The sequence below is a fragment of the Aegilops tauschii genome, chromosome 1 (assembly GCF_002575655.3).
Source record: "Aegilops tauschii subsp. strangulata cultivar AL8/78 chromosome 1, Aet v6.0, whole genome shotgun sequence".
Lineage (NCBI taxonomy): Eukaryota > Viridiplantae > Streptophyta > Magnoliopsida > Poales > Poaceae > Aegilops > Aegilops tauschii.
The window spans coordinates 435,469,075-435,520,780 of NC_053035.3; the positions used below are offsets into that span (position 1 = coordinate 435,469,075).

The 51,706-nt window shown below is 44.4% G+C and overlaps 3 protein-coding genes and 1 non-coding gene across 4 annotated transcripts; all 4 read right to left on the bottom strand.

The window, feature by feature from the left end:
* Nucleotides 1-3,091: 3,091 nt before the first annotated feature.
* LOC109779558 (cortical cell-delineating protein) lies at nucleotides 3,092-3,686 on the bottom strand. Its single transcript, XM_020338180.4, has one exon. The coding sequence runs from the start codon at nucleotides 3,606-3,608 to the stop codon at nucleotides 3,258-3,260; it is 351 nt and encodes a 116-aa protein (XP_020193769.3). The 5' UTR covers nucleotides 3,609-3,686; the 3' UTR covers nucleotides 3,092-3,257.
* A 16,833-nt stretch (nucleotides 3,687-20,519) lies between these two features.
* On the bottom strand, nucleotides 20,520-20,608 carry TRNAM-CAU (transfer RNA methionine (anticodon CAU)). The gene is given in 2 exon segments: nucleotides 20,520-20,555; nucleotides 20,571-20,608. It is a non-coding gene; the product is annotated as a tRNA-Met (tRNA).
* Nucleotides 20,609-24,320: 3,712 nt separating this feature from the next.
* On the bottom strand, nucleotides 24,321-25,067 carry LOC109779559 (photosystem II reaction center W protein, chloroplastic). Its single transcript, XM_020338181.2, has 2 exons — nucleotides 24,960-25,067; nucleotides 24,321-24,879 (listed from the first exon to the last, which is right to left on the bottom strand). The coding sequence occupies exons 1-2, from the start codon at nucleotides 25,009-25,011 to the stop codon at nucleotides 24,485-24,487; spliced, it is 447 nt and encodes a 148-aa protein (XP_020193770.1). The 5' UTR covers nucleotides 25,012-25,067; the 3' UTR covers nucleotides 24,321-24,484.
* Nucleotides 25,068-32,327: 7,260 nt separating this feature from the next.
* On the bottom strand, nucleotides 32,328-33,589 carry LOC109773447 (uncharacterized). Its single transcript, XM_073506382.1, has 4 exons — nucleotides 33,512-33,589; nucleotides 33,279-33,422; nucleotides 32,841-32,981; nucleotides 32,328-32,753 (listed from the first exon to the last, which is right to left on the bottom strand). The coding sequence occupies exons 1-4, from the start codon at nucleotides 33,587-33,589 to the stop codon at nucleotides 32,328-32,330; spliced, it is 789 nt and encodes a 262-aa protein (XP_073362483.1).
* Nucleotides 33,590-51,706: the final 18,117 nt, after the last annotated feature.

Below are 51,706 nucleotides of genomic sequence, written 5' to 3' on the forward strand. Positions count from 1 at the left end.
TTCACTTATATCTTTTTAGAGCACGGCAGTGGTTTTATTTTATAGAAATTGATGAACTCTCATGCTTCACTTATATTATTTTGAGAGTCTTTAAACAGCATGGTAATTTGCTTTGGTTATAAATTTAGTCCTAATATGATAGGCATCCAAGAGGGATATAATATGAACTTAATACTCTAGATTCATGCTGGATAGAAGTCGATGTGTGGAGTAATAGTAGTAGATGCAGAATCGTTTCGGTCTACTTGACACGGACATGATGCCTATATTTCATAATTATTGCCTTAGATATCGTCATAACTTTGTGCTTTTCTATCAATTGCTCGGCAGTAATTTGTTCACCCACCGTATTATTTGCTATCATGAGAGAAGCCTCTAGTGAAACCTATGGCCCCCGGGTCTATTTTCCATCATATAAGTTTCTGATCTACTATTTTTCAATCTTTTACTTTCCGATCTATGAACCAAAAATACCAAAATATTTACTTTATCGTTTGTTACTTTCATCTATCTCTATTAGATCTCACTTTTGCAAGTAACCGTGAAGGGATTGACATCGCGTTGGGTGCAATTTTTTCGATTGTTTGTGCAGGTATTCGGTGATTTGTGCGTTGTCTCCTACTAGATTGATACATTGGTTCTCAAACTGAGGGAAATACTTATCTCTACTTTGTTGTATCACCCTTTCCTCTTCAAGGGAAAAACCAACGCAATCTCAAGAAGTAGCAGTCGTCTGCCTGCTGCTGATCAGATTAAGAAACGCCATGGCCCGGGTACGAAGTTTTGCTCTCTTTGTGGGAGCTTGGAGGACACCGACCACATCCTGTTTTGTTGCCCCCTGGCGTCCTTGCCATGGAGTTGCCTAAGGGAGTGGTTGGGTGTCCCTTGGGCTCCCTCTAATTTCTCTTCTCTCCTTTTACTTGCGGCCTCCCTTTCTGGCCAGCTAAAGAGGTTGTTTTGGTTTGGCCTCTCGAGCATGTGTTGGACCCTATGGATGACTAGAAACAAGTTTACTATTGAGCAGGTGTTCCCTAACTCTGCAGTTAATATCATCTTCAAACTGTCCATATTTTTGCAGCAGCGGGAATCTCTGATTAGGGAGGCTGGCAAGGCGGCTGTGGAGGTCCTCATCGCTCGGGTGCGTGTGTCCACTACTTCTATCTCCGGGAGGGATCGGGCCAGGCCGTCTTAGTGGGCGCTACTTCTTCTGCTTTCCCGTAGCCCTAGTCTGTTTCTTTTGTTGGGTTCCCCCTGGACTGCGTGCCTTATTGCCGGTTTGTGGCCATTTTATTTACTAACTTTGGTGCTGATACTTGGTGTGTACTGGTTGGTTGATTGGTTGCTACTCTCGTTGCTTGGTGGCTTTATTAATTTAAAGTTGGGCCTCGGCTTTACTCTAAATAGCATGATAGCTGAGTTGAGATGTGTGCATGTCAAGATAAATAGAGTAGTGAGGACGACTCTCTCCCCGAGCGTTGTTGTGGTAACTTTGTTAAACAATGCGTAAGTAGTTGACCATAATATCTAAATCTGATGAATAGGAAGTATAACCTTGAAAATCAATAAAAAACATGTCTAAAAATAGAATAAAAACTTCTGAATAACAGTTAAAAATGTCATTTCAAAAAAAAGTGAAGGATGACTAACATGAGTATATGATGTGGCAGCGTTACATGCATGAACTAATGCAAACATAATTGTAATTTATAAGTTAAATGCATGACTCGCTTATGTGGCAGATTTTGCATGGTTGGAGAGAAGACTTAAATGCATTGCTTAGTGAAATATTGAGGTGGACACTTCGCATGTTGAAAGAATTGTGACCAACTTCTTAAGAATATAAAATACTTTGTAAATCGGCATATTGTTTGCGTTCAGTAGAAAATCTGAATGCAAGGTTGGGAACCTCTCGTCCTGGTGACCATTAAAAAAAATCTTCTCTTACTTGCCACACTAACAAAATGGATACTCTCACAGTTATTAGAAAACACTAACTATATCATTGGATTCTAGAAGAGTGCCGAGATTATTCAACACTACTATACAACCACCAAACCCAAGTCATCTTGTGTTGTCGCCTCGAATTTCTAAGCCGGCTCGTCCATAGTTCATTGCCTTCAAAATGACGATCACAAGCCATATGCCTAATAGGTTTCCAGGCCTTACCCGGATCACTCAGCAAGGATAAAGCATAATCGTCACACGCGAGGTTCGTGAGACACGTCCGAGCGTCTCGTGGGGTCACCAAACTCTAAATGATAACATTGATGCCTCCCACATTGAAACAAACAAGATGAACAATTGTTCTTTCCATAAGTTGTTTGCAGACATGACCATGCTATGCTTTATCTTGTAATAACCATGTTGCCATGATTATTTATGGCAATGCTCTTTGTGTTAAGAGATTCACGAGGAAAACTTGTTCTTCCCATAGAATTTCTCATCAACTTCATACTGCTTTGGACATGCCATGTCACGGATGTTTCATTTTTTTCTTAGAAAAACACCTCATATATTAATTACTAAAAATATTCTTACAATCGTTTGTAACATAAGTCACCACGTATGATGGAATGCTACTCAAAATTATACCATCAGAATGAATATCAAAAGTAAATTTAGCAATCTCTTGAGCCCCCGTGGTTGCCCGTCGTTTAATTTTAATAAGATTAAAAGTGTGTAAGAGCTTAGTGATGCCAAGCGCTTCTTTCTTCAAATCAAGTTTCACCTAAGTATCTCCACTTCCAGGTCCAAGTCCTGCGATCGGATCTAGCAATCTGCCACACGATGTTCCTCTCCATAAGTATGGATATTGCGGGTGAATAAGTATGGATACCTTAATGGCATTACACATGCGACACTTGGACGGTTAGGATCCGTTAGGAACTGTTCATGGGAATCAAACCTACTTGCGCTGTGGGACTGTACATTTAGTGATAAACCGGTGATCTATATCGAGGGTTTTTAGGTCGATTCTTTGGGCAGGACATGTTCCTTGTCATGTTGCTCACTTTTCTCACGCGCGCACGAGTGTTGGTACGGTACGGTAAATTAACAATGGTCACGTCCAAGTGCCAAAAACTCAACCTCATGATACAAAATACAACTTCATTTTATTTGATTAATCATAGGGAAGGGAAACAAAAAAAAGTGGAAACAAAAGATTGGGACATCAATTGTACCAAGAAATATACAAACGGCGTTTAAAAATGCAGACAAGACAACATCACGATACTCAGTCGAGACGACTTTTAGTTTTAGTGGCGTGGTGGGCACCGGAAATCGGTGGGGCAGACCTTGCCGCAGTTGTTGAGGATGAGGCGGAGGTCGACGGGGAGGTGGAGGTTGAGGCCGAGCACATTGGCGTCGATGTTTGCGCAGAGGCAGAGCGCCGCGTCCAAGCCGACGAGCCCGTCCAGGAGCGAGCAGCAAGGCTCATGGCGCGGCACGTTCACCTTGAGCTTGAGCAGGCCCAGCACGTCCACGCACGCCTTCAGCTTCAGCCCGTCCTTGGGGCACGACCCCTCGTAGCCGCCGTGGGCGCTCGCCGAGGCTGCGATCACGAGCCCGACGGCCAGGAGGAGCAGCGCTCTGGGTGCCATGGCCATTTGCGACGGAGCGTGCAAGCTAGTGCGTGCGATCGAGCTGCGATTGTGCTTTGCAATGTGCGCTTGCTGTGTGTGAGTGAGTGTGTGCATGGCGAGTGGTATTTATGCATGACATGAGGCTGCTCACCTCCGATGGGAAAGCGGTGTGAGATGAGATGGTGCCGCGCATCGCATGTGGTTCCGAGCTGGCCCGTCAGGGATCATTGCCTCCCTCGATTTGGACTCGTATGCACATATGCATCCGTGACTCCTTCGAATGTGTTTATATTCCGACTGCATGTTACGTCCAGTTCATATATTTGTTTGCTTACTGGGTTAAGCATGTGGCATCGGTCGGCATGCAGTTAGTGGTGACTACGTAAATTTGGTGATCCAGGCAGACAGTTGGTTCAGAGGTCAGATCATGGTGACCAGGGGATCAATCTGACCAGGGCTTCAACCTAGCTACAAAGACAGAAATCAAATCACGGCCTGGTACCATATGTTAGCTGGTACCGAACTTCCATCTGTTGCTGTAGTTCTAGCTGTCGAAACACTCCAATGAGTCTCTCACAACGTTTAGTGCAGTAACTCCTTGCAGTTTCCATAAAAATATTTAGAAGGTGCATCCTCGACAATGTCAAAGAGAGGAGAAATGTGACCATCTTGCAAAAGACCCCTTTTATTATTCCTAACGCTTTGTTCGGTTTCATCGGATTTTAAGAGGATTGGAAGGGATTAAATCCCCAGCAAGTCAAAATCCACCTCAAACCCCTCCAATCCTCTCCAATCCCCTTGTGGTGGGGATTAACAGAACAAGCCCTAAAGAAGGGGCATATCATCTCATTCATATAGATAGCAGTCTGGCCGCCCAAGATTAGTTGCATCATGTGAGGCACGAATCAACATGAAAGCACTTGCACATGAGCACCCCACGCAGCAGGACCGACTAACCCGGTCATACGCTGCTTTGAAGTCAAGTTTTAGGAACACCGCTTTCTATTTCTGTATCTGACTTCATGAAGCCATAGGATCCCCTCATGATGTGACACCCTTCGATGAAAGCGGATTGACACATGCCAACTATGTGACTGCCCACATGATCTAACCTAAGGGCGGAGAGTTTTATGATGAGTTTGAAGATAACGTTGATGAGCGTAGTCGACCGGAAACTAGTGATGTAGTCGGCACCTTGAACTTTTGGGATCAAGGCCAAAACCGCAAAATTAAGACGTGGAATATCCACCTCCTTAAGGCAAAACCATTCGTCATTCAGAAAAGTAGGGATTTAATAAACCCCCGAATTCTTGAAGAAACACATTGCAGGCTTTGGTCCCATTTCTCATTTCATTGAGCTAAGAGCCGCATCAATTTCTTCGTCTGAGAAGGTGACAAAACAAGTCTCATGCTCATCACACTACTAGAAATCGTTTTAATACCTGCCCCTCATTAGTGACGTGCCCGGGACCGGGCATCAGTGATGAGCGTTAGCACTGACCAGCCACTTTCGAGGCGTCAAGGTCCTAAGGGCTTGTCTGAAGGGTTATCGCCGGCAAGCCTTAAATGGACCGGTTAGTGATGATGTGTTCAAGCCACCTTATGGTGCCCAAAGTGGATCGGTCGCCATCACCGATCGGCTACTAAAACTGCCTGCCAGTGTTGTTCATTCAAAAGGACTCTTCGGGTTTTTCGGCAGTCAATGTTATTGTGTACGCCGCCCGTTATAATCCGTGTCTACTGTCCTTCCCCATTCCAAACCCTCACATTGCACTACCAAGCCCCTCTTCATTTAGTTTTTATTGTCTTCAGTCGCGCTTTGATGATGCTCTCCCTTCTAGCGGCCCCCTCTCTTCACTCTCCCCTCCCTCCTGCCATTGATCCATGGCGACGGTGCTCTCTCCGACGCCCCCACGGCCACCCGGTGTGGCCACACTTGTTGGGAATCGTAGCAGAATTTTAAAATTTTCCTACGCTCACCAAGATCCATCTATGGATTATACTAGCAACGAGGGGAAAGGAGTGCATCTACATACCCTTGTAGATCGCGAGCGGAAGCGTTCCAATGAACGTGGATGACGGAGTCGTACTCGCCGTGATCCAAATCACCGATGACCGAGTGCCGAACGGATGGCACATCCGCGTTCAACACACGTACGGTGCAGCGACGTCTCCTCCTTCTTGATCCAGCAAGGGGAAGGAGAGGTTGATGGAGATTCAGCAGCACGACGGCGTGGTGGTGGATGTAGCGGGTCTCGGCAGGGCTTCGCCGAGCTTCTGTGAGAGGGAGAGGTGTAGCAGGGGAGGAGGGAGGCGCCCAAGGCTGTAATAATACTGCCCTCCCTCCCCCCCCCTTTATATAGGCCCCCTGGGAGGGGGGCGCCGGCCAGAACCCATCTGGATGGGGGGGCGGCGGCCAGGGGGGATACTTGCCCCCCAAGGCAAGTGGGGCGCCCCCCCCCCCCACCCTAGGGTTTCTAACCCTAGGCGCAGGGGGAAGGCCCATGGGGGGCGCCCCAGCCCACTAAGGGCTGGTTGCCCTCCCACTTCAGCTCATGGGGCCCTCCGGGATAGGTGGCCCCACCCGGTGAACCCCCGGGACCCTTTCGGTGGTCCCGGTACAATACCGATAACCCCCGAAACTTTCCCGGTGGCCGAAACTTGACTTCCTATATATAATTCTTCACCTCCGGACCATTCCGGAACTCCTCGCGACGTCCGGGATCTCATCCGGGACTCCGAACAACTTTCGGGTTTCCGCATACTCATATCTCTACAACCCTAGCGTCACCGAACCTTAAGTGTGTAGACCCTACGGGTTCGGGAGACATGCAGACATGACCGAGACGCCTCTCCGGTCAATAACCAACAGAGCGATCTGGATACCCATGTTGGCTCCCACATGTTCCACGATGATCTCATCGGATGAACCACGATGTCGAGGATTCAATCAATCCCGTATACAATTCCCTTTGTCAATCGGTATGTTACTTGCCCGAGATTCGATCGTCGGTATCCCAATACCTTGTTCAATCTTGTTACCGGCAAGTCTCTTTACTCGTACCGCAATGCATGATCCCGTGACTAACGCCTTAGTCACATTGAGCTCATTATGATGATGCATTACCGAGTGGGCCCAGAGATACCTCTCCGTCACACGGAGTGACAAATCCCAGTCTCGATCCGTGCCAACCCAACAGACACTTTCGGAGATACCCGTAGTGCACCTTTATAGTTACCCAGTTACGTTGTGACGTTTGGCACACCCAAAGCACTCCTACGGTATCCGGGAGTTGCACGATCTCATGGTCTAAGGAAAAGATACTTGACATTGGAAAAGCTCTAGCAAACGAAACTACACGATCTTTTATGCTATGCTTAGGATTGGGTCTTGTCCATCACATCATTCTCCTAATGATGTGATCCCGTTATCAATGACATCCAATCTCCATAGTCAGGAAACCGTGACTATCTGTTGATCAACGAGCTAGTTAACTAGAGGCTTACTAGGGACACGTTGCGGTCTATGTATTCACACATGTATTACGATTTCCGGATAATACAATTATAGCATGAACAATAGACAATTACCATGAAGAAAGAAATATAATAATAACCATTTATTATTGCCTCTAGGGCATATTTCCAACAGTCTCCCACTTGCACTAGAGTCAATAATCTAGTTACATTGTGATGAATCGAACACCCATTGCGTCCTGGTGTTGATCATGTTTTGCCCTAGGGAGAGGTTTAGTCAACGGATCTGCTACATTCAAGTCCGTATGTACTTTACAAATATCTATGTCTCCATTTTGAACACTTTCACGAATGGAGTTGAAGCGACGCTTGATATGCCTGGTCTTCCTGTGAAACCTGGGCTCCTTCGCAAGGGCAATAGCTCCAGTGTTGTCACAAAAGAGAGTCATCGGGCCCGACGCATTGGGAATCACCCCTAGGTCGGTAATGAACTCCTTCATCCAGACTGCTTCCTGTGCTGCCTCCGAGGCTGCCATGTACTCCGCTCCATTCAAAATATACACGTATCCGGTTTGCGACTTCGAGTCATCCAGATCTGTGTCGAAGCTAGCGTCGACGTAACCCTTTACGACGAGCTCTTCGTCACCTCCATAAACGAGAAACATATCCTTAGTCCTCTTCAGATACTTCAGGATATTCTTGACCGTTGTCCAGTGTTCCATGCCGGGATTACTTTGGTACCTTCCTACCAAACTTACGGCAAGGTTTACATCAGGTCTGGTACAGAGCATGGCATACATAATAGACCCTATGGCCGAGGCATAGGGGATGACACTCATCTTTTCTCTATCTTCTGCCGTGGTCGGGCATTGAGCAGTGCTCAATTGCACACCTTGCAATACAGGCAAGAATCCCTTCTTGGACTGATCCATATTGAACTTCTTCAATATCTTGTCAAGGTATGTACTCTGTGAAAGACCAATGAGGCGTCTTGATCTATCTCTATAGATCTTGATGCCTAATATATAAGCAGCTTCTCCAAGGTCCTTCATTGAAAAACACTTATTCAAATAGGCCTTTATACTTTCCAAGAATTCTATATCATTTCCCATCAATAGTATGTCATCCACATATAATATGAGAAATGCTACAGAGCTCCCACTCACTTTCTTGTAAACACAGGCTTCTCCATAAGTCTGTGTAAACCCAAACACTTTGATCATCTCATCAAAGCGAATGTTCCAACTCCGAGATGCTTGCACCAGCCCATAGATTGAGCGCTGGAGCTTGCATACTTTGTTAGTATTCTTAGGATCGACAAAACCTTCCGGCTGCATCATATACAACTCTTCCTTAAGGAAGCCGTTAAGGAATGCCGTTTTGACGTCCATCTGCCATATCTCATAATCATAGTATGCGGCACTTGCTAACATGATTCGGACGGACTTCAGCTTCGCTACGGGTGAGAAAGTCTCATCGTAGTCAACCCCTTGAACTTGTCGATAACCCTTAGCGACAAGTCGAGCTTTGTAGATGGTCACATTACCATTCGCGTCCGTCTTCTTCTTAAAGATCCATTTGTTTTCTATGGCTCGCCGATCATCGGGCAAGTCAGTCAAAGTCCATACTTCGTTTTCATACATGGATCCTATCTCGGATTTCATGGCTTCTAGCCATTTGTCGGAATCCGGGCCCGCCATCGCTTCTTCATAGTTCGAAGGTTCACCGTTGTCTAACAACATGATTTCCAGGACAGGGTTGTCGTACCACTCTGGTGCGGAACGTGTCCTTGTGGACCTACGAAGTTCAGTAGTAACTTGATCCGAAGCTTCATGATCATCATCATTAACTTCCTTCCCAGTCGGTGTAGGCACCACAGGAACATCTTCCCGCGCTGCGATACTTTCCGGTTCGGAAGGGGTGACTATCACCTCATCAAGTTCCACTTTCCTCCCACTCAATTCTTTCGAGAGAAACTCCTTCTCCAGAAAGGACCCGTTCTTGGCAACGAAGATCTTGCCTTCGGATCTGAGGTAGAAGGTATACCCAATAGTTTCCTTGGGGTATCCTATGAAGACACATTTCTCCGACTTGGGTTCGAGCTTTTCAGGTTGAAGTTTCTTGACATAAGCATCGCATCCCCAAACTTTTAGAAACGACAGCTTAGGTTTCTTCCCAAACCATAATTCATACGGTGTCGTCTCAACGGATTTCGACGGAGCCCTATTTAAAGTGAATGCGGCAGTCTCTAAAGCATAGCCCCAAAATGAGAGCGGTAAATCGGTAAGAGACATCATAGATCGCACCATATCCAATAGAGTGCGATTACGACGTTCGGACACACCGTTTCTCTGAGGTGTTCCAGGCGGCGTGAGCTGTGAAACTATTCCACATTTCCTTAAGTGCGAACCAAATTCGTGACTTAAATATTCTCCACCACGATCTGATCGTAAGAATTTTATTCTCTTGTCATGTTGATTCTCAACCTCACTCTGAAATTCCTTGAACTTTTCAAAGGTTTCAGACTTGTGTTTCATGAGGTAGACATACCCATATCTACTTAAGTCATCAGTGAGAGTGAGAACATAACGATATCCTCCGCGAGCCTCAACACTCATTGGACCGCACACATCGGTATGTATGATTTCCAATAAGTTGGTTGCTCGCTCCATTGTTCCGGAGAACGGAGTCTTGGTCATCTTACCCATAAGGCATGGTTCGCACGTGTCAAATGATTCATAATCAAGAGACTCCAAAAGTCCATCTGCATGGAGCTTCTTCATGCGCTTGACACCAATGTGACCAAGGCGGCAGTGCCACAAGTATGTGGGACTATCGTTATCAACTTTACATCTTTTGGTATTCACATTATGAATATGTGTAACATCACGTTCGAGATTCATCAAGAATAAACCATTAACCAGCGGGGCATGACCATAAAACATATCTCTCATATAAATAGAACAACCATTATTCTCGGATTTAAATGGGTAGCCATCTCGAATTAAACGAGATCCAGATATAATGTTCATGCTCAAAGCTGGCACTAAATAACAATTATTGAGGTTTAAAACTAATCCCGTAGGTAGATGCAGAGGTAGCGTGCCGACGGCGATCACATCGACCTTGGAACCATTCCCGACGCGCATCGTCACCTCGTCCTTCGCCAGTCTCCGTTTATTCCGTAGTTCCTGTTTTGAGTTACAAATATGAGCAACCGCACCGGTATCAAATACCCAGGAGCTACTACGAGTACTGGTAAGGTACACATCAATTACATGTATATCACATATACCTTTGGTGTTGCCGGCCTTCTTGTCCGCTAAGTATTTGGGGCAGTTCCGCTTCCAGTGACCACTTCCCTTGCAATAAAAGCACTCAGTCTCAGGCTTGGGTCCATTCTTCGACTTCTTCCCAGTAACTGGCTTACCGGGCGCGACAACTCCCTTGCTGTCCTTCTTGAAGTTCTTCTTACCCTTGCCCTTCTTGAACTTAGTGGTTTTATTCACCATCAACACTTGATGTTCCTTTCTGATCTCCACCTCCGCTGATTTCAGCATTGAATATACCTCGGGAATGGTCTTTTCCATCCCCTGCATATTGAAGTTCATCACAAAGCTCTTGTAGCTTGGTGGAAGCGACTGAAGGATTCTGTCAATGACCGCGTCATCCGGGAGATTGACTCCCAGCTGAGACAAGCGGTTATGCAACCCAGACATTCTGAGTATGTGCTCACTAACAGAACTATTTTCCTCCATTTTACAGCTGAAGAACTTGTCGGAGACTTCATATCTCTCGACCCGGGCATGAGCTTGGAAAACCATTTCAGCTCCTCGAACATCTCATATGCTCCATGTTTCTCAAAACGCTTTTGGAGACCCGGTTCTAAGCTGTAAAGCATGCCGCACTGAACGAGGGAGTAATCATCAGCACGCTGATGCCAAGCGTTCATAACGTCTTGGTTCTCTGGGATTGGTGCTTCACCTAGCGGTGCTTCTAAGACATAATCTTTCTTGGCTGCTATGAGGATGATCCTCAGGTTCCGGACCCAGTCTGTATAGTTGCTGCCATCATCTTTCAGCTTGATTTTCTCTAGGAACGCGTTGAAATTGAGGACAACGTGGGCCATTTGATCTACAAGACATAGTGTAAAGATTTTAGACTAAGTTCATGATAATTAAGTTCATCTAATCAAATTACTCAATGAACTCCCACTCAGATAGACATCCCTCTAGTCATCTAAGTGAAACATGATCCGAGTTAACTAGGCCGTGTCCGATCATCACGTGAGACGGACTAGTCAAGATCGGTGAACATCTCCATGTTGATCGTATCTTCTATACGACTCATGCTCGACCTTTCGGTCCTCCGTGTTCCGAGGCCATGTCTGTACATGCTAGGCTCGTCAAGTCAACCTAAGTGTATTGCGTGTGTTCCGAGGCCATGTCTATACATGCTAGGCTCGTCAACACCCGTTGTATTCGAACGTTAGAATCTATCACACCCGATCATCACGTGGTGCTTCGAAACAACGAACCTTCGCAACGGTGCACAGTTAGGGGGAACACTTTTCTTGAAATTATCATAAGGGATCATCTTACTTACTACCATCGTTCTAAGAAAATAAGATGCAAAACATGATAAACATCACATGCAATCAAATAGTGACATGATATGGCCAATATCATTATGCTCCTTTGATCTCCATCTTCGGGGCACCATGATCATCTTCGTCACCGGCATGACACCATGATCTCCATCATCATGATCTCCATCATTGTGTCTTCATGAAGTCGTCACGCCAACGATTACTTCTACTTCTAAGGCTAACGCGTTTAGCAACAAAGTAAAGTAATTTACATGGCGTTATTCAATGACACGCAGGTCATACAAAATAATAAAGACAACTCCTATGGCTCCTGCCGGTTGTCATACTCATCGACATGCAAGTCGTGATTCCTATTACAAGAATATGATCAATCTCATACATCACATATATCATTCATCACATCTTCTGGCCATATCACATCACATAGCACTTGCTGCAAAAACAAGTTAGACGTCCTCTAATTGTTGTTGCAAGTTTTTTACGTGGCTTGTATAGGTTTCTAGCAAGAACGTTTCTTACCTACGTAAAACCACAACGTGATTTGCCAATTTCTATTTACCCTTCATAAGGACCCTTTTCATCGAATCCGTTCCGACTAAAGTAGGAGAGACAGACACCCGCTAGCCACCTTATGCAACTAGTGCATGTCAGTCGGTGGAACCTGTCTCACGTAAGCGTACGTGTAAGGTCGGTCCGGGCCGCTTCATCCCACAATACCGCCGAAACAAGATAAGACTAGTAGCGGCAAGAAGAATTGGCAACATCAACGCCCACAACTGCTTTGTGTTCTGCTCGTGCATAGTAACTACGCATAGGCCTGGCTCATGATGCCACTGTTGGGAATCGTAGCAGAATTTTAAAATTTTCCTACGCTCACCAAGATCCATCTATGGAGTATACTAGCAACGAGGGGAAAGGAGTGCATCTACATACCCTTGTAGATCGCGAGCGGAAGCGTTCCAATGAACGTGGATGACGGAGTCGTACTCGCCGTGATCCAAATCACCGATGACCGAGTGCCGAACGGACGGCACCTCCGCGTTCAACACACGTACGGTGCAGCAACGTCTCCTCCTTCTTGATCCAGCAAGGGGAAGGAGAGGTTGATGGAGATCCAGCAGCACGACGGCGTGGTGGTGGATGTAGCGGGTCTCGGCAGGGCTTCGCCGAGCTTCTGCGAGAGGGAGAGGTGTAGCAGGGGAGGAGGGAGGCGCCCAAGGCTGTAATAATACTGCCCTCCCTCCCCCCCTTTATATAGGCCCCCTAGGAGGGGGGGCGCCGGCCAGAACCCATCTGGATGGGGGGGCGGCGGCCAGGGGGATACTTGCCCCCCAAGGCAAGTGGGGCGCCCCCCCCCACCCTAGGGTTTCTAACCCTAGGCGCAGGGGGAAGGCCCATGGGGGGCGCCCCAGCCCACTAAGGGCTGGTTGCCCTCCCACATCAGCCCATGGGGCCCTCCGGGATAGGTGGCCCCACCCGGTGGACCCCCGGGACCCTTCCGGTGGTCCCGGTACAATACCGATAACCCCCGAAACTTTCCCGGTGGCCGAAACTTGACTTCCTATATATAATTCTTCACCTCCGGACCATTCCGGAACTCCTCGCGACGTCCGGGATCTCATCCGGGACTCCGAACAACTTTCGGGTTTCCGCATACTCATATCTCTACAACCCTAGCGTCACCGAACCTTAAGTGTGTAGACCCTACGGGTTCGGGAGACATGTAGACATGACCGAGACGCCTCTCCGGTCAATAACCAACAGCGGGATCTGGATACCCATGTTGGCTCCCACATGTTCCACGATGATCTCATCGGATGAACCACGATGTCGAGGATTCAATCAATCCCGTATACAATTCCCTTTGTCAATCGGTATGTTACTTGCCCGAGATTCGATCGTCGGTATCCCAATACCTTGTTCAATCTTGTTACCGGCAAGTCTCTTTACTCGTACCGCAATGCATGATCCCGTGACTAACGCCTTAGTCACATTGAGCTCATTATGATGATGCATTACCGAGTGGGCCCAGAGATACCTCTCCGTCACACGGAGTGACAAATCCCAGTCTCGATCCGTGCCAACCCAACAGACACTTTCGGAGATACCCGTAGTGCACCTTTATAGTCACCCAGTTACGTTGTGACGTTTGGCACACCCAAAGCACTCCTACGGTATCCGGGAGTTGCACGATCTCATGGTCTAAGGAAAAGATACTTGACATTGGAAAAGCTCTAGCAAACGAAACTACACGATCTTTTATGCTATGCTTAGGATTGGGTCTTGTCCATCACATCATTCTCCTAATGATGTGATCCCGTTATCAATGACATCCAATGTCCATAGTCAGGAAACTGTGACTATCTGTTGATCAACGAGCTAGTCAACTAGAGGCTTACTAGGGACACGTTGCGGTCTATGTATTCACACATGTATTACGATTTCCGGATAATACAATTATAGCATGAACAATAGAAAATTACCATGAACAAAGAAATATAATAATAACCATTTATTATTGCCTCTAGGGCATATTTCCAACAACACTGTCCCAACATGGCCGCTCCCACGCCATCCCGTGCGGCGCTCTCTCGCGTCGTGCGTCGTCTGGACAGTTGCGTGATACCGCTCCCGTACGACCGTCTCTATTGCCGTGCAGGATGACCTGCCGTGTGACACCGGGTCTCACGAGTTGTCGTGCGCGATCGTAGACTCGTCCTCATGTAGTGGTGTTGTTGGTGTTGCTCTGCCCTGCAGTCGGGTCTCCTGCGTCATCGTATGGTCATAGACCCAACATGTATTGCCTTGTTTTTCGGTGGTGAGCTCCATTCCTTGTAATAATGTTGCAATTTGAGTTAAGCTATGCATGTTATGGATCATTGATAATCCCCGAGTGCAGGGAGTATTGTAGCACCTTCCAAAGTGAAGGTGCTAAGCATGGAGTGTCGAACTCAAAAAGTGCTAAAGGTAGGATACGTATTCTCTCAGGTCCTACCCGCCACTGACAAAACTCTACATGCACCAAATGTTGTTTTGTCTAAACCTTCTAGTAAAAATTATTTTGCAAGCTTTTAGAGAAAGCGAGTATGGAGCAGCAGTGGTAGGAATTGCGGAATTGTCTCTATGCATGTACGATACTAGATTTATAATTAAGCATTGTAGTTCTATATGTGAGAGAGGCCTATGCTAACATGCAACAAAATCCATTGATACCATTTAGTTATGATTGGAACTCTAGCTAGTAAGCATCCACAAATGCTAAAGATTCATTAAAGTAAAACCCAACCATAGTGTTAAGATCTATGGTCCTCTTTATTCCATATGCAACAATTCACAAACTCGGGATATGGTAATATCTGCCACTCCGACCATCCATCCTAAGGAAATCATCACATATTGCAAACCCTAAAGTGTGATCCGACATACTCATGCACTTATACATCGGGCACCAAAGGACAACAACAATATATAACATACAACTCAAATCAATCATCATAGATCACCAAATCACCATAGGACATGAAAAGGTGCTAGATAGATATGATATGAAGGATTTGGCACTAAGATATACTCTAAAAAGTGCGCATAAAAATCCACTCATCACTACTGCACATCCAAGTACAAAAGTTCTCGAGCAAGGATTCGATCCTTGGGTCGATTGCTTCCAAATCAATCTCAATCTTGGGGGGCTACTAGATGGACGTTTTCCTTTTTACTATTATCTGCATGATTTTGTAGTATTCATCTATGCAAAATCTCTATGTGACTGTTTTCATTTTTATATGATCGATGCATTTTGAATTTCAAATCTGTTGAAACCAAATTACAAAGAGAGAAAGTTTGATTAGAATACTAGTTTTTTTATCATGATGAGTAAACTCATGTGTTCTTCTTGTTGCTTCTTTATCTTCTTTCCTTGTAATTTCTCCCTCCTCTCTGTCCATTTACATCTGAGGTCTAGTGGCAATCCATGGTGGCGCCATCGTTGCATGGGGATCTGTGCGGCAGCTGGAAGGAAAGGCATGATAGGAAAGGAATGGAAGGGAAGAAAGTGAGCATAGGGATCTGTGCGTCGGCTGAAGACCATGTGTGTTTTGGTACGATCAGGTAACCTAGTTAACAGGTTCATCCAGTTTGTTGGGCTTCTTATCTTTTTGCACATAATCGATCGAACCCACAAACTGTTTGGTTGGGCTGTCAGAATTCGAGCCAATTGATTCAGTTTGTAGAGAATTTACAGTGGGCCTTCTAATCCGAAATCAACGGTAGATGACAAAGCTACTGACCGAAAACTCATTTTTAGTCAACTCGCCTGTAGTCAATCACTATTTATACCAAACAATTTTACTTGTTTATAGTTTATTCTACAAGTAAATCTTAACTAGTACATTATTGATCATTTATCAACATACAATTTTAGTTAGTATTTTCTCTTATCTAACAACTCTTACCATATATATAATTGTGTTTATGAATATAAAAATGCATTGTTTATCGTTATACAATTACAATATGTAACATTGTAAATATAGTGGTGTTTTAGTACAAGGAAATTGCTTTATTTTTAAAAATTTGGTATGGGGAACATCTAAAAGAATCTTTTGGGAGTATATGGTTCTAGTCTAAATGTAAGGGGGGCAGAAACATACACGTTTGTTTCTAGAAAACACAATACAACCGCAGACATTCACATACAAATACTAATTAGTACCACTTTCATGTATAATGTGTTTATGTGTGTCGAGTATTTATAGAAGTTTTGTTACGGGGTTCTACAATGCTTGAGGCTGGCGGATATACTCATTGTGGTTTGTCGAATATTAGTACCCAAGTTAGTTGTACCTAAAAGGATTGATATCTTCTCTTCCCCAACCACACTCACTCCTCCTGGTTTTTTAGTTAACATGTTATCTCCTGTTCTTAGGGTCAAGCCGAGAGTGTTTTTCTACTCCCAGGGACATTGAACCCATGATCGAAAACATAGAAAATAAAATAAAATAAAAGTCTGGAACTTTGTGGCTTTGATTATGAGCGAAATGTTTTAGGTGCTTGCAAAATGTGGTGACCAAATGACATTCGAAGAGCTCTGTGCTTAAACTTGACAAGGAAAATCACTTTAGTACCAAAACTTGCGGCATACATTGAACTGGTGCCACAACTTGGCTGGTCGTGCAAATATGATGCAAAACTCGTTTGTATACGCATGATGAAGCGTGACAATGTGGCGTGGGGGCCCATTGTCATTGACCGGGCAGTGTAGACCAGCCGTGTGGCGTGTTGTTTTTCCAAAAAAAACTCAAATTTATTTTTTTGCATAAAAAACATGATAGGTGCGGGAGCCATTGTCAGCAAAAGAGCACAAATTATGTTAGAATGAAAATATTGCGTGGACAAGGAATCAAATAGCCACCGCCAGCTAACCGAACCGCGTAGCTAACCAATACACAGGAATACACTTCATGTCCTACAAGGATACTCTGTCATTATATTGTTGCTTTTAACAACATAAATTAAGAATTTTAATTCCAACAAAAAGATGTGGACATGAGGGTTAGAACACGGGACCCGCGGGACACAGTCTGACGGGCATGCCACCCCAACAAAGGCAGGCATTTTTCTTTGCATACGGTTGTTACATTGTATTTCTACAACCGACCGTGATCATGGGCGAAAAATGGACTGCAGTTGGTGCGGCCTATTCAACATGTGTTTTGTTTTTCTTTTCATTTTTAAAATTGTAAAAAAAATATGTGAATCCTAGTTATAAATAATATACATATAATTGTACATGCATATTCCTTTGAGGATCTGTAGGTGACACATTTAGCTCATATATTTGTCACATACATATATTTGTATTTATTTAATTTATTTTTTAACACACACAAACTTTATCAAACACAAAAACTTGTAATGCAACATTAAAAAAATTCAAGCATGAAATCTTTTATATACTACTGAATATTTTATTTACAAACTTGTGAATGTTTGAACTTGTAAGTAAATTTATTTACATATATATTATAAAATTAATTTAATATTTCTATTTAATATGCAAACACTTTTCAAAATTATACAAACATTTGTATAATTCGTAATTTAATTTTATGGATTCTTCGAAATTAATAGGCAGGCATTTTTTCGAACTAGATGGGCATCTTTTTGTGTAATTTATTTTATGTATAAGTATATTATTTATAATTAGGATTTACATATTTTTCAAAAATTCTAAAAATGAAAAAAAAACACAGTGTGTTTTAGCTCATGTGACAAAAAGGATAACAATCGCAGTAGAGACCAAATGAATGTCGATGCAGTGACCGGATCGTCTTAAGTTTTGCCCCAAGTCGAAGGAACAAACCGCGCGGCAACATTTTTTCTGAATTAGTAAAATTATTAATTTATGTTGTTTAAGCAAAAGATATAAGATATGTGTATCCACCAAACCGTCAAATGCTGTAGGGATTGGGTGGCTAGCCGAGCGAGTGGATGGTCCAAATGGCCGTGTCTTCGTCTTAATTTATGTTATTTTTTCATCTCAATATAAAATTTGTGCTACAGCTGGGTTTCGCAACCGTCAGGGGCTTTCTTGTGCAAAGAAATAAAATTCCGAGGTTGTTTTTGCAAAAATAACACCCCACACACCTACTCTACACGGGGAGGTCACTAACAATGGGCCCCACGCCACGTTGTCACAGCTCGTTGGCGCCGCATGCGTATGCAAACGAGTTTTGCACCGTATTTGCACGTCCTAATCAAGTTGTGGCACCAGTTCAATGTATGCCGCAAGTTTTGGCACTAAAGTGACTTTTCTTGCCAAGTTTAAGCATCGGTGGTGTAATTGACTCAAAAAATAATCGTGCTCAAACGTATGTTCAATGTTTGAGCGGAATTTGTATTTCGTTTGTATGGAGATCATTTGATGTTATTTGGTCATCAAACTTTGCAAGCACCTACATCATTTGTTCATAATCAATGCCACAAAGTTTCATATTTTTGATTTTATTTTGCTATTTGTTTTGATTTTATTGTTCATCATGGGCTGCAATGAACTCAACTTGATCACCTGACAGGAGAATCTGTTGGAACAGTATCCTCCATTGTACTGTGAGACATCTAAAACAACTTTACTAGCTCCCTCCGCAGCAAAAAATACACGAGACTTCAGACACCACATGACATGGAGTGAGATTTCATGAGAACGTAGCAGTGAGCACTTGCGTTGGACTTGAAAGCACAGGATGCATAGTATTCCAAATATGTTGCTTTTGTGATAGGTAGGTAGTTCACGTTGTTGTTTTTGTAATCATGATGAAACAATACAACATTTATTCCTTAAATGCCCACTTGCCAAGTTGCTTTGGAGAACGATCCATATAGCCTTCAACATTAATCCTTCAGTGAACATTGAGTCGTTGTTTGGAACATGGTTAACTGGGGTTGAACATAGTACTGCGACTCGTATTCGGATTAAAATATGTGCGCTTCTGTGGGCTATATGGAACTGTAGGAATGATTTGATTTTTAACAGACAACACACTTTAACTTTCTTGCAGGTCATCTTCAAAGCTACCGCATGGATCCGTACGTGGTCCTTACTCACCCGGGAGCCTTTGGTTACTGGGTGCAACCAGTGGGAGATGGTAGCACGGGCTATATTCAACCGGTTCGGATGGCGGTCGCATAATAGGATAGGAGTTTAGGAAGTTTATCCTTCTTTCTGTCGTTCCAGTTGTCATTGCCAACATGTACTTTTCTTTTTTTGAGTTTCGCTCCGCTTGTGAGCTGTAATACTTTGATGACTTTGTGCTACTTTGTGGATCGTTTGATAAGATGGTTGCATGCATCGTCATGATGCAGAGGCTGGGGGCACGCCTCCATTTCCAAAAAAAAATGCAAATCTGTTGAGCATGGATGACGAATTCGAGATGCATGGACTTGTCCTTATTGGGGTCACAATTCGATTGGACCATGCTTGCGTATACAACGCACAGCCGTACTGTTAGCACTTCAGAGAACATATACTTCTGCTGATACATAACATCGCATCATTGAGCAGGATCAACATGCATGAAGATCGAGCTAAACTATACCCAATATATTCGACTCTCTTCTCTCTTTTTTCCCGCAAAAATAAAATACACTGGACTTTCTCTGTCCAAGGGGTACTTGATGTCTTGGCAAGTATGGGAGTGATCTTTACAAAGGGAGTAACTCACAGGAGTTCAATTCGACTCCGGGCCTGAATTTTTCGTTCATTGCATATCGAGACCTCTTTTTTTTAGGTTAAATTATAAGAGGACATTGGGTCGCATGCATTACAATTATACTGAACATGTTCAGTGATATGCGCCGGAGTGAAGTTCAGCCAAACTCCAGTCGTACCCTGCACTCGCGCACATGAAGGTTGTAATAGACAGATGAATGCTTCTTTCAATAGGTACGTAATAGATACAAGAAGAACACAAGAGCGGTGACATTCTAGCCATTGGTTGAGCAATTCGCACATGATTGAAACAACAATCTGTTTCGTCAGTTGAACCAATAGGCAGCAGGTCATGTACTTTCTCGATGACTACCGGTTTTTGGCATATCGATATTCAAGAATCAAGATACTGACTGGACCCGGCAAAAGTTGCAGCCTGAACCACCGGTTCCTTGGCAGGAGGAGCAAGAGGGGATGGGCTGAAGCTAGGCTAGAGGAGGAAGAGCTTCTGTAGCGGCAGATCCGACCCAAAAAAAAATAGTAGACCAGGTTCAGACTTGCTCATATCACCTGATGAATCAGGTGCAGATCCGACGACCCAAGTTGTCAGCGAGCGTTTCATCACTACAAGGCCTGTTTTGGGTGGGGTGAGAGAGGCTCGAACTCTCGACCTCAGGATCACTCGCATGTTTGCTATGAGACCTACGCGCTAGCCAACTGCGCCACCACCCCATTTGTTGTGTCGGTAGCGAAACAAACGTCCTAGTTAAAAAGCAGCGGGGCGATGCAAAGCATGGATGGCCGCGGTGGCGCTGCGGCGGCACGCCCTTGGCCACCACCGGAGCCAGAGCAAGACGCCTTCTTGCTGTACCTCACCCTCGGCCTCTCGTCCCTGGCCATTCTCAGCCGAGGCAACCCTGCAGCGTCCGGGTTTTAGTTAGCAACTTAACATGACATGCATCTCTTTCCCATGGATGACGAGCTTGCTTACCTACTAGAGCCGGTGACGGTCCGGCGGCGAAGACGACGGCGGTGGCCCCTGATCATTGCCATTGCTGAATTCTGAAAAACACAGTACATCCTATGGGGAAGAATAAGATGCAGCACAGCAGCGGAGCAGGTGACAGTAGGAGGGCCGATTACTTGTGGGTGTCCATCCAGGCAGAGGCACTCCGTGCTTGATGATGGAGAACGCGGCGAGGTGGTGCCATCAATCGTATCTCTCTGCAGAAGAAGATGGCTTCTTACCAGCTGGTGCCTCTTTCTTTTTTCTGTACACGTCCAGGAAACAAAAGAGTGAGCTTAATTTCGCTTCAGAAGTAGTAGAGCACAACTGATTGTTCAAGCCACAATAGCATCAGAGTTATTCTGTTCAAACCGGATGCCCCAGAAATAACTTAACATGGAAATGATGAAAACACTCAAATCAATACCCAGACGGACCACATCGATTCAGCACTAAAAGAGCGTACGTATACTCAGAAGTTAATATCATACAGTGCATTTACAGTTAATCTTTTTCTTCTCTTTGTTGCCACGCTAGCTAACCAAATAATATTTGAGAATGCTAATTGTATCACTGGATTCTAAAAGAGCGCAGAGACTGTTCAGCAATACTATTCAGCCATCTAGTGCTTTATACTCCCCCTGTCCCTAAATATAAGACGTTTTTGCAGTTCAATTGAACTGCAAAAACGTCGAATTGAACTACAAAAACGTCTTGTATTTAGGGACAGAGGTAGTAGTTGTCTAACAACAAATAAGCTATTCATTCATCTGAAGGTTCATAGCTATGCGTTGATACTCCCATTTTCAATATCAACATTCCCATCCGAAGAACCAGAATAATGATAACCCAAGAATATCTTAGCCCATTTCAAACAGAAAAGTGCCCAGACTGTACCAACTTCCAAGCTGCCATGCATCCAACTATCCAAGTGCTTCATACCAATTCTCAGACCATTAAAAATCAATAACCCGACGCTGTGTTAGCTCAAGAAGAATTCCGTAGCATGATCAAGATATTCTAGGCAACTGAACCAAATATTTCCGCGACAAGTAATTCCGAACGGAGGGAGTATATGGAGAAGGCCAAAAAAATGCAAGAAAAAGAAGACCATGGTTCAGACATGCTCGGTTTCACCTGAGCAATCAGATGTACCATGCGGCGACAGCTCGAACTCTCGACCTCAGGATCACTCGCATGTTTGCTATGAGACCTACGGGCTAGCCAACTGCGCCACCACCCCACTTGTTGTCTTGGAAGCGAAACAAACGCCCTTGTTAAAAAGCAGCAGGACCATTGCAAACCATAAAGAACAGTACAACCAAAGCTCTTTAGTTTTACATGAACAAGATCATTACATCTGTGAGGGAACAGTAGGCAGGAAAACAAGCATTGCAGGAGATTCAGGAGCCTCAAGTGTGGATGTTGGGCTCAGGACCCATCCGGTCACGTCCTGGTCTTCAGTGGAGAGGAATAGCGAAGGCTCAGCTCTCCCCAATCCTGCTTGGTTCCCTCAGCAGCCGCTGGATGTGATTCAGAGAGCATCCATCTTCTCCAGCATGTAACAAGAGGCGCCTGTTCTTGATCGAGTTTAAAAGTAGAGACCAAATCTGTTTCAAAGCCAACCAAGCGGCACCATTAAAAACCAAAGGGCAGCTGCAGCAGCAGTGTTCTGAACATCAAGCTTTTTGCCAGCTATCCAATATGATGAGGTAGAAGCAAACGAAAGGTCAAAATGCATCTCAAAGAGTGATCTAATTTCAGCCCAAATCATTTGAGCCACTATGCAATCAAAAAATAGGCGCTGCACCCTTTATTGTTCAGAACAGAAACATAGTTTAGAGGTGTATTCATATTTCTTTTCTGCAAATTGTCTCTAGTCATAATCTTATTGTAAGAGGCAAGCCACAGTATTGCAATCTGGCTGCCTGCACGATGATCATGTCGCGCAGATGAGTTTATTTTTCACTGTTAAAGCTGGCTTCAGGTCCTTTTTTACTCTGTACATGTCCAGAAAACAAAGCATGAGCTTCAGATGTTAATCCCAACCAAATAGTGCAGCGGAATTAATCCCGAAGCATGTTTTTATTCTCTTCTCTTTCTTGGCAAGTTAGGAAATAGATGCGTCTCCCAGCAATCGAACAATAAATTCATCATAGTGGATTCTTAAAGATGAACTAAAAAAAGTGCCCAGACTGTTCCAACTTCCAAGCTACTGTACCATTCCTCCATCAATCCAAGTGAGAACCCGAAGCTGGTAGTTCAAGAAGACCTCTGTAGCATGGTCAAGATATTTTAGGCAATGTATCATGCGAAATTCCAATCTTTTGTGAGTCTGAACATCGGTGCTTGGGCAGGAGGAGCAGGGGTAGTTCAAGAAGACCTCTGTAGCATGATCAAGATATTTTTGGCAATGTATCATGCGAAATTCCAATCTTTGTGAGCCTGAGCATCGGTGCTTGGGCAGGAGGAACAGGGAGTGAGAGAGAGGAAGGCGCAGCAATGGAGGAGATTACTTATTGTGCAGAACCAAAAATTTAAAAGGCCAAATTATTGTAAGAGGCAAGCAACACTATTGCCTTAGGTCGGGAGTTCGAGCCGCGAAGATGAGTTTATATTTTCACTGTCAAAGCTGGCTTCAGGTGCCTTGAGGTACATGTCCAGAAAACAAAGCATGAGCTTCAGATGTTAATCCCAACCAAATAGTGCAGCGGAATTAATCCCGAAGCATTTTTTTTTTAGTCTCTTCTCTTTCTTGGCAAGTTAGGAAATAGATGCGTCTCCCAGCAATCGAACAATAAACTCATCATAGCGGATTCTTAAATATGAACTCCAAAAGTGACCAGACTGTTCCAATCTTTTGTGAGCCTGAACATCGGTGCTTGGGCAGGAGAAGGGAGTGAGAGAGAGGAAGGCGCAGCAGTGGAGGAGATTACTTATTGTGCAGAACCAAAAATTAAAAAGGATGAGACCAGGTTCAGAGTTGCTCTAGAGTCAATCTGATGATTCTGATGTACATGTGTCGACCCAAGTGGCCACTGAGCGTTTCATCACAACGATGGTCTTTTTGTCTGCGGGGTGAGAGAGGTTCGAACTCTCAACCTCAGGATCACTCGCATTTATTTTAGCTATGAGGCCTACCCGCTAGCCAACTGTGCCACCACCCATTTGTTATGTTATAAGAGCGAAACAGACGTCCTCGTTGAGAAAGAGGACCATTGGGCGTTCCAAATCGTAGACGTAGATGGCACATTACTTACGGTTCCTGTTTCTGATTATCTATACTGGCAATATAGTTTGAAGGCGTGTTCGTTCCTCAACATACTGCCAACTTGTAGTTGTATGCATGTATTCAATGCTACACGGCGAAAATTCAATGATGCTTGTGTATTGCCAATTTCCATTCAGTTAAGCTCCCTTATCAACAGCCGGATGAGATTTAAGACAACTTATATTGATTATTAGAACCCCAGGTTTGTAACAGCTAGACGACATAGATTCATACAGCTCAACTTGCTTTGTACCGACGACGAGATCCGCGGTACAACAACAAACCCATAATGTATGCAGCTGTTTAACACTGCCATAGTATATAGCTAGCTTCAGTTCATCCATGCTTGATAGATGCAGGCAGGCAGGCAGAAGAAGAAGATGGTGGTGGTGTCGAGGCTGCAGAGCATGATGCCGCCGCCACCTGACCGGTCGTCGTCGTCGTCGAAGGTGGTGGAGTAGACGGCGTAGAAGCACAAGACGAGGCCCAAGACAAGCAGCAGGGCCCACCCCAGCAGGTCGTTGCTCTGCCCGGCGCGCTCGCCCGACATCCCCTCGTCTACCAGCGCCAGAGCCGAGGCCAGCATCGGGGCTGCTGACGCCATGCCGCTCGCCTTGGAGAGCAGCGGCGCGCCCTTGGCCACCATCGGAGCCAGAGCCGAAGACGCCTTCTTGCTGACCCTGCACCTCAGCCCCTCGGCCCTGGCAAGTCTCAGCCGAGGCAGCCCTGCATCGTCCGTCCCACTGTTAGCTAGCAACTTGTTAACATGTTGGCTGGCATTTTTTCCGGATGATGCGCTTGCTTACCTAGAGCCGGCGACGGTCTGGCGGCGAAGACGACGATGGAGGTGGCCGCCATTGCCGGTAGATGTGTGCTCCGCGGGAGATGCAGAGGAGAGCCAACTTGTGAGTATGCAGTACGCAGAAGGCAGAGCCACCCCGGCCAGTATATATACCGCATCATCATTCATCATGGGCCGTCCAATGGGGCTACTGATTGGCACCTTTGGCACCACAGATTTCTTGTTGGAAAAGTCGCCGGTGCGAGGTTAGTTAGGCTCGCTCAGACATTCAGAACCAACTTGAGTCGTGGCGGAAGCAAGCAGGCGTCCAACTTGAGTTTCTCCAATGAATGAAAGCGAGCTGCAGGCCTCACAAGCATCAGAAGTTTAGAAGAGGGTAGGGTTGCACTAGGCAACAAGAGGGCCGTGCGGAAAGATGGATGGACTTGTGTGCGTTTTTAGCTGCTCCGGTGGCGCACAGGTAACACATGCTTCGCCTTGGATTTATACCTGATCAGAGAAAACGGACAAGAACGAGTCCAGGAAATGCTTTGGCACATGCCGATCCTTGGCGCCAGGAGCGGTGAGCACCGGTGATGGGGAACGCGACGTGCTGAGGCTGTGCACTGTGCTGCCAATCATCAGCCTCGATCTCAATCTGGTTCAAGTTTTTCACCGGAGTGGTGGGCACCGACGATGGGCTTTCGTAGCTGATGGAGAACGCGGTGACCGGTAGGCAGTGCTGCCAATCACCTCAACCTCAACGGAGCAGCGCCATCTCTGCATAGGCATAGGCTAAGGCAGAGGATCGATAGCGAAGGTAGAGCCTGGACGCAAGCAAGATTACTCAAAGGGGACCTCGATCGACGGGTTATTCATGGGATTAGCAGCGTGGGTAGTGCATGAGTAGAGTGAATTGCAAGAAACCACCACATTTGGGGCTTCTCTTGCAGAAAACTACCTGGTCGCTAATCTTTTGCAAAAGCCACCGCACATTCAGTAATAGTTTTGCAGAGTGCACTGAACCTGTCATTTGGCGCGGTTGAGGGCGTTTCCGATAGGTGGGACCCAATTTGGGTGACGTGGCCTAACGGACGCGCGGACGGCGCCATTTGGTCCAGACCGACGCGGTCTGGTCGCGCCGGACAGACCGACCGCCCGCACCTGACCAGACCAGACCTCTCCCTCCAGCTCCAAATCCATGGCGACGATGAAACCTGGCGGCGTGGACGGCGGCGGCGGAGTTGCTGCCGGTGGGGATGCTCCGGGCGGCGGTGCTGGAGATCCACCGGAGTACTGCGGGAGCTCCCATCCCTCGAGCGCGCTGCCTCTTCCCCAACCGCCCTCGCCGCCGAAGTCGTTGGAATACGCGGCGGCTACTGCATTCGCCCAGGCGGTGAAGGCCAATCCGACGGGCAGCCACCATTTTGCCTCGTCCTTCGGCGGTGTGGAGTAAGTCATCCTCCTCCTTCTTTGTCATTTCCCCGATTGGTATTCTAGGGTTAGGGTTCTATGGTTAGTGTTCTTGGGTACGTGTAGTACGGTTAAGGTTCTAGGGTTAGGGTTCTAGCATTAGGGTTAGTGTTATATGACATCCTCTCTGTCAACTGATTGTTGGTGTCACAGAAATTAATTTTAACATGAGTACTTAGACACAAATCCTCTGTGTCTGTTGTTTGATCAAATACTCTCTTTCACCAACTTTAGTATTGTAAATTGAATCAGAAATTTCTGTTGCCACCAATTTTAACTCTGTTAACTGAATTTTGTGAACACTGTTAACTGTTAACTGAATTTATTGAACACTGTACACTGTTAACTGAAATTTTTTAAACACTGTTAACTGGATTTTAACACTGTTAACTGAATTTCTGTTGCCACCAATGAGACCTCTTAACAATAATTTTAACATTGTTAAATGAATTACTTAACAGCAAAATTAAATGCATTTTATCTGAATTTGTAGCTTGGATGATGAAGAATGGGAAGTGAGGTTCCATTTCCTAGACAGAGATAACTTGGAAAGAACAATCTGTTTATCAGACATAACCTTCTGGAATCTCATTGCCCTAATAGAGGTAGAAGGCTATAGTTTAAGGGATTTTATGTATTATGTTAGAGATCCAGGAGCTGGGGTGTCAGGAATGGAAGAATTAACTGATGATGACAAGGTGGAAGAAATGTTGGATCACATAGCTAGTAAAGGAAAGAATGTTTTAACATTACAGTTATGAGAAGTGATGCACCTAGACCAGTTGATTTGAACATTGGTCATGCTTATGAAGAGCAGGTTCCTTTGTCAGAAATAGGTATACCAGTTGTCTATGAGGTAGACAATTCAGGAGTTCTTTTCCCCAGTCCAGTGAAACCCCAACCACAGCTAGTCCAAGTAATGAACACACAGGAGAGCTCTTGTTTGTTGAAGCAAAAGGGCCCAAGTGAACCTGAGTTTGCTTTGGACAATGGTAATGAGAGGCATGAGTATTTCATGGAGACAGACCAAGAGCAAGAGCACATTGAGCAGATGATGGAGCAGAAAAGAAATGAAGAAATTCAGAGGTACAGGAGTAATAAGATACAAAGAGAGAAGTACAAGGCAGCAAAAAGAAAACTCCCACAGCTGCTTGCTGAGGAGTTCACTGATAGTGAAAGTGAGGATGAAGATCTAGAAGATGAGGACATATTGGCTAGGTTGGAGGCAATGAAGAGGCATAGGGATGATCCACTATATCACTTTGAAGGAGACACTGATGTAGAAGAGCTATATGGACCAGATGAGGAGGAGGAGGAGAATGAAGGAAGAGATGAAGAGGAAGGACAGGAGGAGCCACTAGATGAGGGCTTGAGAGGAGGAAGCAGTGTAGGAGGAAGCAGTGCAGGAGGTAGCAGCAGCACAGGAGGAAGTAAGAGGAGGGGGAAGGGGCCAACAACAAGATCCCATGCAAGTTTGGATCAAATCATAGAGCAAGACTGGGCACCTTCATGTGATGAGGAGAGCAACCCAGGTGACTTAAGTCAGGAAGAGAATGATTGGGCTCAGCTTCCAGCATTTATGCTACCAAATGGTAGGAAGAGCAGGGCCAAAAAGAATAAAGTTAGGGTTTGGTATGATGAGAAGAGGGAAAACCCACAAGAACAATTTGTCAAGAAACTTTGTTTCCTAGATGTGCAGCAGTTCAGAAGGGCACTGCTTACATTTCACATCTCACAAAACAGGAACTACTCATTTCATAGGAACTGCTCAGATAGAGTTATTGTAGTTTGCAGTACAGATGACTGTCTTTTTTTCATTGCTGCTTCCAAAATTGCACATGAGAAGACATTTTGCATAAAGAAAATGAACTTGTACCACAATTATCCTGCTGTTGGAGAGAGCACCAAAGTGACTGCTAGGTGGTTGGCACATGAGTGTGAGCAACAGTTAAGGTCTGACATAAACACACCAGTCCAGGCAATATTGGACAATTTGAAGAAAAAACATGGAATTGAAGTGTCCATTCACATGGCCTACAGGGCAAGGAAAGCAGCTAAGGAAGTTGTCCAAGGAGATCAGAGGGCACAATACACTAGGATAAGGGATTACCTCCAAGCTGTGCTGGATACCAATCCTGAAAGTAGATGCATTGTTACAACAAAGCATTTAAAGACTCATCCTAGCATAAACCCTAGATTTCATGGCTTGTTCATGTGCCTCAATGCTTGCAAAGAGGGCTTCCTAAATGGTTGCAGACCCTTCATAGGTACTTGCATAATTATTTTCCCAACATTTTTCCCATTGCATTTGGTTATGTTTGGTACTAATGTGTTATGTTTGGTTTTAGGTGTTGATGGTTGCTTTGTTAAGTTGACAACAGGGCAACAAATATTGGCTGCAACTGGAAGAGATGGTAATAACAACATCTTTCCCATTGCATTTGCAATTGTTGACAAGGAAGACACTGCCAGCTGGTCCTGGTTTCTAACATAGCTCAAGTATGCTCTTGGTGGTGAGTCAGGGAAGTATGGCAACTACACTATCATATCTGATAGACAAAAGGTACCTCACACATCATCATTCTTATATTTACTGAAGTTTTACCATGCTTAGTACTGTCAAATTGTTTGTTGTTATACTATATTTTGAACACTAGTTATTTAAACAGGGCCTTCTTAAAGCCATAAACAATGTCTTCCCAAATTGCCCTCAAAGATTCTACCTTAGACATATTTATCAGAACTTTCAAACAGCTGGCTTTAGAGGTGAAGAGTTAAAGAAGTATATGGATCAGGCTAGTTATTCATATACTAAGCATGGTTTTGATCAAGCAATGGAAGGCATGAAAAGAGAGTGTGAGGCAGCTTGGAAATGGCTTAGAAAGATACCCAAGCATACATGGGCTAGACATGACATGGACAAAAATTGTAAAACTGATTTGGTTGTTAACAATATTAGTGAAGTTTTCAACAAAATGATACTTGATGTGAGAGGGAAACCAATTAAAACCATGGTTGATGGCATCAGAACTAAATTGCTAGTTAAGTTCAATGCAAACAGGACCAAGACTGAGACAGCCAAGTGGCAGATATGCCCAACATATGCTGAAAAGCTAGAAGAAGCAAAACACCATGCTAGATACTGTCAGTCCATCAAAGCAGGACCTGATCTATACCAGGTTAGCAGTGGAGAAAGCACATATGCAGTAAATCTACAAGTGCACACATGTGGGTGTAGCAAATGGGACATGACTGGTGTTCCTTGCAACCATGGTGTTTCTGCAATTAACAAGGCAAAACTTCATCCAGAAGATTTTGTTAGTGATTTCTTCAAGAAACCAATGTACCAAGCAGCCTACAATCCAATTGTGTATCCTGTGCCTGGGCCTGATCTATGGCCAAATACTGGGACCCCTGACATAGAACCACCAGTTTTCAGAGACAAGCCAGGAAAGAAGCAGACTAAGAGGAGAAGGAATCAGTTTGAGAAGCCAGCTCCAAAGGATACTTCAAGGATGGCAACAATAACCTACAGCAATTGCAACTTGACAGGTCATAGGTACACTAGCTGCCACAAAAATCTGAAGCCAGCCCTAGCAATGAGAAGGAACCAACACCAGGTTAAATCTTGTGTATATATGTTGTCACTGCAGGTTAAATCTTGTGTATATTTAATACTATGTTCTAATCTGTCTATATGTTGTCACCGCAGGAAAACAGGAGAGTTGATGCACCAGCAGCAAGGGCAAGAGCTCCTGCTGCAACCAGTGCAACACCAAGGACAGCTCCATCAGCTCCAGCTGCAACTAGGGCTGCACCTAGAGCAGCTCCTTCTGCTCCTGCTCCAACAAGGCCAACTTCATCTTCTGCTGTTGCTTATAGGCCTAGTTCATCTTCTGCTACTGCTGCTAGGTCAAGGGCAAAGAGAACATTCATACCACCAAGAGTGTCAGGTACTGGAAGAGTGAGAAAGCCATCATACAAGATGTCTGAATGGTTTAATTGTTCTCAAGGCAGCAAGAAGTGATGTCATGTTCAAACATGTTTAATTCAGCCTGTTTTGGCTAGTTTGTGATGAAGAATATTAAGAATTTTATGTTGAAACCAGTTAGTTCAAGTCCAAGTGGTGGACTATGTAATGTACCTAATGGTTGTGATGCACTATGGTACTCTGGTTATGATGATATGATGATGAACTTATTAGTTATGATGTTTTCAAGAAGTTTTCATTCTATTGTTGTGATGATGATCATAGTTTCATAGTTGATATGATGATGATCTTAGTTTTCATGGTGTTGATATGATGATGATCTTAGTTTTCATTTTGGGTGCATCGGCGTCGACAAAACCCAAAATGGGTCCACTTGGGCATTTTGGGTGCCTCGGCGTCGACATATTAATTTTATAAAACCAAAAAAAATTGCACAAAAATTGTTTGGCCTGGGGCTCGAACCCAGGACCAGTGGGTAGTAACCATGCGTTCAATACCAATGGGATAGTGCTAGTGATCTTGTTTGAGTAGCATCCGCTATTTTACTTATATTTAGTTAGGCACGCACTGTGTTGAGAGTGCGTTGCGGCCCGCAGCATGGTGAACGTGCGTTCAGTATAAATAGTCGTTTCGGTTTCTCACCGTTTAATACCTGTCCACCCACCGCTCTCTCCGCCCACTCGCCGCCTGCACCGCCCACTCCTCTTCCCCCTCTCTCCTGTCGAAACCACCGCCGACAGCCACCCCCACCGCCGTCGCCATGGACTGGCAGCTGGCCATTGAAGAGCTCGCCGGCAACAACCAGGAGCTGCGCGCGCAGTACAGGGAGATCGCGCGTTGGTTCCCCAGTCTGGCGATGCCGAGGAACCATGCCTGCGGCCTGGTGAAGGTGATGACACCTGCCGAAAGGCAGCGTGCCTTCCCTGCCGGCCGCACCGTCCCGCCGGCGACCATTCTCCTATGGGCGATGCGCGAGGTGCAGCGCTCCCCCGACCCCAGGCAGCGCGCCCGTTGGTGGATGTACCGCTCATCCACCACGCCGCCGGCCGCCACGGATGACATCACCGACGCCGTCCTCGCTCTCCCAGCCCCCATCAACAACGCCTACTGGGAGAGGCGCAATCCATGGGTCCTCGGGCCAGACGAGGACTCTGACGCCGAGTCCTCTGACGACTACAACTCTGATGAAACCGACGACTACTCCTCTGACGATGAGGTGGACGAGGTCGTCGTACTCTCCTCTGACTCCTCCGATGACGAGCCTGATGTGCAGCTCCTGGCGCCTGTCCTCGACGCCGTGGAGGGGCAGAAGAACAGCCCAATTGATGTGGATAAGCTGCCGGAGGTCGCCGACAACCCAGAGCTCGTTGTCGTGAAGCAAGAAGAGGAGGGCGGCGGTGAACATGTGGTGGAGCCAGCGCCGGCCAAGAAGAAGAGGGCGGCGGTAAAAAAACAATGACGTGCGGCGCTCCCAACGCCTGAAGATGCTGAAGAAGGAGGAGTGACATGCTGTCTTCAGTTTCATCAGTAGAAGAAAAAGTTCAGTTTCGTCAGTATGTTAGTTTGCCAGTTCTATCTATGTCAGTTGTATCTATGTCAGACTATATATGCAGCTACTATCTATGTTAGTATGCCAGTTCTATCTATGTCAGTTCTATCTAGGTCAGTTCTATCTATGCAGTATGAACTTGCTATCTATGTTCACTATCTACTTGCTATAATCCAAGCTGTTAATTCATCACAAACTGAACTTAATACAAGCTGATAATTCATCACAAACAGAGTACTCTCACAAACAACATACAATCCAAGGTTCATTGCTACAGAAATAATAGAGTTCACCACAATAAAGCTTAACACATTACAAGCTTTCCTCCATAGCTACTACAAAAGACATCATTGACACACATGGTCAGACAGCAACACAACTTAGTCCTCATCACAAATAGCCTTAATCTGGTGAAGCTTCCTCTTGTTGCTATCACCTGCTGTCTTGAGCTCAACAATGCAGGAAGCAAGAGTACTCTTCTCCATGGTCAACTTCTCCTTCACTTTCATCAGCTCAGCAATGCAACAATCCAGCTTATCCTTCTCTTTCTTCAGGTCATCCTTCTCTTTCTTCAGGTCAGCATAGCAAATCTTCAAAGTCCTCTTATCAGAGGTCAACTTTTCCTTCTCTTTAAGATGGTTGAACTTCAAATTCCTAATGACAGTGGCTTGAGCTACATGAATTTGCTTTAACTGGTCAACAACAGCCTTTAATTTTTTGATCTCAGCATCCTTTGTCATGCTGCTTTCCACACTAACTGAAATGTTCTCAGCATCATTCTTCTGGTTTACCTCAGGCCGGCTATCCTTATAATCCAAGAGGTTGTTCACATCTTCAACAAGCTTCTCATATGTCTCCTACAACTCTTTTTTCTGCTGTGTGAGATTGTGTACAGTGCTTGAATGCTCCAGGCATGCCATCTTGTTTTCATGCTGGCTATGCTCATACATAAGCCACAGCTTATGAATAGCATTCTGCAGATCCTCTGGCCAATGCTCATCTACCCACTGCACTAATCCACAATTTCCAACACCCTACAAAAGAAAAAATCAGTTCAAAATTACAGACATTACTTACAGATTCAGTTAAAATAGCTGATTCAGTTTACGTACCAGAATCAGATTCATTTAATGATGAATAATTATGAAAACTACAACTAAGAACAGTACCTATGAACCCTAGAACTAAATTCAGTAACTATGAACCCTAGAACATGAGCAGTAACTATGAACCCTAGAACATGAACAGTAACTATGAACTCTAGAACATGAACAGTAACTACAAACCCTAGAACAAGAATTGGAATGCTGTAAACACAACTTAAAACTTACTTCAGTGGCACAGGCAATGAACCTCCTACCAGTGCTTATCCCCTCAAATGCAACATACTTCCTCCCTGGATTCCCATGCTCACAAATCACATTCAAGTCGTCAGCAAGACCCTCGAACGACGGCTCATCAATTATAGCTGGGATCTGAGAAATCCAACAAAAACTTGTTCAAATCAAGCAAATGTTCAACCCTAGAAACCCTAGGACAGAAATGAGCAATAGAAGGTTCTGACCTTGAGAGGGGAGTCGTCGGAGGAGATGTACTGCGCGCCGGAGCCGTCAGTGCTCTCACTGTCGCTCCAGGACACCATGGCGGACGGCGGACGGTGGCGACCAGAGAGGAGAGGAGCAAATGGGAGGGGAGCGAGCGAGCGTGGGAGCAGAGAGAGCGAGCGTGAGAGCAGAAAGAGCGAGCGAGATGTGGTCGGGCGCGGGCGGTCTGTCTCTGGCGACCCGACCGCGTCCGTCTTAAGCAAACGGCGCCGTCCGCGCGTCCGTTAGGCCACGTCAGAGATTTTAGGCCCCACCTGTCGGAAACGCCCTCAACCGCGCCAAATGACAGGTTCAGTGCACTCTGCAAAACTATTACTGAATGCGCGGTGGCTTTTGCAAAAGATTAGCGACCAAGTATTTTTCTGCAAGAGAAGCCTCAAATGTGGTGGTTTCTTGCAATTCACTCTACATGAGTAATTCCGTTAGTTTGTAGTAGTGCGGATGTGGACGGGGTAGTCCGTGTAATTATCTATGTAAACCTGCGGAGTTTCTGGGATGTCGCTCCCCTCCTCTGAGTATTCGAGAAAAAAAAGAGTGCTATGGATCTGGCACGACAAGAACCAGTCGGTGCAGAAAGATTGATGGACGAAATGCGCATTTTTAGCTAGAATCGAAGAGGCACGCAGATAATGCATGCTTCGGCTTTGACTCTTCCATGCACGCACAAAGGCTATCTCCTCCAGTTCCACCTAAACGATACACGCAACCGGCAAGACATCCCATATGCTCTGTCAAGCCAACGGTGATTGAAGAATCAAAATTACGGGAGCACCAAAGTCACACGAACATGTAACGATAGATCAAATCGATGCAATGAATTTGAGTGCTATGTAGAAGGGATTTGTACTGACCATTGCAAACTGCGGGATTTGCAATTTGTTGGGTATGAACACACCGGATCTCCTTCTCCATCAATGACGTCACAGCGCACAAAAATTACAGGCGGCGAGACGAGAGATCGAGAGGAGAAGTCGAGGGAATCAGGGAGGTTACGCGCCAGGGCTATGTCTCGCTTACAGCGATGTATGCCCAGCTCGCTGAATGTTTTTTCCGGCCTGCTACACCACAAGACCGGCCCTTAGTTTGCTCACTCGCTGCGTTCGATCCGTTCTCTTCATTAGTTCGTTTGGTTTTTTTCTTTTCATTTTTTCCTTTTTCTTTCAGTTTTCTCTATTCTTCAATAGCTTTCTTCGGTTTTCTGTCTTTTCTTTGTTTTTTCTTTGGTTTTATTGTTGCCGCCGCTTTTCTTTGTTTATTTATTGGTTTTCACAGTTTTTCTTTTCTTTTCTTTGGTTTTCTTTCCTTTTTTCCTTTTCTTCACTGGTTTTCTTTGGGGTTTTTTCTGTGTTATAAATTCTTTCTTTTTTCATTTCTTTTGTTTCCTTTCCTTTTTCTTCCCTGGGTTTTTATTCCTTTTGTAGTTCTTCTTGCATTTGTTTCTTCGTTTTTTTTATTTTCTTGGTTTATTTGTTTCCTTTTAGGGTTTTTTCCTTGTTTCTTTTGGTTTTCATTCTACATTTTGTGTATATATCAACAACATTTTTCTAACACATGTTAAAAAAAACCTATATGAATTTAATATTTATTAATACATGATCAACATTTTTCCTATACACATTTTTTCACATTTTTAAAGGCTTCATTTACGCTAATTAAGAAAAGATTCATCATTTGAGGAAGTTTGCGAACATGTTATTTTTACAGCATATGCTATTTTGTCATTTTTGTGTATTTAAGTACAAGCATGCTATGTGGTAGTTTTGCACACGAATAGGTTCATTTTCATGTCTACTTGCTGCTAGTATTTCTTTCATGCCATGAAGTGCTTTGTAGTGAGTGCAACAAGTTTGCAAACATGCCTACTTGAATCTGTTTTGCCATGCTAGTATTTTTCTAAGTCTGAAACAGCTTATATCATGTGCCCCTTATGTATTTTTCTAAGCTCTTGTTTGCCTTAATATGTTCATGTAGCATATAGTTTGCTAGCCCTAAACATTGCTATCTCAATATGTTTTGCCATGTACTAGAATGATATATTTTGCAAATGATATATGTCATTGATGCTATATGATTTTGCAATGTTGGTTGAATGTCGAAAAATATCCGAGTGGCCTATGTTTTGCCGGAATGTTGATTCATTTCCGTTACGGAAAATTTCAGGCGCTCCATATGTCCACTTTTTAGCAAAGGTCATGCCAAAAGTTTCCGTGATTTTCGGCATGACTTGTGCTAGAAACTAGGACATATGGAGTGCCCGGGATTTGCCAGAAGGGGAATGAATCAACATTCCGACCTAATATTGGCCCCTTTTTTCTCTTCATTATATCTTTTATTTATAATTGTTGAATAGGAAACATGTCTACCCACGCCGAAGCCGGGGGTTTTGCTCGCCTCGAAGAAGACCCCATCGAGGCAGCAAATCACTATTTCGATTACCTGGACGAACACCAGATGGGGGTGCATGGTGGCGGCAGTGGCACCAACCCCGACACAGATGCCGACACCGGCACCAGCACTGGCACCGGCACCGACACCATCCCCGAGACCGGCAACGATGCTGTCGTAGCCGGTAAAGCACCGAAGTAGAAGAGGTCACGAAGACCAAATGAGCTCGGCATCGATCAAATTGTGGTCACGGAGATGCACTCCAAGAATTTAGAGCCAACGCGCCGGAGGAAGGCGCTCATGCTGGGGCAATCAACTAGGATGCATCCTCAGGGAAACCGCCAACATCAACGACGAGAAGTTGAAGAAGAAACCACATATGAAGAACATGCTCCTAAAGAAGTTGCACAATAGGTTCATGTTCCCCGGCCGGGATGAAAGCAAATTTAAAGAGCCGTGGGACGATGTCGCCATGACAAAGATAAACGATAAGGCGATGGTGACGTTCACCAACGACTTGTCCGCCTGGAAAGTTCGGGTGAAAAAAGCGATTGCGAAAATGAACCGTGGTCCAAGATTCATGCGGATAATCTGTCAATAAAGGAAGAGGACTTTGAAAATTCAAGGAGACTTGCGCTAAAGAAGAAGTCAAGGCAAGGTCGCAGAAAATGAAGGCGCTCCAGGCCAGGAACACGCCTTCCCACCACCTCGAAAGTCGTGGTTACGAGGGGAAGAGGCATGTATGGGCCAAGGAGGACGCCGAACATGAAAGTCACGTAATCCCAGACCCCTTGGCGGAGTTCATCTACCCGCTGGAGCGTGACTGGATCAGGGCCCGGTACAAGTGGGACCGTGTCAAAAAGATCTTTTACACGGCCCCGAACACGAGGGAGGTCATGAGACTTCTGGTAATTGTTATATCACCACATTATCATATTAGCTTCCAATCAATTCGAACACAAGTTTTGTCACATTAGTAACCATCCACGTTCCTTTTGCAGAAAGAGCAGCACCAAAAGGCAGCCGAAAGCGACGAGTCATCACAGTCGTCGGCGAGGCCCAAGTGGGACACCCCATTCAACCGGGCCTTGAACATACTGAAAAAGGTCCCGGATGACAAACCGCCATCCTATGGACGTGTGCACAGCGTCGGAGATGGCGCCTCGTGGAAGACGTGCTACTGCGAGGAGCCAGAGGAAAGAAGGAAGAGACGGTTGGTCGTCACTCAGCAGACCATCGACGAGAAGGTCGCGATTGCAGTCAATAAGACCAAAGCTGAGACCAAAGAAGAATTGCTCGGGGTAGTCAATGCAGCAGTCAGTGACGCGGTGGCCAGCTTGATTCCGGCAATTTTCGATTGGTCGAAGAGCAATCCAAATAAAGGGCCAGAGGACTTTCCCCTTCCCAGCTTTGTCGGGAGCAATTCGGTGAACATCACAGCACTAGCACCTGCTCAAGCAACCGCAAAAGGTCCCGCTCCTGTTCATAGCAGCCCGACCTCCGTTCCTGGCATGCTCGGCGGGCCTTCCTCTATGGCTGAGCTCGACGCCCTCACGGTAATTACACGTCATACCCTTTTCACCAGCATGTTTATAGTCCTCCGTTTCAGTTGCCTTTCGGATGTTTGGCGTCGTAGACATGTCTTCTTCGTAGGCCGACGATACCCCATGCACCCTACTCTACGACATCAAGGGACAGAAGGTGGTCGTGGGAAAGGCAACGATTGTGAAGCCGAAGGACCGCATGTTCCACAGCCGAGAGATGCCCGATAGCGTCTTCAAGGTTAACATGGCCAGTGTCTTAGCGGGCTTCGAGGATTTGCCTCCTCCGGTACTAGTCGATGACGAGGAGACCCCTAAGAGGATTGGCGCATGCAAGAGCTGGTTCTTGCCTTGGCCGAAGACTCTTCTTCGTCTCGAGTCACCCAGTATCACACCAACGACAGCTTCTCAAGAAGGTATGAACACCACCCACCTACCAAATTACATGCACCTGTCGTGGCGGGTGATAGCGGACACGCGAGGGAGAGCCTCCATTAGTGCCAGATGATGTCGCCCCCGTTGTCGAAGAAGCAAATGCTGATGATGACATGGAGGAGGAGGAGGATGACCCAGACAAGTATTTCAATACCGCTTATGATGATGGAGGATTGATGGCTCAGGACGACGAAGACTCAGGCTATGAGCATGGAGATGATGACTTGATGCTGCCTGATTTTCTGGAGCCGGAACGTCCTAAGGCGGAATGCAAAAAGTCTCTCTTCAAGCGATCCTCACAGGAGACGCCTCCAGATGCCGCCTCTACCCAGCAACAACCCGAGGGCCATCCACTGATTAGCCCGACGACACTGGGGGTGGTGGTTAGGGAAGGTATGGTGGGCTCACTACCGCCATCCGCCAAGAAGAAAAGGAGGAGACCGGACAAGAAAGGCCCTAAAGGCGCCAGAGCTGCTTCAAGCAGCCAGACGCCTCTGAAGCCCCGGGTGGTAGACATAATACCTGTCGAAGGTGCAAAGCGTTTCCATGTCGCCGGCGACCTGATCCTACCTGCGAAAGCGCTAGAGCACATACTGAACAATGATCTAAGGAGACTCAATGAAGATGTGCTGGCCAGAGAGAAAAGCCTTCTCATCTCGGAAAAACCAGGATACCCGCTTTACGTGGCTCAGGTGCCGGGTGGGAAGTTGTACGTCGACAGATGGCCCGCACATAAGTTCATCCTGCGATTTGACTACATCTACGACATGTTCCACATGACAAAGCTGGATTTCCAGTTCATCCGCATGTATGCATTGTATCTCAACTTCTTCATCAGGCGCGAGAACATAAAATATATCTGCTCGCGGACCCGTACTATATGCACGAGAGCTTCTTGGCAGTTTGCAAAGAGTACCGTGGCTATGCGAGCAAGTACATCGCCGGCTTCATGTACGCTAATAAGGACAAAGAAGCGATTCTCCTGCCTTATCATCCCACGTAAGTCATCCGTAGATATCCTTTCGTAAGTTTAATTCATTCCTTTGCAAGCATCGAGGCTAATTTGAGGTGTACTTATTTTGCGAGGGGGGGGGCCGTCCTTATTGTTCTGTGTATCCAGAATACTCCCATGCCATGTACTTGGACTCATCTAAGAACCTCAAGAAAAAGAATTACACGCACATCAAGAGTGTTCTCGATAATGCCCTGTTAACCTTCAGGCTGTCTGGTGGATATATCAAGGTGAAAAAGCATAGGAAGAACGGGCTAGGTTTCGGTCATAAGACCGACTTCTGCTGCATCCAGCAACCGTACACCAGTCAGGCTGATGGATTCTACCTCATGCATCACATGATCGAGTACAGAAGGGATAATCAACGCCTTCGCATGTCAGCTACTACCAACGATGCCGAGATTGTCAACTGGGCCACAAGCATAGGAAAGACACCGGATCATCGAATCCGAGCTGAGTTTTATCACGTACAGTGTGAACTTGCCCAAGTGATCATGGAGCGGGTCGTCGAACCAACAGGGATGTTCTACCATGGGCCAATCACGTGGGAAGATGTCCAAGCACTGCTACTCGCTCAGCATATGGACCTGGAGCCTTTCAAGCAGCTCGGTTGCTTCCTCCCTGACTATGAAGATTGGACCGCCGACATGGAGGACTGATTGTCGATGACAATGTGTCACTATTGTCTTTCTATGGCAAAACTTTGAAATCTATTAACGGCGAAACTCTGTGATGTAATTAAACCGTCCTCCTAAACTAGCATAGATCACTCTAGTTAATTAGTTTGGGTATGAGGAACTTCATTATTTATGCTTACTCGTTGCTTGTATTTTGCTAATTATGCCTCTCTGTTTCTTAAGTACATTATGTTGCATATTATTGTTGAATTCATCAACTGACGATGCAGGTACATAGATCAGAGATGGCGAAGGACTGCTACGCCGTGTTCGTTGGGAGGGTTCCAGGAGTCTACGCCCACTAGCCAGACGCTCAGGCCCAGGTGGACAAGTACCTGGGTGATAGCCACAGAGGATTCGACAGCAGAGCCGAAGCGGAAAGTAGTTACTTAAGGTGGACGCTCCGACATGAGCGGGGGCGGGACCGCCGGTGCCTCAAGTACTACATAGTCGCGCTCTTGCTCATGCTGATCGCTCTTCTCTTCTACATCATGCTTTAGATAGAGATGGTGAAACTTGTGTGTGTGCCATGACCATGCAGTTGCACTTATTCGAGACATGACATGACTTGTGTATCGCTACTTTCGAGATGTGATGATATTTGTGTTGAATGATGATGATGATGATGATGGTGATGGTATGACCAGACTACTGTATGTGTACGATATGATTAGAATAGTGTATGTTTTAGTATGATCTGATGAAACTACTGTATAAAGCCTATACAAATACATCACAAATACGTAGAGGGGGGTATAAATATGTGAAAGCAGGAATACTAACAGTAGCGCTAGAAAGCATCTAGCAGCAACGCTTCCTTTGTTCAAGCGCTACAGATAGTTATCAGTAGCGCTGGTCAGAGCAGCGCTACTGCTAACCATACTTACCAGTAGCGCTGGTCGGGGCAGCGCTACTTCTACAACTTAGCTGTAGCACGTTAGCAGTAGCGCTGGACCCAGCACTACTACTATATGTATTTCAAGCGCTACTAGTAGGCTTTCTCCTAGTAGTGTCCGGTTCTCTATCGAAAGGTGCGCCTTAATTACCCTTAGTTTTCATTAGGACACCGCTGCCACGAGAGGGTAGGACAAAAGATGTCATGCAGGTTATTACAGCAAGCACGTATGATTATATACAAAACACATGCCTACATATGATTGATGAATTGTTGCTATTATGTATGCTCTAGGTTTTGACAGTTACATTATGAATGTCATCCAAATATCCATCGCTACTCCATGCCTACGCTTTTCATAATATTGTCTTTGCTCGAATCACTATTACTGCCGCTGTTCTAATTGCTACATAACTGTTGTTACTATTACTGTTAGTATCGCTATTGCTATTATCACTGCTAAAAAATTATTTTTCTACTAATAAATTGTTGCAAGGCAGTGACTTCGCAGATGTGGTTGAATTGACAACTCCACTGCTAAAGCTTATAAATATTCTTTGGCTTCTCTTGTGTCGAATTAATAAATTTGGATGAAATACTACCCATGAAGACTGTTGCGGTCAACTACACTTGTGGGTCATCAATGGTCAACATATTCCCATCCATATTTAACATTTTTCAAATGCTAGATTAACCTTTTTTAAATGCAATATTAACATAGTTTGAACACATGGTGAACATTTTTCTAAATATATTTAACATTTTTCAAATGCTTGATTAAAATTTTTCAAATACTGGTTCAATAATTTTTGAAATGCTTGATTAACATTTTTATATACAAGGTAAAATGTTTTCATCATTTTTAATACATGGTCAAAATTATTTTCTATGCACATTTAATAGTTTTAAAATGTTTGATTAAGAATTTTCAAATACATGGTAAACATTTTTTTAAATGATTGATTAATATTTTTATACACATGATTAAAAAATCATCATTTTTTGAATGCATGGTCAATATTTTTTCTATACACATTTAGCATTCTCAAAATGTTTGATCACATTTTTTAAACACTTGGTGAACATTTTTTCAAATGCTCGATTAACATTTTTCTAAATACATGATCAAATTGTTCCATACACATTTTTTGTTGTATACATTTTTCGTATACATGATAAACATTTTCCATGTACAAATTTAACATTTTTGAATTGCTTGGTCAAGATTTTTCAAATGTTAGACTAACATTTTTCAAATGCTAGATTAACATTTCTTAAATGCAATATTAACATTGTTTAACACATGGTCAACATATTTTCGAAATACATTTAACGTTATTCAAATGCTTGATTAACATTTTTCAAATACTTGTTCAACAATTTTTTTAAATGCTTGACTAACATTTTTATATAAATGATAAAATGTTGTCATCATTTTTTAATACATGATAAACATTATTTTCTATACACATTTAGTAGTTTTAAAATTTTTGATTAACAATTTTGAAATACCTATTAAACATTTTTTAAATGTTTGATTAATAGTTTTATATGCATGATAAAAAATCATCACTTTTTTAGTGCATGGTCAATATTTTATTATACACATATAGCATTTTCCAAATGGTTGATTAACATTTTTGAAACACTTGGTCAAATTTTTCCGAATGATAAACCTTTTCCGAATGCTTGATTAACATTTTTTCCAAATGCTTGATTTACATTTTTCTAAATACATGATCAAATTGTTCCATTCACATTTTTTGTTGTATATATTGTTCGTATACATGATAATCCTTTTCTATGCACAGATTTAACATTTTTTAAATGCTTGGTCACCGTATTTCAAATGTTTTATGTAGAGTAATATATTCATTTAGAATATGTTGAAGTATACACAAAAGTAAGAAAAGAAACAAAAAATAGAAAAACGTGAAAAGAAAACAAAATAAAAATTGAGGATGTTGTTCCCGTGCGCCTGGGCAGGCCAAACTCGCGCCACCTCAGCATGGGTTCCTTCCGTCTCGCTGGCCAAACTGTATCGAACCCACGACCGGCGTCAGCGAGGATCACTGCTATAAAGCTTGGCCTAACCCCTAAAAATACCTATTGGAATATGGTAATGTTTACTTTTTTCATCTTATATTCCTTCCTTTTCCTTTTTTTTCTTCTTCTTCATGGTTCGCCGATTTTTATTTTTTTGCACATACGTGAACTTTTGTTCGAAATTCAATGAACTTTTTTCAAATTCCATGAACTTTTTTTCAACTCGTTGAACGTTTTTCACATTTGTTCATATCATTTAAACTTCATGACTTTTTTCCAATTTCGATGAACTGTCTTCCAAATGTGATGAAATTTTTAGAAATTCAACGATTTTTTTTTCAAAAGCCATGAACTTTTTTCAATTTTTCGATGAACTTTTTTAAAACCGATGAGCTTTTCTTCAAAATCGATGAATATTTTCCAAATTTGATGAACTTTTTCATGTTGGATGTTTTTTTCAAAATCCACGAACGTTTTTTCAATTTTTTTGATGAACTTGTTTTCAATAAAACGATGAACTTTTATTTTCAAAATCGATGAACTTTGTCAAAAATCATTTGTTTCTTTTCAAAATCTGTGAACTATTTTTCGAAATTGATGAACTTTTTTAAATTCGGTGATTGTTTTCCTAATTCGTGATTTGTTCTGAAATCTGTGAACTTTTAAATTTTCTTCAAAAAATTTCGTTTTACGAAAATTTGTATGCAGTAAATAGCGTGGCTACAGTTATTCTTACGCGCTAAATTTATACATGAATGGCTGGTTGTTCTAGTGGTTAGGCAACAGTCTATGAAACGGTACTGCGCTAGGTTGAATCCTCACGAGAGCAGCCACGGGGGATCTTTGCGCTATAATTTTTTCCCCGCTGCGCAGCTTGTCCCCGTTGCCTGAACCGGCGCTTAAGGCGCCGGTTAGGAGGTCTCGTCTCGCGTAAAGTGAGGCGAGAGGAAGTCTCGCTGAATGCAAGCCTACATATTGGGACGGCCCATCGCGTCGCTCACCAGAGGCCACATGCCATATTCTCAATTTTTTTTCTTAAGTTTTTTATTTTTTATTTTTGTTTTCTTTTACTTTATTTATATTTAAGATAGCCTATAATACAAAAAAACTTTAATAGATATTTTTAAAAATGTTAATCAGGCATATAAAAAATATTAAATATGTCCAAAAAATAATTATCATGTATACAAAAAGTATACAACGTGGAATATGTATAGGAAAATGTTGACCATGTACTTAAAAAAAGGGTGAATCTAAGCATTTCCAAAAGTTCTGAATAAGTGTTTGAAAAATGTTAAACTTGTATGTGTTAGATGTTAAATATGTATTAAAAAATGTTAATAAAGTTTTAAAAAATGTTAATCAAGTATATGAGAAATGTTGAATATGTATAGAAAAATATTGACCAGGTATTTATAAATTAATAATTTTCATTTGAGAAATGGTAATATATATAGAAAAATTGTATAGAAAAATTATTGACCATGTATTCAAAAAATTATTAAACATGTATTTGAAAACTGTGAATCAGGCATTTACCAAAATGTTACATGTGTACGGAAATTGTTCTGACCATGTATTCAAAATGTACTAATCTGGTACTTAAAAAATGTTAATCAAGCATTTGAAAATGTTGAACGTGTATTAAAAATGTATCAGATATATAACTAAAAACAATGAAAACAGAGAGAAGATAAAGAAAACAGATGAAAAACAAGAAAGAAATAAACGAAATCGAATAAAAAAGAAAGAAAAGAAAAACCCAGTAAAAAGCAAGAAACAAATAAAGAAAACCAAAGAATTAAATAAATAAAAAGAAACAAATAAACAAAACAAGGGAAAGAAAGAAAGAAAGCCATAAAAAAAAGGGAAGAAAAAAAATTATGTGAAAACCGAGAAAGAAAGAAGGAAAACTGGCGAAAAATTGAAGTTATAATGAAGAAAAGAGAAATATTAAGAAAACTGGGAGAAAAAACAAAAAGAACCAAAAAAGAAAATAATATGAAAAAAAAGAAGAAAAAATTTATCACAAGCCAAAGGATCAAACCTACGCTAATAGACAGCCTATATGCTCAGACCCTTCGGCGATAGCATCTTCCCTCTTGCTTCAGGCGAGATATACCTGTCATACATCTCTCAGAGTTTTCGGCCGGCCAGATAGCCGTTTCCATTTATTTTCTCCTTTTGATGCTCAATTTTTTTCTCCTTTTATTTTTCTCGTTTTCCTTTCTCTCTCAAATTTTTTCATTTTATTTTAATTTTCCATTTCCTTTTATTTCATTTTTTTCCTTCCAAATTTAGAAACATTTTCTAGTATTTGGGAACATGCTTTTCCAAATCAGTAAACATGTTTTGAAATTCAATCATTCTTTCAGTTCGTTGAAATTTCTTTTAAATTCAATTTTTGTTCATAAAAATAAAAAATGTTCATCAAATTCAAAAAAATGTTTATTGGATTTAAAACTTGTTCATCAATTCTGAGAAAGTGTTCATTGAATACAAAATTTGTTTCTTAAATACAATAAATACCATTGAAATTGCAAAACAAATCATCCAAAATTCGAATTTTGTTCTTCAAAATACGAAAAATGTTCACCATAATTCAAAAAATGTTCATCCGAAATGCAAATTTTGTTCACCAAAATTCGAAAGTTTATGATTTTGAAATTATGAACATTGTTTTATTTGGTGAACATTTTTTGAAATTCATGAATAGTTTTTGAAATTCTAAACGTTTTTAAAATCGTAAAGTTTTTAAATGAAGCAAAGAAAGGAAAAAATAGAAAATAAACGAAAAAATAGGGGAGCCCGGTCACGGACGACTAAACTTGCATAACCATCCGCTAATGGGGTTGACCTTCTTCATGTTATTTTGAGACATGGCTGTGAGGAGTATGTACATACCCGGGCCGGGACCCCTAAAATTTGGGGGCCTTGTGCGGTTGTACAACATGCACGTGGCAGGCCTGCTATCATCTCTGGCACAAGATCATGCTACATGTGCAGATGAGATGAGTCAACATAGGCTCCGGCTTCTCACGACCAGGTCACTTTTGTTTCTTCTCTCAGTACATGTTCAGAAAGTAAAGAATGAGCTTCGAGTGTGACGATCCCAAACAAAACAGTATCAACTTTGACTTCTTCGGCCTACATGGCCCAACTGGGCATATATGTCGCTTCCCTTATGAAGACGACGATTTGGAAGATACGGGCGCTGCCTAAGCATAATTTTTTCCCCGGCTTGTCATTCAAAATTAAGTGTGGACCGCGGATAGGCTTCAACGTTGCGGATGGCCAAATTGTTGTTTATGTCAACTTTGCAAGCGAGAACGGCGGCTCATCTTTTTTTCAGGTGTAGACACACAAGGAAGATTTGGTCTGACATCAAGAGTTGGCTTGGTCTAGAGCACATCAACTTGGACAACTGGAGCAATTTTAACTCGGTCAAAGATTGGTGGTACTCTGTGACGCCCTCGATTCAATCATACACTAATCATACACGCAAATGTGTACGATCAAGATCAAGGACTCACAGGAAGATATCACAACACAACTCTAGACACAAATTAAAATAATACAAGCTTTATATTACAAGCCAGGGGCCTCGTGGGCTCGAATACATAAGCTCGAATACATAAGAGTCAGCGGAAGCAATAATATTTGAGTACAGACATAAGTTAGACAATTTTGCCTTAAGAAGGCTAGCACAAAAGCAACATCGATCGAAAAGGCAAGGCCTCCTGCCTGGGAGCCTCCTAACTACTCCTGGTCGTCGGCGGCCTCCACGTAGTAGAAGGCACCCTCGGGGTAGTAGTAGTCGTCGTCGAAGGTGGCATCTGGCTCCTAGACTCCGTCATCTGGTTGCAGCATCCGGGAAGAAAGGAAGGAGGTGAAAAAAGGGGAGCAAAGCAACCGTGAGTACTCATCCAAAGTACTCGCAAGCAAGGATCTACACTACATATACATCGGTATCAATAAAATGGGTAGTATCGGTGGACTGAACTGCAGAATGCCAGAAGAGAAGGGGAAAGCCTAGCCTATCGAAGACTAGCATCTTCAAGCAGCTCCAAGCATCTTCCAGCATTCAGAAGAGTATAGAATAGCAGTTTATATTTAGCAAACATGTTGTAACATTGCCCAGAGATCACTTCCTCGACTCCCTGCGAGAAAACAATCTCGGAGCCATCTTTTCCATTGCATGCCTCAGCATCAAGATCTAGTTGTATCGATCGGGATACAACTCCGAGTGTCCGTTACTGTAGGACAGGCTATCGATAGATGTTTTCTTCCCTGCAGGGGTGCACCAACTTACCCAACATGTTCGATCAACTCCGGCCGGACACACCATCAGGTCATGACCAGCCTCGGCCGATCAACACACCGTAGTCCTACCTAGGCTCAACAGAGAGGCCAGCACGCCGGTCTACATCCTAAATGCGAAGGGATCATGGGCCAACCGTCCTTTGCAATCCTGCGCGTTGCGAACGCGGCCGGTGAGCAGACCTAGCCTCCTTATACAAGTGCAGGCTTAACCAGTCCAACCCGGCGCGCGCCACTCAGTCGCTGACGTCAGTGAGCTTTCGGTTGATACATACGATGCAGAGTGCCCATACTTATTCCCGCGTGGTGGTCAGTGCGAAAAAGGACAGAGGCCTACTCGGATCAAATATCCAAACAGTTAGTATCTTGGTAGTGTGCGGCAACGAGCAGAGACACGATCATGTGACCCCGTCGCCCCGTCTCACGGACTTGCGGCAAGGGCTAAGAATGCCCGGCCGCGCCGCGTGGAAAACTTGCGGGTATCCTCCAGATCAACCCGACTTCACATCACTTGCAGGTACCCCTCGGGGCCGACCCGATGTCATCATGGCTCTGTGGTAAGTCAAAGTAACCGTGTGTTTGAAACAGCAAGGGGGGAAACTGAGGAATCACCCTCGACGGATTCCCACTCGATGTAACCATCAAGGTGGACTTGGAGGAATCACCCTCGTTGGTCCACACTTGTGGGGTTGCACGACAGAGTCATTATCGGGAGTGGTCAAGGAGGAATCACCCTCGAAGACCACGACCGAATAGCTACACTACAGGTTAATATCAGAAGTGCTGATGAGGTATCACCCTCGGCACTCGATAGTAACTCTGCAGAGTCGTACAACTAAGGGGGGGGGATGTGCGGTGTCGGGGCCTGGGCGTCGATCACGTTGATCGAGTCATCAAACATAAAGCGGGGCAACTGGGACAAGGTGGGGGTCACCGATGGATCTCTAACCAGCCTATACTAAGCAGTTTAGAATAAGCAGGTAAGGTATGAAAGCAGGTAGCAAAAACAGGCTATGCATCAGAATAAGGGCAATCAATCACAGTAGCAAAATCTAATGCAAGCATGAGAGAATGGAATGGGCGATATCGGGATGATCAAAAGGGGGGGGGGCTTGCCTGGAAGCTCTGCTGCAAAGGAAGAAGGGTCATTGGAGACGTAGTCGATCACAGGGGCAGCATCGGTCTCGGGGTCTACCGGAGAGAAGAAGGGGAAGAAACAATAAATATAAAGCAAACAAAGCATCATAAAGCATAACATGGTAATATGACGTGCCGGGTGTGACCTAACGTATGTCTACACGAATAGGTGAAGGGGGAATTCAACCAGGAATGTTTTCCCGGTTCCGGACCTGTGTCAGACAGATGACCAGAGGGGGAAAGTTCCATGTTCAGATAGTTAGAAGCATCTGACAGGTAAACAGACGGCGTACTCGGATTCGTCTCGTTTTTCTGAGCAACTTTCATGTAGAAAGCATTTTCATCCGAGTTACGGTTTATTTTCTATGAATTTTCAAAATTTAAACATTTTTGGAATTATCTTTAATTCGAAAATCCAACTAAAAAGTTAGATGCACCCGGTGTAGCGCACCAGAGGCTGACCATTGGGGCCCAGTTGACTGCTGACGTAGCAGTCAACAGTGGACCATTGACTGGTCAGCATGGCCCTGGGGCCCACTTGTCATTGAAACGTTTATTTTAAAACAGAGGGTTAATCATTTTGTTAGCTGTGGGGGCCCAGTGGTCAGTGTGCGTTTGTGTGTGTGTGTGGGTGGGGGGGGGGGGGGGTTAATTAGCAGAGTCATTAGCGCTAAAGGCAAGGCGGTGATGACAGAACGCGCCGGCGACGGCCGTTCGGTCGACTCCGGCGACGGGAGGGCGCGCGGCTGGGCCCGTTGGAAAGCTGCCGAAGCGGCGCTTCCAACAGTGGCGTCGGTTGGCGCCAGGGAGGACTCTAGTGGCGGCGGTGGTGACCTGAAGCGGCGGCGGAGGTCGCGGCCATTGCGGGGCTGGGGCTAGCAGCGGGCTGCGTGAGATCAGTGGTTGCGGGGCACGGTAGGGGCGGAGCATAGCGGGCGGCAGCAGTGAGGAGCAAAAGCCTGGATGGAGGGGCGTATTGGAGCGGCAGGCAGGCAGCAGCATCGGGTAGCGGCAGGCGCAGGCGCGGGCGTCTGCAGGACGCGGGGCGAAGCACCGGATGGATGCGCGTGCGGTAAGCAGGGACAGACGGACGCGCGTGCTGGTGTGCGTTCGAACGAGCAGCGAGTGCCGCGTTCATCTAGGCTAGCGAGAGGTGCCGGGAACGACCGGAGCGGCGCCGGAGTCCGGGCGCTAGTGGAAACGGAGCTAGGAGGCACGGGGAGGCACGCGCTCGTGCTTGCTGGGCTCCTGTGAGCACCAGGAGCTCGATGCCGTGCTCAGGCGAGCACGACAGGGGCCATGGCCACGGCGGCGAGGCGATCCGTGGCGACGGTCTCACAGTAACGGCAACGAGGTAGCTATGGTGTGCGAGGGGGTTAACGGGGATGAGCAGAAAACGAAGAAGCTCACCGAGCGGCACGCGGATGGCCCTTGGTAGTTTAGGAGCAGTAGGAGTCGACGGCGTTCGTCGGAGACGCGCCGGCGATCCGAGGAAGAAGACGGCCTCAATCCGAGGCTGCGATGACGCAGAGGTCGGGCTCGAGGTCGGGGAGGCTGCAGTGGGGTCCGGCAGAGCTTCACGACATGACGGCGGAGCGAGGTGGTGGTTGTGGCCGCGGTGGCGATTGGGAACGGCGGCGAGCATGCTCGGGTCAAAGGGGGAAGGGGATCTGGAGAGCGAGGGAGAGAGCGGCTGAGATGGAGAGGGGAGTGGGTGGAGGTAGGTGGGGGAGGACTCGAGGAGCCGGAGGGGGGGGGGTGCTCTTATCCACCCGCGGCGTTGCCGGCGGGGTGGTCAGGCGGCGACAAGCCCGTGTAGCGGCGCGCACCGGGTGAACAGGAGGGAGGGGAGAGCGACCGGAGAGGGGGCATGGGCCGGCCTAGCTGGGCCAGCTGGCTCGGGTGGGCCGAAGCCCAAGTGGGGCAGGGGCTTCCTCTCCCCTCTGCTTTTCCTTTTCTCTTTCTTTTTTCTGTTTTCATTTAACAGTAGCCTTTTGCATTTTCTTTTGCACTAATTTTCTTTTGCACTAATTATCTTTTGCAAAAATGTGCCACTGGTGAAAACAAATACTAGGGTCAGTGGTGCACTGCCATCATAAGCTTGGGATTTATTTGAATTCATTTGGAATTTCCATGACTAGAATAGCATTTTAAAATGCTGGAATAGCACTGTCTTAATTGCTATAATCCATCTTGGCTTGGTGGTGATGTTGTTTTCCTTAACAATCATTTGTTATGGAATTTTGGCTAAAAGATGAACTATTTTGCAGCAACTTTTGTGCAACTTCAAATTTCACTTGCAAATTGAATTTGATTCCAAAGTGGGATTTCAAATAATATTTGAATCAAAGGTGATCAAGCAATGCTTAGCAAAGTGAATAGCTTAATCACAGAGGGTTACTGTAGCATGACATTGGGGGTGTTACATACTCCATGGTAAATGCCAACAGTAATGTCAGGAAAGGTATATTGTCCATGGTTATGTTGGCTTCATGGGAGATTCGAAATGAGACAAATGCAAGAGTCTTTAGAAACGTGGCGTTCATGCCCGGTGTAATAGCAAGTAGGACTAAGGCGGGCACTAAACATTTGAGATCCTTGATGCCCTGAAAGTAAGCTTATGAGTTTTTCGGCCGCTCTCGCCCGTTTCGGTAACTTATAAAACTCTTCTTAATTAATGAGATGAGACGAAAATTTCCTTTGTTAAAAAAACAATACACCAAAATTGATTTTAGCTGCCATGCAGCCATCTAACCGAGTGCTTCAGAGTGGTCCATGATTAATAAGCAGAAAAGGAAAAATCGAGAGGATTAATAAGTAAAAAAGGAAAAAAAATCGAGGGAGGTTCAGATTTGCTCAGTTCACCCGTGAACTCAGGTGGGGATTTGAGGACACAAGTTGTCACAGAGCTTCTCATCACTACAAGGTTTGTTTTTAATAACGCAAGTGAGAGAAGAGAAGCTCAAAACTCTCAACCTCAGGATCACTATGCTCTACGGCTCTAGCTATGAGGCCAACGCTAGTCACCCAATTGTGTTAACGAAGTGAACAATGTTTATTATCGTGGTTACAAGTTACGGCTTAGCTACATATGAAGCGAGAACACGGAAAATATGGACTATACTATGCTTATTCATACACTGGCACATAATTTCTAAGGCTAATTCGGTCCTTCAATTTAGTACAAACTTATGTGTACCTGCATTGCATCTAACACTACAAGGAGAGAAATTAAGGAATGTATGTATCTTCCCACTCCATGCACTTAAATTCCCTGAAGAGCCGGATGAGATTTAGCACAACTGAAATAAATTAGGTGTGCTGCTTTTGGTCTTACTTCGAACCCCAGTCGGATGAGATAGATTAACACATAACCATGCCCACAGTATTGATGCTAGCCTTGGACATGACTCGTCAGTCAATAAGATTCAATGCCCCTGCCCACAGTACATTTTGATGCAAGCCTTGGGCACGGCTTCAAGTTTAGTGATATTCTCCGTTATCTCACTTGGGCCTGTTTGCCTTCAGTTTGCTGGTGGATCTTTGAATGGAGAGATTGGATGTGTTCCAAGGATGTCGTGCATGTAAGGTTTAGGAGGATATTTACCTTCTCTTGGTTTAATTCGTTCATGCATCAACACAACTGTAAGATCCGCGTTTTTCCTATTTAGAGTTCATAAATATATGATTGATTAGAGGATATCTCG

Bases quoted from the DNA above. Each gene is read 5' to 3' on its own strand.
- LOC109773447 (XM_073506382.1), bottom strand. From the start codon at position 33,589: ATGGTGTCCTGGAGCGACAGTGAGAGCACTGACGGCTCCGGCGCGCAG. The intron at 32,982-33,278 runs GTAAGTTTTAAG...TTTCTTTTGTAG, and splicing joins TCATTGCCTGTGCCACTGAA to GGTGTTGGAAATTGTGGATT. The intron at 32,754-32,840 runs GTACACAATCTC...TTGGATTATAAG, and splicing joins GCCTGGAGCATTCAAGCACT to GATAGCCGGCCTGAGGTAAA.
- LOC109779558 (XM_020338180.4), bottom strand. From the start codon at position 3,608: ATGGCCATGGCACCCAGAGCGCTGCTCCTCCTGGCCGTCGGGCTCGTG.
- LOC109779559 (XM_020338181.2), bottom strand. From the start codon at position 25,011: ATGGCGGCCACCTCCATCGTCGTCTTCGCCGCCAGACCGTCGCCGGCT. The intron at 24,880-24,959 runs GTAAGCAAGCGC...CGGACGATGCAG, and splicing joins CAGACCGTCGCCGGCTCTAG to GGCTGCCTCGGCTGAGACTT.